Raw genomic sequence first — 72,089 nt, 5'->3', positions numbered from 1 at the left:
TCATTTTCCCACCTTGTTTATAAAACATTACATTCCCCTAGAGTCCCAAAACAGCAGCTGAGGTTTCAGTAAGATTACACAGTACACTGTACACGGAGGGACCGGGGTATTTGTTACTTTAGACGAGGCTTTAGAGTACAATTGGGTAAGTCAAACATCCAATTAGTTTTACTGAAACATTTGCGGCCAGCCCGTGCTGCAATGTTTTAATTGCGCAGTCCGTTGCCGACTGTTTTATTCCCAAGCAGAAGTCGGCCCTCTCTGTGCTTTTTACTTGCTGACAATGTCCAACCAGAGAAGGTGATAAATTATAATGTAAACATGTCAGCATAAAAGCGTCTCCCCTCTCTCTCTCGTCTGTGTTTTAATATTTTCCAATTTGATGATGATGTACTGATTTCATTAGTGCGCTTGGTCTAAACTATAAGCACAGCTTGAAAGGTTAGTTTTGGCCCTGGTGATGTCATTATGCACACAACGTCTGTATTGGAAGATCTCTGTTATATTCTGTCTGCTAAAGGTTATGTTAACATTTCCTTAATGAGCAAAATCATATTCATTTAACATATAACATTTTTTGAGGGTGACACAATTTCGGGGAAACACATGGCGATCAGAACAACGGTGAGATATACCATTCTTATGCATCTAGTGCTTATAGTACTACCAGTGTTGGGGGTAACGCATTACAAGTAACACGAGATAAGTAATCAGATTACTTTTAGTAACTAGTGAAGTAATGCATTCCTTTAAAATTTAAAAAAAAGTTCTGAGTTACATTTTCAAACCAGTAATGTAAGTCTTTGCTGCTGACCTTTGATTATCATATTCAACCGCGTGATTTATATTAAAAAAACAAACAAGCAAGCCCAGCCCAGCCCAGATGAGCTAAGGTAACGTAACGTAACATTTTCCACAAAAAAAAATAAAAAATAACACAATTAGTTACATTTTAGGGAATAATGCAATATTGTAATTGATCACTTTTAAAAGTAACATTCCCTAATATAAATATTCATGCATTATTTTATTATCTGTATTTATCTGCATTTATTTGAAAAACTAAATGAGTTGTAGCAATGACCCAGTATCACTTTAAGGCATAAAAAGACTGTAAGATTACACCTTGATATTTTAGCTAAGATACAGAGCATTGGCACAGGATCTAAGGCACCTCAACAGGATGTGTTTTTATGATGCACCCTTAAATGTCTAACCAACTGGAGCTGTGGGTGATGGCCAGCAGTGTGCGTCATACTGTAGCCACCAGCGGTTGGACGCGTTGCACTTTTTCCCCTTAAAGGGACATTTGCAAGAACCCATTTGCTAACACTGTCCTCTTATACTTCTCTCTCATTCTGATTTCCATTTTTACAACTTGAAGAACTTGATGGTGTGGTAAAGGTTTGCTCCCGGCAAACATTCTCATAAAACAAGAGATGATATCATTATGGCTTGACACATTTATGTAGTGTGGAAGCAGAGATATTGCCTGTTTGTGATGCCATTAATATCTATAACAAAATTGAAAAGAAGAATACAGACTGGTTATAAACAATTCAAGTTTTCAATTTGTAAAAATGCAAATCAGTATTGCAAGCTAGCATTTCTATGTACAATGCATCTTAGTTAAACCATTTTTAAATGTTTTTAAACCATCCTTACATAATATATACACACATATACATTTGATATATTTGTGTGTGTGTGTGACAAAGAGAGAGTATCCAAATATATTTAATTGAAGATATTTTTGGTAACTCTCTCTCTCTCTAGTTACCTGTTCAATTTGCTATGTAAAGCTTCAAAGAAAGACTCAAGTCAAAGGTTGGGAAATTAATAAATCCAAAATCCACATCTGAAATGACATTCAAATTCTGTCATTCATAGAGAAAAAAATCGAACTTTTAACTCTTGAGTTTTGTGTCCATCTATAAAGCTTGACTGTGTGACATTTGTGGGAGTTGTGACCATGCAGATTTGGACAGAAAATGTGGTTACTCTATTGAGACTTTCATTACAGAGTTCAATGGAATTCAAACTGAATTAAAAATAAATTAATAATAATAATAAATAAATAAATATATATATATATATAATGTGTGGATATATTTTCCAAGATAAAGATGCAAAAACCATATATCTTATTTCACAGTTCTGGTTTGAAATCAGCTTGATTTTACTTTGGAAACTGGTTTAAGTTGTCATAATACTCCTTTAAAAACACTTGCCATTCAAAGCCAACCAGACCAATCAGACCATCAAACCACTCTTTCAAAAAATGAAATGTAATCATTCCTCGATATGCACAAATCCCAAGATATCCACTCGGATGAATTCTCCTGATATTAAATATATTGTCTTGGGCAGAAAATGGATTTTCAAAGATCATTTCTAACTTCTCCACATCACATATGTCAGCGCGCATGTGGAAGCCTGACATTTCTGACTTATCAAATCAGATCTGGTTACTGGGGCACATTTTCTCAGGCTTCAACCGCACTGGGCTCTTAGCAGAATTGTCAAGATCGAGGACCCGAGCCCTCCATTACCAGCCCACTCAGCAGATTGCAACTGATATTCTTCAGCCGCCGTCGCTTTGCCCTCTATCATGTTCCACTGGCAGAACTCTGCTATTTGCCCTAGTTAACTTGTAGATAGCCTCTCTGTCGTTCTGGCATAAGTACTCAGACTAATGCCAAAAAGAGTTTGGTTAACACTGCAGCTACCCATTTACATGCCGGCCCGAATGCGGTCAAGATGCTGAGGGATCAATTACTTTCCAATCTTGTGCAATTGTGGCTACATAAACACTCCAAACAATGCTGTTTATATGAGCCTAAGGTGGCCAGTGATATTGTTTTATTATCTCTAGTTTTTTAACTCTCACTTCAGCCTCTTAATTAATTTCTGCGCAGCTATTAACAGATGTTGTGAGGTGAAACTCTAAAATATGTTTCATTAGAATCGTTATAGGCGACTGGGGAGAGTCCTATAAAACAGGCACGTCAGAGCAAACTGACAGCCAAACGGGCGCAGCCGCAAAAACATTTGCTTAGAGCGGAGAAAATTGAGGAAAAAGTCACCAGTGATTTGTGGGTCTTGGGAAGGTTTTGCCCACTTCTTCGCTTCAAAACCAAGATAAACAATGTTAAAAGAGATATGAATCTGTGAACAAGCTTTTAAAGGCATTAAGGGAGAAAATGGTTTTTGTGCTTCAGAAATTGAGAAGAAAAGTATTGTACATCAGTTAAGGTCAAAATTGTCCCTTAAATGATGTGCTATTAATTATGTGCAATTTTAGACACATTTTAAAGCTGTTTATTGATAGAACCCATTGCATCTGGGATAAAATATGAATATAAATATAAATATTTTTTTGTATTATAATAATTAATATTTATTTATTTATTAAAATATGTATCAATATTTATTTACATTGTTTTTAAGTATGATATTTTTATTAACCGCATCCAAAACTTAATTTTCTCTAAAAAAAGTCACAAATTAAAGCATTTAATACGGCAATAAACCATGCTGTAATTTTTTTTTTCCGGTATACAGTAGTTACACTGATAATAATAATCAAATTAAAAATAATTTCACCAATTAATTTGGAATTGAATTAGCATTGCAGCAATTTGGCATGTTAATATTTATTGCGCAATCGCAGATGTGTCGACTTTGAATGCAGCGAATCTAATCAGAATTTAGAGTCAGAACTATCTTATTTGGTGTGAAAGCCAGATGTTCTGAACTCCTTCGAGAGTGTATGCAGCTGCATGAGACCTCAGCAACTTTCAAAGTTTCAAACCCTTCATCCATGTTTTTTTGAATATATTAGCTGTTAATCGTCCATATCAATGCAGAAGGCAAGCACATAACAGAGACTGGGATATGAGTTTGTCTCTGTACACACAGCAGGGGACGAGGCAGTGAAGAGTAAGAGGATTTGAGTAAAGAGAGTTCACCGATCCAGACACCACAAACTCTATGATTCAGCATTCTAACTACATCCCATTAGTCTAATTCAGCCATCTTGTACAAACACAACAAGAGTAATTGAAGAAAAGTCACAGAATGAAATGTCACACTCCCAATCTCCACCAGAATACTGCAAACTATACAACATTCTTACACTTCAAAGAATAGTTCACACTCAAAATTCGGTCATTAGTTACTCAGCCTCTTGTCATCTCAAACCTGACTTACTTTCTTCTGTGGAACACAAAATGATTTTTTTTTTAAATAATATACTGGTTATGTTCTACCATGCAATTACAATGAATGAGGACAGGAACTAGCAAGCTTCAAAAGGGATGCAAAACACCATGAAAGTACATAAAAAATACCGTTTTTAATGTAAATTTTAAATGGGAAATTACTTTGATGTGTACAACTGAAAACTTAAATGCACAAACGTGAACCCACTCTTTCTCGTAGCTACAGCATATAAACAAATGCCTTTTTGCTGTTACAGAATACAAAAAAAGTCCTTTCACAGAACATATTTAAATCTGAGAGGAGCCAACATAGAAACTGACCTCCATTTTCTTTTCCAAACTATTTGGTTAGCACTTAAAAAAAATCAAAGCAACCTACATCCCATGTTTACCTTCCCACAGACTCCATTAAAAGTGCATGACACAAACACCCAAACATACAGGACATGGGTAACACGTACAAACTTCAGAATGAAGTGGATCTGGATGTTACCACATCAAAGGCAGCTGGTTAAAAAGGCTCTTCAGATGGTCAGAGATGAGTGGACTAAAGCACATTTTATAGGAAGTCAAAAGAATAAGATGGCTAAGTGTGTGTTTGAAAGTCTGGTCGGGCTCTGTTGTATGGACAACATGACAAATGCTAGTTGTTGTGTGTGGGATCATCATTTCTGGTTTTGGCCAGCTCTTAGTACAGTTTATGATTTTTTTACAACAATGGAGACCAGTTTTCTGGATCACGAGATTGGAATGCTCGTGAACATCCAACAATCTCTTTGAATGATCCATCAAACCAAATCCCACCCGTAAGGCTCAGTCTTAAAACTTTTAAGGGTTAGTTCACCCAAAAATGAAAATTCTGTCAGTAATTACTCACCCTCATGTTGTTCCAACCGCGTAAGACCTTCGTTCATCTTCGGAACTCAAATTAAGATATTTTTTATGAAATCTGAGAGCTCTCACTCTCATAGGCTTCTCTCTAATTGAAACTTGCCGGCCCAGAAAGTTCGTAAAGACAATGTTTAAAACAGTTCAAGTGACTACAGTGGCTCAACCATAAGTTTATCAAGCGACGAGAATACTTTTTGTGTGCAAAAAAAAATTAATGAGTTCACGTAATGTAACACTGAATTACACTGGACGTCAGAACGTAGGCTCACTATTGGCCAGCATCACACGCATCACACACGTGACCAGCGTCAGCCAATAGTGAGCCTACGTTCTGACGTACAACCCAGAAGCGCTGCGCAGTTACACTACGTGAACTCACTCAGAGGCCCACACAGAAAAAAATGAATAGTTGAATAAAGTTGTTATTATTGTGTGTTTTTTGCGCCACAAAAAGTATTCTCGTCGCTTGATAAACTTATGGTTGAGCCACTCGGCCTTTCTGGGCCGGCAAGTTTCAGTTACAGAGAAGCCTATGGAGGAGTGAGACAGCTCTCAGATTTAATCAAAAATATGTTGCGAAGATGAGCGAAAGTCTTTTTTTTTTCTTTTTTTTTTTTATAATATGTTTTTGCATTGCTTTACCTAATCAAAATAAGTTTCCACCTTTTTTAAGTTATACAATATTCAACTCATTTGTTAAAGTCAGTTTAATGTAATTTAAGTTGTAATGACTTAAACATCCAAGTTTATTGTACTTAAAAAAAATTAAGGCAGGAAATGTTTCCTGTTTTTTCTGTTTTTTTTCTTCTGATTTTTATTTTTTACAATGCATAGAAAACCAAATGCATACGATTGCAATAAAAACTGGGGTTTGATTTTTTTTAAATGCTATGTCGCTCTTTGGATAAGTGTCATTTTTTAAGTTTGTATGCACTGTCCATCCTCATTATTGAGCACTGCTCTATTCTTTCCTATACTTCTCATCAAGCCCACATTCTTGAACGAAATGGAAGGTTTATTCAATACCTATTCTGTCATCCACAAATCTCAACTTCGTTAAGATTTTATAAGACAGAGTGTTTACATTTTTCACACAGCTGCCACGAACTGTTTCAATGTGTTTCATGTAGTCACTATTGAAGAATTTTCCAGAATTTAAGTAGACGTATCTCACAGCCCCAGCACCTAACGGAGCTATTTTCACCCTCCCCAGTGGAGGTGTCCATTACACATCACTGGGGATGAATTTAAAACACCTGATGAACAGGGAGGATTATTACAGTGAAGGTTGTGAATACCGCAGTGAAGAGGAATGTCAGTAGTCTAAGAAATCCATGCCATTCACCGCAGCTCCCTAACAGACCTGACTCATTCCGCTTGGCACCTTTAGACCACCAGCTCCACACGGAAACAATCATCTGCGTAATTTCGAGTGTTTTAACAGCTGACTTTCTGAGTGCATCTGTATGTGTGCACTTTAAGGGGTATTTGTGACTGGGAAGATGACAAGCACAATACCCATCATGCCACATGTCGGTGCACAGCTTTCTGAGCTGTCGACTCAGGGTCATTGCTCAGCGAACAGTGCCGGGGTTCATTTTCTCACACTTTAGCCCTAATAGTGGGTTCAGCGTAACTGTGTGAGTGTCCAGCAGATTAGTCCTGGGAAAATAAAACCTTTTGGTAACCGCATGTTTCTATCCACAATGTGAAAGCCAATGGATGTTTAAAATGTGAAAACCTACTGCATTAAATATATTTATAAGCGTGTAGTACAGAAAAATGATTTATATAGTCCTCTCTCTCAAGCCACACAACTATAAATATCATAGTGAGTTAGTAAAGCAGGAAAACCTCAGATAGCATCTTTACAAGGCAACAGAAACATCAACAATCACTTAAATCAGGTAGAACTGGAGGGACCATCACGTGGCACTCAATCAAGCCCAGCCAATCACAGTGCTATGTCCGTAGAATATGAAAAAGAAAAAACATTTTTTGGTTGCAATTGACCCTTTGCAAAGACCCACCTTAGAATCATTTCTCTGACCAATCCTACTTTAGTAACTGCTGCTACTGTTCGCTGCTATAACTGTCTATTTTCTCATACAAGATTTTGCTAGTTTACAGTCTAGTATAAAATCCTGTTCCAAAGTATTTTTGGCTAATTTTTCCAGTTAAAATATCTTTTAATATGTCTTGATAAGGTTAAGTTTTTTTTATTTATTTTTTATGTGTATCAACCCTCATTCCCAAATGTTGAACATTTATAAGAGCATTAATGTTCAAAAGTTTGGGGTCTGCAAGATTTGTGTGTGTGTGTGTTTGAAAGAAGTCTCTTATGCTCACTAAGGCTGCATTTATGTGATCGTAAAAACAGTAATATTGTGTTATGTTATTATTATATATTAAACTGTTTTTATTTGAATTTAAATGTAATTTATTCATGTGATGGCAAAGCTGAATTTTCAGCATTATTACTGTCTTCAGTGTCACACGATCCTTCAGAAATCATTCTAATATGCTGATTCGTTGATGCTTAATATTTTTGTGGAAACTTTGATGAATAAATGTATATTTTCTTTTTTTTAAATATAAATCTTTTGTAACATTATACATATCTTTACTGTCACCTTTGATTAATTCAATGTGTCCTTGTTGAATAAAAGTATTTGAAAAAATATCTTACTGACCCCAAACTGTCAAACGTAACTAAGCGTTCACAGTAACAGAAGCATTAAGATGATAACATTAGAGCTTAATGAAGAGTTGACTACCAAAGTTCAAAATTTCAAGTTATCTTATGATCACCATTTTATGGGCAAATTCTGCTTATGTTCTATAGTGTTTGGCTCTACAATTTCTATGCATTGACTTACTTGAATCCATTCTCCACAGAAGCAACATCACCCTCTTCTTGAACTGCAACACCTTCAAGTCTTCACCCCGATTGGTGGAGGTGATCACAAAACAGGCTTTCGAACATCTGGTCCTGGCTTATAAGTTGTATCCTACATTGCAACAATCGACAATAGAGCTCTTGTAATAACTTAATTCAAAACACAAATCATTCTCATGGTTCATTTTTGATGTGGCACTTGAGTTTATGTGAAAAGGATCACTGGTGAACAGTGAAGTCAGTCAAAGAGAACAATGGGCCCCTGTGTGGAGAGGCCATTGAAGTTGTGACTTAACATTAAACAGTGTCACTCTGTCACATCAGGGGAGGGCGTCACAGACAGGGTAACCGGTTCTGAAAAATGAACAACAAGTTAACTGACATTTAGATTAAACGAAGAAATCATTCATCAATGACTTCCTAGATCAAGCCAGAACATTAATAACCTCAACATAATTGATCTTCTGAACCATGAAACATATTTGAGTAATGGAAAGAAACATAATTGATATAGCCATTACAGTGTGTTGAAGTTTCACTCAATGTTTATATGAAACTATATATAAAAAAAAAAAAATAGTATCCATTTTAAGTTTGTTCTTTAAGCTGATTGCATTTGAATGGGGTTAATGTGCAGATTTTCTCACTTAATGTATTTTAGCATCGACTATAGTTCTACTGAACTCAAGTCAAATCTTACAGCCTGCAATCCCTATTGTAAAAGGTTAAATCCAGTTTAAACACACAGCTTGAATTTAAATCTGATCGCTCCTGAGGCAAAAGTGCGGCAATGTAACTTGCTCTCCTGATAACAATCATTAAAAGTAGCTAAATGTTCATACTTCAATGGGTTGCATGTGTGAATGTGTGTGTGTGTGAGCATGGGAATGTTTTTGTATGACTTTCTAAACTACTTTGTGCATCTTTCTAAATGACATCACATGTTGTTCTGTTTCCCGTGCCTTTAAGGGCCAAGGAAGAGTAACATCTCCGGCAAGCATGCAGTAATGGCAAATTGCTTGTTAAAGCAAGATGAAGTTCTGGAGTCGAGCCCTTAGGACGTCTCTAATAGCACTCTTCATTAACTGTTTTGCTCAGTGACCGCTTTGTCTGTGTTAGCGGGCTAATCCCACCGATTACCACGACTTACAAAAACAGCACTGAAAGAGTAACGGGGCAGAAATAAGCCAGGGCAACCTCTTGTTTTTAAGGTGCTACATTTTATTTTTATTTTTGAGGTACAAACACACATAATATGTAATTACGAGACATTTTGTGAAAAAACACAAGTTTTCTTTAATGTCTCAATTGTTTCTCCTACACAGCAACGAGATACACAACTGTAAACAATTTGGGGAGATTTTTTTATGTTTCGGAAATAAGTCTTATATGCTCAAAAAGGCTGCATTTATTTGATAAATACAGTGAAAACATTAACATTGTAATATATTACAATTCTATTTTAATATGTTTTAAAATGTAATTTATTCCAGTGATGTCAAAGGTGAAATTTCAACATCATTACTCCATTCTTCAGTGTCACATGATCCTTCAGAAATCATTGTAATATGTTGTTTATATTGCTTAATAAGATAGATAGATAGATAGATAGATAGATAGATAGATAGATAGATAGATAGATAGATAGATAGATAGATAGATAGATAGATAGATAGATAGATAGATAGATAGATAGATAGATAGATAGATAGAGTCCCATTTGTACTGGATCTGTTTCTATTTGTCCTACAGGAATGTAGAGAAACATCTGATACAACGTTGACAGTAAAATAAAATATATTTAAGAACTCATTGCTGAACACAGACCACACGATCACGAAACATCAACTCCACACAACAACAAATAAATTAAACGAACAGAACAAGATCTTATAAACAGAGAAACCAATCCTGAGCTATGAAAGAGCATCCTAAGACCAATACAATTTTCCTCTGAGTTGCTGTTGAACAGGCCTTTATTTGTCAGCTATACTTTAATTCATGAAAGTAGTAGGCTACATAAAACTCTGCAGCACTATTTGACCAAACATTTGGTAAATAACTGGAAATGTCCTGAATACACAAATTCCAGAACACTCATCAACTAACCTGTAGCTCAGACTGACAGACGGAGCCTGCACAAATTAGACTGCCATTCATTTTCGGCTCGGAGTTAAAAGTAGGAAAAAATAGTAAAGCTTGCTTATGGAAATCTTTCCTGTGTGAATTGGCTACTTGTTTGAGACTGCCTCCCTCCATTGCCCCCCTCTGATCAGGAAGTTTTATGCAGTTCACCTTTGACTTTCACGTCTCCGTATTTACGCCTTTGAAAACAGGCAAATTATAACAATCATCACTTTCGTCTGTACACGCCTGGGTCACTATGGTCCACTAGAACTGAGAGCCTTTTAAAACACCAAAGTCTCCTTTGAGAATAAGACCAATAATATTATCTTCTTGAATAGGGTGCTTGTCCTAAACACATGGGTTGCTACAACATTGTCTTAATATCTGAAGCTGCCGTGAAATCTATTGCCTAAACTGATCATTTTTAAGATTTATTTTATCAAATAAATATGCAACTTTTTAGTGTAACCCGAACAATTAACAAAACAACCAAAGAATCACAGACTTAAACATAAAAAATAAAATGAACAGCTCATGAAAGACAAATATCTGCCATGCTCCTGTTTAAGAGGAAATCTGGGTTCAGATGGTAGAATAAATGTCAGGCTGTACGGTAGAGGTACTAAAGTGACAGGGAGCTGACAAAGTAAAACGGCGTATTTATGTGGAAATAATGACACGCTGTTGCATGAGACTGGTAAATCATTTCTAAGCGGCAGCAGCAAAGAGACATTTACATTAAGGATGCGTGGATCAAGGGCGCCACCTACAGCCGATTCTTGCTTCCGTAAAACCACCAAACTCTCAGTTCTGTCATAAGTTGGTAACCTGAGCACTTCAGGGATGCATCACCGAAAACAAAGACTGACACTTGAAAATAACAATCTGTCAAGTAGAAATAAATCAGCACCCCATCCAACAGCGTTCTTTGATCCACACTTTTCTTTCCACCAGGCTGACCTAATCACGGACTCTTTGAACAAGTTAAAGTTACCAAAACCACACAACGTCTGCCATTGATAAAAACCAATCAATGAGCAATCAGGTTAACTATATGAATGAGATGGGAGGTAATTAGTCCAATAGTAAAGCTCTGGAATTAGAGATAATTAACCACCCAAGTTTAGCTTACGTTTTCAGTCTTTATCAGTAAGGCTAATTGATCCAGCTTCCATCTACTTCTTCTAGAAACACGAGGGTTCCTATAGGTTGCTTCACATAATCCACAGATCTTCAGATATTATTGTTTTCTCAGCTACATTAAGGCTCTTTTTCAAAGCCTAGTGAGCTGCATTTGAGGCATCATAGGGACTATATTTAGGCTGCTCTTAAGATACCTTTATGTCCAAATTCTTGGATTGCATATCTTTTTCGAAAGGCAATCCCTAAATGCACTGCACTGAAATAATGCATTCAAGAGTTCTGCAGGAATGATGTATTTTTGTAGGCCAACTCAGAAGTTAGCAACAACAAAAAACGCATTGGCTTTTGAATTTTTGAAGAAAATAAGCTCTGTGATGTGGTATTTTAGTATTATTTATGTACTCTTATAGTATTTAGTGGGTCTTTTTATTTATTTATTTATTTTTATCTTTATTTCACTTCATGAAAATGGTTAGTAATAGTTTTAGCTAACTAAAAACACTTCTCTGACATCAAGTTTTTATTCTTAAACGTTTTTAGTAGAGGATCTTCACAAATAAAGCCTAAATACAATCCCTATAAGTAATAAGCAAAAGTTAGGCTAACCTTGCATCCGCCTTCTTTAAGACCCATAAAAGCTTATAACAAATATAGTGGGGTATTACTGATTATGTTTCGTAGAATAAGACGTGGATATATCTTGAGCTTGTGCAAACCATAGACCTTATTTCAGATATTCAAATCAAAAACCTATTGGGACAATGGAACTGGAATTGCAAAAATGCTTATTTATTTTGAGGTTTTAGAACTCATTCCTGACGCCCTTTTGCAACAGAAATAGAAATCAATTGTTGAGTCAAATCTCTTGTGCACTTTGTGCTCGTGTAAGTGTCCAAAATTAGCCACTTGTGAAGTTTCCTTTCATAGAAGTCAGCTCTATATGCAGGCAGACAGCAAGGCAATTCGCTAGGTTTTGCAGTCTTAGAAAAGAAAAGCTGTGGCTTCTCCGTTCCACTGTTTTTGTATTTAAGTGATGTCATTAGGTTTAGATAGAGTTACACCTCATACTCCTGACAGGATATTTAGTCAATGACTGAAGTATTTACTTCAGCCACTGGATATTTAGCTTCAGATTTCTCTCCATAGAAAATATTATTAGGAAATAAAGAGAAACATAGTTTTGACAAAGAAAACCAAACCATCTGTTTCTACTATGTTTCCTTTCACATCATATCCTGGTTAAGAATTACGCACACTCACGCTTAGCTTCTCGCTATAATGGTGATTCCTTTGATGTGACAATGTGGCACAATGAGACAAGCACTTCTAGATGAACAACTAACACTGGACTGCAGTATGAATCATTTCAAACTTTTCAAATAAATCTCAACTTCATGTCAATCTTCTTGGCAAAACTGTTCTTAACAAAGAGGCTCACGAAAAAGCATTTTGTGTAGCTGACAGTACATACTGTATATTCAGGCCCACACAGAATCTGAGGTCACATAACCATCCACATGTTTCGGCAGAAGTGAAACCCCATCATGCACTACACTTTCCCCTTGAATATATGTTTTTTCAATATTTTGCCTAATGATAACTCTTTCATCTGCTACCAGTTCCTGCAGTGTAAACAGTACAGCATGGTGCTAACAACAGCATCATGGTCTTGGTTGCAAAAGACTAGATCTGCTATGTTGGTGCTGCTGTTGATTATTGCTGCTGTAAAGCAAGTATGAACTTCCTACTGCTTACAGATACACAAACACGCTGCTGTGAGCATGTAAGATGTGCTTCTGCTGCTTAAATAGACATACATTAATACTGTAGCAAATCTAGGCAGGTGGAGCTGGGGGAGGTGGAGGGTTTCAGAGGAACTCTGATAGCGCGCTGCAAGACTAGCTTACAGCAAACAATGAACCAGACTATTTAAATGTTGAGTAAGAGGCCAATCAGCTATCGCCATTCGGCAATGATGTGATTGCTTGCAGATTGCTTGTAAAGAAGTCTGTGCCCTCGAGTTTCATGACTGAAGTAGATATATATATACACTAATGTTGAAAAGTCTGAGATTAGATTTAAAAAAAAAAGAAATTAATATTTTAATTCAGCAAGAAAGCATTAAATTGATCAAAAGTGACAGTACTGTATAATATTACAAAATATTTCTATTTCAAATCAATTCTGTTCTTTTAAAACTTTCTATTCATAAAAAATCATGAAAAAAGTATCATCATTTCCACAAAAATATTTAACTGTTTTCAACATTACTAATACGAAATGGTTCTTGAGCATGAAATCAGCATCATTAGACTGATTTCTAAAGGATCATGTCAGACTGAAGATTAAAGTAAATGGCTGTTGAAAATTCAGCTTTAAATTACATTTAAATAGCATTTTAAATTATATTCGAATAGGAAAAAGTTATATTACATTGTAATATTTCATGAAATTTGACACACACACACACACACAGAGAGAGAGATATAAATATATAAATATATGTATGAGTTTTGATTTACTCATTTAAAAGTGAAGCATAAATTAGTCATTGTTTCCCCAAAATCAGACCTAATTAATGTAGTTGTGCACTGTATACCCTCATTCTGTCATGTCCATTCAGCATGTGGACAGTTCGTCAAATGTCAACATGCCATACAAATAAACTGTGGTTTAGGAGTTAAAATATGGACCACCAGGACCTCTGAGCAACCGCCTGCCATGTGCTTCCAACTGCCACCTCCATCTATGCAGCACATTTGCAGCAATGTGATTTGACAGACCATCATGACTAAATCCCTCTGCTCTCAGTCAAATGGAGATCACAAGCCCTTCTGTTCATTCATATTCACCGATTCCGCCTTATTGTTCAGCTTTTCAACTAACATCTGAGCTGTTTTATAGAAAGCGGAGGCTTTTTTTCCAGAAACCTCCTTTCCTGCACGCATCCACCCCCCTCACCCCAACGAACAGCCTCAATATGTCCCACCCCAGGTCTCAGAGAGGAACAGGAGGCTTGTGCGCACTCCTGCATGAAGCCTGTCTGTTGTTCACCTTTGCTTTTATTTCATGCTCATTATCTCACCATGGAACCGGTGACCCTGGACAACAAGGCCGCTACCTGGGGGAACAATGCTGGGTTTTCAGGATTTCGGTCTCCACTGAGAAGGCTTGTAGGAGTGCATTCTCCTCCCCCGATTTCAGACACAGTCACTGGATGGAAAGAAAAGAGGGATACGGTGAAGCCTAATTTTCTGCAGATTAAATCTAATTAGCACAAGAGAGCTCCTGAGAGAGGGGACTTCAGGGGTGAGGGGGGATTGCTCTTACTTACAGCCCACCCCTCACTCTCCACTGCTTTCACTCGCCGTTTGCTTCCTCCGCTGCACTGCTGCACAGCTGTTGAATGCTCAAACAAATCTTCCCTGGAATGGAACCTCATCCACACCCTTCAGTAATGCCCTGAAGGCAACGGTAGAAAGCAGGTGGCAAGTAGAAAGAACTTGGTCAGGATGGCCATCAACAGCTGCTGGACAAAAAACCATTGGCATCAAAGGTCCAACTTTGAAAAGTATCATGTAACTAGTTTCTGCTCCAAATCACTTTGTAGTTAGCCAAACACATTTGCTTTGAATAAGTGAATCAAAGAAAAAGACACTCACCAGCAAGTATTGTGCCCAAAAGTATCCAAAACGTTTGCTCCATGCTTGATAGCAAGGCTTACAAAAGAACACACTGCGTTGTGGTGGAGGCTAAACATATTTCATAAGCAGTATTTATTTGAAACACTTACACTACCGAACTTCCAGATAAACAGAAGTTGATCTCCATGTTGGAGATGTTCTTAATTCATTTTCAATGGGAGAAAGATGTTTAAACAGATATGACAGTACGGAGGCAGCACTGAAAGCAGCAAAAGTACGACTGCTAATAACACATATTGTGCAAGATAAAAACCTCATGCTGTGTTTCATTGACAAATCAGAAGTGATTTTATTCATATCCATTTAAATTGGCATTTGGCTTTTACGTTAAAGTGGCAATGAAATGGATGTGTAGCAACAGATTGTTTCTTTAATATTGTGACAGCCAAATGAATCAAACTATCAAAAAAGGGAAAAAATTAAGAGCGGGAACTTAGTTCTATCCGTCTGTTGTTGATTGGATGGAGACAGTTGGCTGAAAGCGAGCGTGCAGACGATTTTAAGAATGGGATGGGGTTTAAGCAAACTAAATGATCGGAGGAGTTAGGCACACAGTATGCCACCAGAGAGAAGTCTTCACAATAAGATGCGTTTAGAAAATAGATAGCAGGAATTTTCATTTCATGTTGACATAATTCATTATTTGACAGGATTGCAAGAGCGAAATGAAGATAACTGGATGCAACTTGCATAAAACTCAGCACTAAAATGCTAACTGCTAATCTTTAGAGTTAGAGAACCTCAACAGATGATGTTCATTTGATAAACATCATTTGTTTGAAGCAGACAGCTTTACATTGCCTGACACTGCCACATAAACTCTACTTTCAACAAATCTTTCAATCTTTAAATAGAACAGCTCCCTAATAAGAATCAGCTAAAGACAAAGAGACTTGAAACCGCAGAGTTCTGATGGAGATATAAACTTTTTTTTCCAAAGATCTCTTTACTCACAGTGTGTGGCAAATCTAATTTATTTCATGTCTCTCCAACTTCAGCAAATTATGTTTACACTTCTTGTCAGCGTCTCTCATTAATAAGGTAAAAGTCAGAGTGATTGTATATGCATACAGAACTGATGATAAATGTAAAAAAAAAAAATTAAGATTCAAAACTATTTCAAATAATGTACATAAGGTTCCGCCCTGAGAGGATCACTTATGATTTATGATTTATGTGGGACACAGTTTAGCTTGTACTTTGCTGCCCCCTAGCATCAAAACATGTATACAAAATAAAGCAACAAAAGAAAGACATGTACTGATAATCTCAAACTGCATAGATATAATGCAACATCTATCCATCAAAATATGTGAGGTCAAAGACTATAACATAAAAATATACAACAAGTAAAAAATGTGATGTACTAAACAACTAGATTTTCCCCCAGGAAATGCCAACTTATCAAATTCAAATAAACATTTAAAATATTGTATTATGGTATTATATTATGTTACTTCTATAGAGTAAAATATCAAACTGAGAATTCAGTGTCTGGTTAGCTAATAACAAAAGTGTGTCATGCCTTTAGATTTCAGTACCTTCATGAAATCTAGTTTCCTTTATTGATGACAATAGCTGTGCTTGGAAACACTTTTACTTTGGTCACCCCTGCCATGTTTGTGACTCTGCTGCTGTCTGGTACACTCCTGAATGAAAGCGTCCAGTTGCGTGTCCGTCCTCAGCTGAAAGACACCATGCTCCCTGAAGGGGTCTAGCGGGACGTGATATGAACTGGACTTTTTGGTCAATTTAAAATCTTCATGGCAATGTGTGGGCATGGAAGTTCGCCTCATAAACAATCGCTGTGGAGCCTTGCCATCTTCCGGGGAATTCGTATTCAGAGGGTCAATCTTGTTTGTGCCAGACCGAATTACTTTGAAGGATCTCTGGGATTGTTTGGGAAGAGACTGAGGTGTCAAGCAGGTCTGCCTGGACTTTAAGGAGCTCTGAGGGTTGAGGTCAACGCTGTGGGTAGTGAATGGAACATGGATTTCAGACGTTCTTTTGGTGGTGGTTTGAAATGATGTCTCTCTGGATAAATCAGGTCCCCAGGCATCTCGTACCCTGGCATTCAGCTCCATGTTGGACCTGGCCTTGTCCATGCACAAGCTCTGCTGGGAGCTGCTGGCCCTTAGTAGAACTAAGTCAGGGGTCACAGGGTGATGAGGACCTCGCTTTCTCACCCTGTCTCGGGCTGCCTTCTCACTCTGGCTGAGTACTGAGTGTTTGGTGCCATAAGTCTTCTTATCTTTAAATAAGGAACCCATTCTCATATTTCATGCATACATTTTCATCTTAAACTATAATTTTCTAATTATGTTCTAGAAAACACCAGCATATCGAATATTTTGGGTTAATCTCTTACCCAAGTTGGTGGTGGCAGTGCTTGGTGTGTGGCTGACTCGGTTTTGAAAGTCCTTATATCGACTGACAGGCCCGCTTGCTGAGAGAACAGATCGGGGCCTGGTGAGGCACTCAGACTGCATGTTGATGGAGGTCCTGCTGTGACGATGAGCCTGGAGCTGATTCCACGTCGCCGCCCGTGTGGACTCCTGCTGAGCATCTGAAGGTACAAAAAACAGATGTTAAACTTGACATGAAATGAAAATTCACCCTATCTAATTTCTAAATGCATGTTGTTGATCTTATTGTGAATGATTCATCCATGTATGTTTCTTTTTTTTAATGTTGACCTCATAATGTGTAATCAAACCCCAACCCTTTCTTACAAATGGTTGCAAGCTCACATTCAGATCCACCTTCATCCAATGAACAACCGGTGGATTGAACCAACAAATCACTGCTGCCCTCACACACTCAAATGTGTCACAATATGGAAGAAAAGATCTGCCGCTTCTACACTTTAAAAAGTGACAAAACAGTAGGGAAAGGTACTCATATAAAAATGAGAATTTGTATTATTATTGTTTTAATATGTTCCTTGCGGTTTACTTATAATGTTAATAACGTTTTTTTGCACAAACAACAACAACAAAAAACAATCTTCATTCTGACCCTCTGTCTGAAATAATAAATTTTTAAGGGGCGGCTCCTTTAAGGCATGTCAGTAAACACCACTGTTATCATTGGCTAACATCACTGCATAGAAAACAGTATCAACGGCCACTCGCTAATGTTTTGAAAACATTACTTTTTTCAATTCATTTCAGGTATCATAATCTATGATCATAATCCATTGTGAGTCAAGATTAGAAATTACATTCTGTGTATAAATTTGACTGTAGTCTATAGGGCATTTGAAAGGTGGTACCTCGAGCAAGCTGCATACTGGGGGTTGAGAGGCTCTTGAAACGGTGAAAACGACTTTTTGGGCTTGGTGAACCTCGAGTCGTCCGTTCAGCAGTCCGAGACACACTCTCAAGAGAGATCTTGGACCGCTCCAAAAAAGCACTGGCAGAGTAGTCCCAGTGAACCTCAGCGAACTGGAGAATCAGAATACTGCCTCTGGTGTTTACGACCACACTGACAGCATGACAAAAATCTTTTTCAGATAATATAGCATTACAATAAAGAACAACATCATTAAATTGTGCACATAAAACTGAGTAATATGTCCAGACACACGGTAAACTCACGTGTTGTGGTGTGTGTGTAGAGAAAGGACAGGGCATTGCTTCATGTTTGTCCTTATAACTCTCAAGCAGTCTCCATTTAAGAAGTTGAAGATCCGGATCTTTCCGTCCATGCAGCCTGTAATGAGCCGCAGGAACAGGAAAGACATGGTCAACACCTCTCTAAAGAAAATAATGGAGAATAGGCAAGAGATCAGATCATTTATGAAAATGCACTTCATTATTAAAAGTTATTGATTAGAATGACCAGCTTGTACGGTCACTGATTGGTTTTATCACTTTGGATGCTGGAAGGTCCTCAGGCATTTTTTGAAGCTACTGTTGGTGCTCCATGCCTTGACCTCCCCATCTGAACCCCCAGAGAGGATATGCCACTGATCGAAGCACAGGCACAGCACTGGACCCTGGTGACCACTGATTTGCTGTATCAAGAAGAGAGTATTTAGTATTTTATTTAATTTTTTTACACAATTGCTAGGATACATTTCTCAATATTTAGGTCACATTTTCAAAACTCTTCACGCAGTGAGCACAGCAGCATCTATGTGGGGTAAACTCTGGATCCTTTACCATTGCTTTGGGACAAAATGCATTTAATAGCTACTTCTTTCAAATAACAAATTATTTATTTACTCAGACACAGAGCTCTGTGTACAATTTGCACATACATACTATTTAGTTAAACTTAAGTACAAAACTGAATCAGACAGTAATTTTTTACATTTCTACAGTAATGCCATATTGAAATATATTCTGAATCTAAAATAATGAAATATTATCAAAACAATTAGATGAAGCTGAACACCAACACAGGTGTACAATAGTCTTTCAATTTCATTACCATCTATACAAAAATGTAAACTTAGGAATAATTTTGTACTGCAATGTAAACATGGACCATGTAACATAGTGCAGTGAATTCTAAACAGTGAAGAGAGTAATTCTTGTTTTGTTAAATACATTTTTTACAAAAGAAAACATTGTATGCTGCTTCCTGTTGTTAGTGTTTTTAGGTCGTTGTTTTATGCGTAACAAAGTGTGTTTGTCGGGTGACAACCTTTGCTATTGTAATGGAAGAAGGGTTTTAGTGCATTTTGAATACGAGATTAACTGCTGTGCCAAGTTGAAAGTAGGTTATGAGAACTGTCCTAGCGATTGCACACACACACACACACACACACACACACACACACACACACACACACACACACACACACACACACACACACACACACACACACACACACACACACACACACACACACACACACACACACACACACACACACACAGAAAAACTGTTAAAACAGATGCTTGTGTTCTGGACAAGATCAGTAAGTATCTCTCTCACCCTTGTAAGTGAAGCCGTCTCCATGCTCCATACCCTGATCTGACCTCCAGCACAGCTACTGACCACCAGAGTTTCATTACTCTTTACACACATGATTGGTTTAAGGTGTTTAAACTTCATATTCTCAACACACTTCCCCGTCAGAAGGTTCCACACTGTGATCAATACACACATAGCATCATTATAATTGTGAATAGTCGTTACTTTTGTATCCTGTTATCGTTATAGTTGTGGTGTGGACTTCCCTATGCTCATTAAAACGATTATTAAAGTTTGTATTTATTTATTTATGGTTTTATAGTTATCATCCTTAGTGTGAATGGGCCTTATGGTATATTACAGGTCACAACCTCCTACCTCTAATTCTACAGTCTTTGGCTCCAGACACCAGTCTATCTCCGTACAAATCCAGGCAGTTTATAGTGCCAAAATGTCCATGAAAAATCATTGTACATACGCCTGTCTTCAGGTTCCAGCACCTTTGAAAGGAGTAAAGCACAACATTCTTTACTGCTGTCTATGATTTTAGTTTGTTAAACGACCATAGTAAAGTCTGTCTAACCTGATACTGAGGTCATAGCTGGCACTGATAACCAGGTCTCTCTCTTCACAAACCAGAACTGCTCTCACACTTCCTGCATGTCCTTGGATCACTAAAGGAACCTCTTTGGATGACTCAACATGCAGGAACCTGATGGCACGGTCCCTGGAGCCAACCGCCACAAACTGCCCCCCAGCATAATGTATCACTCTACTGGGGTCTTCTCTATATGGAGAAAATGACAGGAAGTTCTAAAACTTTGATATAATATATAAGAACTAGCTATATTAAATACATCTATATATTTAATACATTTATTGTAGAGTATTTTCCAACATATTTTCCACACAAATTCTACCTTTCCAACAGGACCAAGATGTTATACACGCCACAGTACATGTTGCGTTCTTCCATTTGGACTGTCTTAGTTTTAAAGCCTTTGTAGGCAGAATCCAAATCCTGTTCTTGTGTCTGAGAACACCAAAAGAGACAAATCTAAGTAAAGTTTATAATGAAGATTAAAAATATACATTTCTGTCATGACAACTCTTGGAGCGTTTGACATGGTAATGGAAATGACAATGCTAAATATGTTTAGTTTTGGCGGAAGAGATCTGCTACGCTGCAGCAGAGCAAGTAGGGGACTTATACATACAATATATAGCATACATGAATTACCAGTAGCAGACCTTTACAGGTGTAGCTGGGGCAGTGGAGGGTTACTGAAAGTGTGCTGCATACTGCTACATCAAATGCAGACCACGTATTTGAAAGCAGCAAGCTCATTGGCTGCCGATACAGCAGAAACCAATAAGCTGCGCCCTATATAATACGATGTGATTGCAAACAGATTGACGGATCAGCATGCGCCATTTAGAGTTTCATGAAAGAACTTTGTATATATGTATATGTAGAGTGCAAAAAGTGGCTTTTTTACCAGCTTATGTTTGAGGAAATATTCTCCATGCTGAAACTGCTTGTGCCCTTCACTGATGGGCACTAAAACTTCACAGATCTTAGCATAAACCGGGTTGACCTTAGATGCTGAGTTACCCTGAAAATGCATACAATTGATCAGGACTGTAACATTTAGAACAAAGTTATATGAACTACTTTCATGTGACAAAAACACAGACAGATTATTATTAAAGTAACCAAATTAACACACTCACAATATTAGTATGTTTTATCCTAATCTATGTATAGTGCATTGAAGGTATAGAATTTATCAGTAGACTGTGTGTTCCCTGGGAATCGAATCCATGCATTTGCCATTGCTAACATATATATATATATATATATGATTTTTGACATGATGTATTACTTGCAAAATCATGGCCTGTTTCTCAACATTCTTCTTTACTTCCACCTCAGTTAAGGTCTCATCAGTAAGCCATTGCCAGTGCTTGGACACACACCTGCAGTTGTTCAGTGAGACCTTATCCAAAAGCCCTAGAAGTGTAAATAAAAATTTTAAAAAGGTTAAAAAAATTTACAAAATCTGATATATATTATGCCTGAATAACTGAATATTTTAGGTATGTCACTATTTTTAGGTTTATAATGATAATGCATAATTGCATAAAGATTATTTAAGTGAAGTTCCTAAATGTCATTTCAGGATGAGTGAACCATATAATCTTTCAATTAACTGCCAGAGCATATAAGACTTGTATGGCAATTAAAAACTAAAATACAAGTATTTCTGATAGTAATTTTCCTTAGAATTTCGAAAAGAATCTCTTGAAAAGAAATTGGTTGCCATGACAGTGATTTAGGTTCAGTTGCCAGGTCTAGTACATTCTAGATAAAGTATCTTTTTGAGTCAACCTAACCCTCTTGTCCACAGGCAATAAAGTTGTCTCCATAGCAGCACAAGACTAGACTATTTCATAGGTCTGAAAAGAACAACACAGTGATGCTTACAAATGACATGAACTAAGCATGCACTCATATAACGACGAGTGAAACAAAGCATCTGAATTCAAAAGAACCAGTCAAGCTCAACTTATAACACCTGAGAAAGAGAAAAGAAAGAGAGGGAGGCCATTGTTTCTGTTTTGAAAACTTTGAAATCACTTTTTTATTGCTGGGAACAGTGACAGACATGCAGAATTAATGTTAGAATTAAGTCCAAAACTAACCTGTTTATACTTAATTCTCACGTTAAGTTTAAACAGTCAACTCTTCATAGACAAGTGGGAAAACTAGACTTACCCAAAATTATCTTTGCAATGTCGACTGGCAGTCTTCGGATAAAATCTTTATGTCGGCTGACCCCTGACAGAGATTTTGAAGACCTGGGAACGACGGTGAGGGCAGGATCAGGATCATCAGAATTGTCGGAGTCTGAATCTCTGCCTTTTCTTTTGTTCCAGGGGTCTAAATTCTGCATGTCCAGCTCAACCTCATGACAGATACTCTTGAGAGATTTGGCATCCGTTACTGTATAATAAATGGGTGACTTGAATAAATTCAACCACTTACAAATATAAATGAAATTTCCTTTTAATTTAATTCACTTTTTAAAATAAATATAAAATATCCAATAATTTATGGAAAAAGTCAAGGTGCACACTTGTGATCTTCACGGTCAAAAGAATACTCTGTGTTCGGGCCAATTACCAAAATTAGAGCCCTCTCCCCGGACAGCACGCCAAATACGTTTACCAATTGAATCTATCCGACTTATTTGTAAGTGTGAACTCGTGAAAGAAGATATTTTGAAGAATGTCGTAACCAAACTGTTCTTGGTTACTGACATTCTTCAAAATATCTTATTTTGTGTTCTGCAGAAGAAGTTGTGAACAAGTAGTGGTGAACAACTTGAAGGTGAGTAAATTATGACAGAATTTTCATTTTTGGTTGAACTGTCCCTTTAAAAACCTTCAATGTATTTGATAAGAACTGCTTACAGAGCTGAAGTATTGTGTTACTTCATCTACAAGCATTGATAGATTCATGTATTATATAAGTGCCATTTACTAAGATGCTTTTTGTTTAAATGTGATTATTATGATGCCTTTTATTATAATCATTAGTTGGTGATGTGCATTCTTACCAGCATTGCTGAATTGAAGAAATTTGTTTTTCTCCCAAACAATCAGGATATTCACCAAATTTGCTAACATGTGCAATAGAGGGGTGTCACATAAAGACAAGAGCCCCAGCACATACTTGGACTTGGTCCAGTCTGGGCTCTTCCTAAACCATTCCCAGGTTTCCAACATGTCCATTCCATGCAGTTTTATGTCCAGAGCTCCATCCATCCTCCATATGGTGTCCTCGGGTTTGCTGGGCAGGGCTCTGGACCTGGAATAGGTGAAATCTTTCCCTGATGTCACTTGTAAAACACTCTGAAGATGCTCCAGGATTTGGAGATTGTGGCACCGCACTAGGATACCAGTGAGAAACCTCCTCTGATATACTCCTCCAGTCTTATTCACCCACTGGGTGTAGTGGTGAAGTTTCTGAGAGAGGACACACGACTGACAGCGGCCACAAATGTTGAAATCCTCACCCTTTTTTTTACAAGACCATTCGAGCACTGAGTCGCCAGCTTCTCTCCTTAAACATTTGACTTCAGTCATCTTAATAGTCTAGAAATGTGCAGATTCATTCAAATGTGTGGTTTTAAAACACGAAATAGGTAAGGAATTATAAATAATATAAATGATTCGATCCACTAAACTGCCTCAAACTTCAGTTACACCCTCATAGACACTTCAAGCAAACTTCCGACGCTTGTTGCCGAGCGACAACAACAGAAGCACTTCAGTTCACAAAATGACATCCTACAAGCTAAACTTCGTTTACATTTAAGAGACGGGGTTTTATCCAAACAAAAGAAACGTATGACGGTAAAGTTAGCCAAAATGCTGCAATACAACGCTCTGAAGTTGTAGCAGTTTCACCAGTGCACTGAGCCCAGTAAAACCCAATTGTTTACTTTAGTTTCCGTGGAGAGAGATTATCTGTCGATAATGATGGCTGTTAATAAGTGTTCGCGGAAGAGTCTGTGTCCGAGTATGAAAGGTCATCTTGTTAATTATGATTTTACATTTAGCAACAATGGATAATATGGTATTTGATGGTGGCAACCAGAACCCATGATTCATCCCAGTACCGCGAATCTTTTCTTTTGAATCCCTTCACTGATTCATTCAAGAATCGTTCAGAAATACGCCATGAGGTGACGACGAGGCATTGAGAGTGACTCATTGAACCATTCACTCAACCGATTCGTTACAAAACACCGATCCGATCGAACACGCTTTAACTTTTATTAAAATTCTGCTAAGACCATCTAGGAATAGTCTTTCCTTAAAAAAAATTTAAATAACATGTAACGTTAATTAACTCAAATGTGTATGGTCACCAGTCATTTTACACACTTTTCCAATCCAGCTCGTTGATGTACGATCGATGTATCATACTGTATCAATCAGTGCCGCTCCGAGTCTCCTTTAGATTCAAAATACCGACTCGTTCAAAAACGGGTGCGTACCGGACCGGTATTGATTCAGTAGATCCAACCAATAAAATACTCACTCACAGGCCGCGCCGCGCGCAGTCACGAGAAAAGACACCGACGGTTTGTATTCGTAAACGAGACTTCAGAAAAACAAGCGGGACATAAATGTCGTTAATAGAAAATATACTCTATCAGCAAGCGCCAGTAAGTACAGATATGTTGTTGTTGTTTGTTAATACTTTATCTGGTTATACAACCAGGCCGGGCAAATTCTGAAGTTTACACAGGAATTATTGCACATTAATTATCAAGAGCCTCTTTAATATTATAGCTGAGTGGGACAATATCTGGTAATATTTGAGAATTAATTCGAGGATTAATAAATTGTGCGCCGCCCGGGAATCGAACCCGGGTCGCAAGAATGGGAATCTTGCATGATACCACTACACCAGCGGCGCATACTGTCAGCGGGTCAATACCTTTTTAGTGAGTCTACATTTAATTTAATTTCAATTCAATTCAATTCAATCAGGAATATATAATACTGAATTGCTCCAAACATCCAACACAATGAACAAGACAACATGCAATATTAATTTCAGTACGAATACAACACGCAATATAGTACATGCAAAACATACTACTACGACTGATTCAGGATGTACCACACATTCAGGATGGAGAGATAAACATGAAATATAAATAAAAATATAACGTTACATATTTTTGCTTTAGCGTTTACTAAATATTATTTTTTAATTTAATCAAATGTATGAATAAATAAACTGTCAAACTTTTACGCCTGGTTTTATCTTTAACTTTGTTTGTGTTTTGTATCGTGTTGTCCAGGGTACAAATTCGCATCTTTCTCAACAGCAGAAGTTCTTCATAATGACCACATGATGCCGCTATAACTCTTCGCAACGCATTGCAATCGACAACCACTGTGGAAGTGAGTGAGATTATTATATTATATTATATTATATTATATTATATTATATTATATTATATTATATTATATTATATTATATTATATTATATTATGTTATGTTATGTTATGTTATGTTATATTATATTATATTATATTATATTGGAGATTTACAACTGTAAATGAAGGAAGGGACAATGTGTTTTTGTGGTATTTTTCCCATATACAAATGCAATTTGAAATTATGTGTTTCTAAACACTAACATCACAATTTGTCCTGCAGATAATTGAGCCTAACTGAAATAGCATGCTATCTTTATGCAAAATTATGCTTAACAAAACAAATTTATGCAATTATGTCTCCCTTGGAAATAGTAAAGCATTTGTTCCCTTTAGTGTAGATAATCCAGATGGTTTCTGTTTTCAACTTTTTGTGTTTTTCTTTTTGTTGTTGCCAGTTATTTCAGTGGAGACTGAAAGAACTTGGACCATTTATGGAAAAAAAAACCTGCTTCTTTTTCCCTTTTTATTTCCTTTAATTTACAGTTGCTTTTAGGATGTAAATCTACATATACTGTAGACTAGTCATGATATGCTCAGATTAATGAGCACTGTCTTTATTTTGAAAAACACATTCTCCCACTGATTCTTCCTAACAGAGAGTTTGGTAAATGTTAGATTCGACACCTTTGTTCCTTTGCGGTCTAAAGCTTTTTCCTCTCCTAATGCAAATCAGTGGTGTTCTCCAATACTACTGAATGTTATCTGCTAATATTCACGTCAAATGGTGCGAAGTTGGTGTGCTGCAGCTACAGACGGGTGACAAACTACAGAATGTCAAACCATGGAAAATATGAGAGCAGAGCATCCTGTTTTAACTGCACTGTGGTGGTTTAAATAGAGACTAAATATGTAAAGATGAAGAGTGAGTGGCATAGAGATGTGCACGGTGAGAGAGGAAGGAAGATGGAGTGACAGAACAACAAGAGGAGACGACGTGGTAGCAGTTTCTGCTGTATGAAGAAACAGTTCAGTTGCAGGTCCGACCTTTAACAGGAAACGGCAACTTCCGCACCCTAAAAGAAACACTGCGCTCCTAAACATGAGACGTTTGTGAAGACTCAACACTTGTGTCCATTTAAGCGTCTGACTCTTTGATAGAGCACTAAAGAAAAGCTGTCGGCATCCTTCACCTTATTACATTGCTTGTGTTTCAGAGATCTGAATAATCGGGTGAGGTGCATCTCATGTAAAGGAGTGTAGGTCAAAAACAGCAGTAAAATATGGTACCAGTCCAAGATGGGGCATCCACACAGGGGGAGAATCTACTTCTTCCTCCTAAAGAGGTTAGTAAAATGCATGGCTATTTAAAAATCTTTTATTTATTTATTATTTTATTTTATGGGGGATGGGTGGGGTGTGTCAAACCGGTCTTCATAAATAATTTTGAGTGTAAAGCTTGATATGTTGGATTCTCACATCTTAAGTATGAAATTATTAGTTGACATGCCAAACAGTGACAGCAGTGTCCCACAGTGCTTTATTTTAAAACAAATGTAACCTTTTTAATAATACTTTTATAAGTATCGTACAGTTTTGCTGACCTCATTTAATTGAGTTATAATAAAATATTTTATCACACTACAGGACTATTTTGAGCAATTATTAACTGCAAAAAATCCCAAAAGGTGATTAAAAATGGTACATTTTAACCTAAACTCTTGATGTTAAAACACACACACACACACACACACACACATGTTGGGTTTCCATGTTTTATGGGGACATTCCATAGACATAATGATTTTTATACTGTACAAACTGTATATTTTATCCTATAACCCTAAGCCCATCACAGACAACTTTCTGCATTTTTACATTTTCAAAGAAGCATCACTTAGTATGATTTATTGATTTATAAGCTGTTTTCCTTATGGGGATTGCTGGCATTGGGGACATGTTGCTGGTGTATATATATATATATATATGAACAATATATTCTCAATATCACAGTTGATAGCCACAACCACTGGTTCCTTTTCCAGGGCCACACATTTGTTCCTGTATTTTTTTCCTGTCTTTACTCACTACACACTAGAAATGTGTTCTGTCACAGAAAAACCCATGATTGCGGGTCACTGTCATCTGTCATGAGGTTTCCTTATTGCTAATAATAAGGAAGTACAGAGCACAGCAGAGACGACATGCCAATATCACATATTTGCATAGGAATTTTCCATGTAGAGCCTGGCACTTGATCATTTATCACATAAGGGTTCGTGTGAACTTATATATGTGATTTTATATCTTGGAATAATTAGTAACAGACAAACATATGATGTTATAATTATGTCATGATCACAGAGTCTATGAATAAAGACTTGTGTTTGAATTCATTCATTCCCATATCAGTCGTATTTGACTCTTGGTGATTCTAGAGTTTTCTCGGTGATGATTTTTTCCGGGTCGGACACCAGGTCTTTCCCCAATCCTTCCCGTTACATGCGGGCTTGGTGTTCACACACACAAATTTACACCTACGGACGATTTAACATCTCCGATTCACCTATACTGCATGTGTTTGGATTGTGGACATGCAAACTTCACACAGAAAGGCCTCCTGGCTCAGCCGGGACTCGACCTTCTTGCTGAGAGGCGACAGTGCTAACCACTGTGGCGTAGTACTGTAAGAAGTACACAGGAGGACTGTATTTGGATGTTGTTTCTATATTATTTTTAACAATGCTTTTGTACATTTATTATCAATAACTTTCTTTGTTTTATATGTTTCTATCTGTAGTCCCACACTGAAAGTGCTGGGTCCACTCGGATCCGACCGAGACAGGTATTGTATGAGTTAGTTCTTTCTTTCTTTCTTTCTTTCTTTCTTTCTTTCTTTCTTTCTTTCTTTCTTTCTTTCTTTCTTTCTTTCTTTCTTTCTCATTGAATTTAATTGAAACTCTTGTCCCCCTTTCAGTCCTCCCCTGCGCGGAGAATTGGCATGACCAGAAAACTAAACAGAAAGGTAAGGAATTATTCCTTCTGTAATCTATCATAAACACATTTTTTAAAGGGATTTTAAAACTGTATTGATGCCACATATTTTCAAAAGTAGGAGCAGTGCTGGGTAGATTACTTACAAATTGCAGTCTGTTACTGATTCCAAGACAAAATTTGTAGTTAGTAATGTAATCCATTACATTACACCTTTATGGTGACATAATCAGACTACTTTTAGATTACTTTTAGATGACCTTTGACCTAACTCGTTTATCACATTGATTTTAATAGTATAATCTTGTACCATATTGATAAAAAAAAATATATATAAAAAATATATATATTTCATTCTTTGTTATCAATAGCATGAAGTGTATTTAATATTACATTACATTAGTGTTTCCCAAGCTGGGGTTTGAGATGGAACTGCAGGGGGTTCATGAGTTTAATGAAAAGCCATTAAGTAATTAAATCATAAAAATGTCAAATTAAAATGAACACTTGCTAAAAAAACGATTTTTAAAACCATTTTATTTGTTTATCTGCTTGTAGTATGGAGAATAAATGAATTATGAATAATTTACTGCCATTGTGAGAATAACATGTAATCATGTAATCAATAAAAAAGTAACTGTAATCTGATTACAAGCATTTAAAAATATAATATAATATAATTACAAGTACTTAATGTTTGGAATCTTGTATTTGCTATATCTCCAAGGATTTCAAAGACTCAGAGAACCCAGAGGAGAGTGAAAAGAGACATAAAGAGAAGGAGGTAATGATTCATCAGAGTCAGATAACTTCAAGTATTTTCCTGTGAACATTGTGAAATAATTTCTATTATTGTCCCTGTAGCTCAAACCGCTGTATAAGGAACTTCTGTACACAATCAATCACAGTTTAGGAAGACCACACACAAAAGAGCGATACAGTGCCAAGCAGTTTCAAGACTATATCAGAGAGGTAAAACAACACACACTTCTGGATTATTATTTTTTATAGTCTTGTATTTTTTAATAATTGTGCCTTAAATATTCATTCTCTGACAGGCATTCTCCATGACAGAGGCAGAGCATAAAACCTTGAGTGAAAAAGTCCAGAGCTCGTTGGTAAGAATAATGTCCAAAATTTTACATAAAATTATTATATAATATCCTGTGTCGCATACTGTATGTGTAATCTATAAGGCATAATGTACAGTCAGCTGGTCATTACTGATCAAGACCCCAGGAAAGTATTATGTGTTCTCATGTGAACGGAAAAGCATCTGCAAACTTGACAGGCAACAAGATCGCAAGAAAAGCTTGCCTCTTACCGCATACCAGTGATGTTTTTTTAGCTTGTTGCTTGTTGTTGTTGTTTTTTTTATTATGTAAATTTCTCCATAACTAGGTCCCGGTCTACTGCCTCGTGGTTACAGTGAAACAAGCTAAGGGAATTCTGGGGAAGGACATTAGTGGTATGATTTGATCTGCATTTTATTAAACAAGGGTTGTTCATTTTACAGTATAGTATAATAAACATACAAAACCTCATTGGATTTTCAGACATTTTTAAAATAACTAATAATATCCAGACAACCTCTTACATGTGTCTGACCTTCTCTGCATTTTTGATAACAGGATTCAGTGATCCGTACTGCCTGCTGTCGATCCTACATGAAGACAAGGATTCTCATGGAGCTGGATCATCCAATAAACCTCAGAAAGCAGTAGTGCGGGATTCGGCTAAGGGGCAGGTGTTGGTGACAACCATAAAGAAACAGACTCTCAACCCCATCTGGAATGAGACCTTCAAACTGTGAGTACGCAAAACTTTTATAGAAAGTATTTGACCACCGGCTGTTGATGGATCGTTTTTTCTCAACGCTCGGCTCCTCTTTTACAGAGAGTTTGAAGACATCTCAAATGCCAATTTCCACATTGAGATGTGGTGAGTGAAGAGATTTAGTTAAATACTGATTGGATTGTACTGGATATGTTTTTTTTTTGTATATTTTAATTCTAAATACCTCAGAAATGTTTGTTTTAAAGGGACAAAGATGAGGAGGTGTCACTGGTGCAAAAATTTGATGAGTTTCGCACAAACATCCATGGACTTAAAAGGTTTGAAACATTTAAGGCTTTAGAATAAGCTTTTAAAAGTTTTTACAAATTTAAATAAATATTTTAAAATTAAAGTATTTCACATAACAATTTTCCAAATAGTGCTGGCATTTAATTTAATGCTGAGTGTTCATCTGTCTCTTCACAGGATGCTAAAAGATGCAAAAAAAGAGAAAGGCCAGGATGATTTTTTGGGGTATATTGTTCTAAAACTGAAGGTATTCTGCATCACACTGGTTTATGACTGCATTATTATGATTTTCAACATATCAGACCTGTATCAAGCCCTGTCCTACATTGTTTAGAAATATTGTTTATGCAATATTTAAATAAATCTGATAATATGATATTATTATTATAATATAAAGTACACGGAAATCTCAATCTCTCATATTTCTGGTGCATGGCATGTGCTTTACTGTATGCATGTGTGTTGTGGGCAGGACCTTCACTGCACAGAGGACACATGGTATAACCTGGAGCCCCGAACAGAGACATACCCAGACAGAGGACAGTGTCATCTTCAGCTTAAATTCATTCATAAAGAGGTGAAGGCTTTTTCTCCTGTGTGAATCAGCTGATCATAATGTTGTCCAGTACTTAAAATTGTGCTTTTTGTTTGGTTAGCTGGTAAAGATCACAAAAAGGATATTCCACTGTGTTGCAAGTACTTTTTTAAGAAGTGTAATTTGAATATATGTTTTTTTTTTTTTTTTAAGTGAAGTGCAACTGTGTGAATGACCACAGAATGAGGCCTTATTTTCAATTCATCTTGTAATGTTTGAGAACTGAACCTAAATATGCATGCATGATTATTTATGGCACGGTTATTATCATTAACTAAAATTAAACCAAAACTGTTAAAAAACATTGTTAATCGAAATAAAACTAAAATATAATATAAATAAGAGATGATGTAGAAATGTTGCCTTGGCAAATAACTGAAATAAATTTGAGTTGAAGCGCTAAAATGACTAACTGGCAATAAATAAGAACTAAAACTGGAATAAAAATAAATTAAATCTAAAAAGTAATATTTAGAAAAAAAACAAAAGCATATAACAAAGTATAAACTAAAAATTAAAATGAATGCTGAAAATATAAAAATAAATACAAATATTAATTTAAAATGTGAAAAAATAGTATATAAATGCTGAAATAACAGTGATATGTGGAATGTTATCCAAAGTGAATGACAAACAAAGTGGCAAAGTTGTAAGAGACAATTGGATAAAAACGTAAGAAAGACCACTTCTAGACTGTTCTTTCTTGACTCCTTTGAAATAGACCAAAAAATAAAGCTAAACCAGAGATGAACATTGCAACCTGTCTATTAGACTTTTAGTACACTTCATATATAGTTTATTTACTTGATTGTTGAATCTGATGGTTGAATTATGATTGGCAGAGAGATGAGAACCTGAGTGCTGGACGGAGTCCTTATGTGAACTACTGTGGCATCCTGCAACAATTTGTTCAAGCTCATATCTCTAAACAACAGGTACTGTAATCTTTAACAGAGAATTTATGAAAGCTTCTCTATAAAATGATGAAATATCTTTCTAAAACGGCCACTGTTTGTGTAAGCTTCAACAACACTTCCTGCTGCACTAATACTGCTTATATACTGTAAAGTTGAAACTCAGCTATTCTTTTCACAATATTTTCTGCATCTCTCTCTCTCCTTCATTCCTACTCTACTCTCACCCCTCAGGACAGTAACCCGTGGAAGGGAGAGTTGTGTGGGGAGGGGACGGCCCTGCTCGAGTACTATGCCAACCAGAATGACATTTCACCTTTCCTCCAAGACTTGGCGTAAGAACTTGTCATATATCACGCTTAACATATCTGAACTCAACGGTGTTAGTGAGCAGTTTAAATGTAATGAATGGAGTACGTGCTGACTGTTTTAAATCTATTTTGCATTTGTGTGGGTTGTTGGTGGGGTTAAACAGGAAGTGGGTAGCATACAGCAAACTTTACCAAAACCTGGAGGTGGACTCAACCGTGCTTTTCCAGCAGCTAACCAGTATAGAGTATCACTGGTGCCAACAGGAACTCCCCTACCAGCAGGTTGGTGATTTTTGTGCAGTTTTTTTAGCCTATGTGATATGAAAGTTGACACATACAGATTTCAGAGTGGGTGTTGATGTACAGAATTAGAAAGTACTTTCTACACTGCATCACAAGCAGGAATGTTGCAACCGTGTCACATGATGTGTTCACAGTTTATCACTTAAATCATCAGTGTTTTCAAATTATATCATATCATCATATCCAAGCATCATGTTGTGGTAAAGTCGAGCTGTCTTTGCTGTCACAAGAAAGTAGCAAAAATGTTTCATGGCAAACATTTTTGTGCATTTCTGCTGTTTTTGTGTATATATATAAAATACTGTATGTACATAAATACATAGACTACCGTTTATTTTATTTTTTTAAAGAAAATACTTTTATTTAGCAAAAATTATCAAATTGATAAATTGATCAAAAGTGACGACAAACAGAATTTATAATGCTAAAAAGGATTTCTATTTCAAATACTGTCCTTTTGAACTTTCTATTCATCAAAGAATCCTGAAAAGGTTTCCACAAAAATATTAAGCTGCAGTGTTGATAATACAAATGTTTCTTGAGCAGCAAATTATGAGTTATGATGCTGAAAATTCAACTTTGCATCACAGGAATAAATTTCATTTGAAATTATATTAAAATAGAAAACAGTCATTTAAAATTTGAATGGTTTTTTTTCACAATATGTTTTTTGTGTTTTTGATCAAATAAGACTTTAAAAACCTTACCAACCCCAGACAGGTATATGTATATGCTGTATATATGTATTATATGTAATATATATATAACATTATATATATTATTTTACTGCAATGAGACATGCCAAACTGAGTGGACATAATTTTTGGACAGGCAAGAAATCAGGAAAACAAGAGAAAACCAAACAAATAATAACAAACAAATAAAACTTGTTGCTGTACATGTGGTAACCTGCAATTGTTACATTTATGACCCATAAAAATGTGTTTTGTTGGTATAAATTAATGCATATATATATATATATATATATATATATATATATATATATATATATATATATATATATATATATATATATATATATATATATACTGTAGGTTAGTTCAGTGTTAGGTTAGTTCAAATATTTTTGTCTTGAATAAAACCAGTTAATTTACCATTTTTAGGTTACCATTTTTATTTTTTCCAGTGTATTTTGCCATGTTTTTCTTTTGCCAGATAATCAAGATAACCTTTACCAAGTTTAGTGTTTTGTTTGTTTGCTAACAGAAACAGGAGTTAGGTGACTCTCTGCATGGGTTTCTGCAGTATGGGCTCTGCTTAGTGTCCAAATACAGGGACATCTATGCTCCAACCCCTAAAACAACACCACGGCTACATACACTGCTCAGGTAACACACACATAACATAAGTTAACCATGGATAATTTGTTTATGTCTATACTGTTTGTATGCAGAACTCCCATAAAGTATATTTATGTTTTGTGTTTATATAGAGTTCTTGTCCAGATTTGTAAGACCCGAGCATTTCAGAAGCTCAATCCTGCTCAATTTGACTTGCACATTGAGGTCACAGATGCTGTTGTTGTGAGTTTATTTTATATTTTCAATATATAGATCTTACATGTTACACCACAATAAAATACGTTTTGCACACCTGTCGAAAATGATGTTAATGAGAACATTTTTAATGTTAAACATAATGAGTCCCAGTTTTGGGACTTTATATGTATGACTCAATTCAAATATTAAAAATGAAACACATTTCAACTAAATATTTTAATCGCTATATTTCTAAATAATGGTTATTTATTTAAAACCTTTTAAAAGTCTTACTTACCTAAAAGCATGTTCCTTTTCTCCCAGAATGGCACCGTAGAGTGGTTTAACATCAAAAAAGGTTTACATCAGCCCATGACCAAGGTGAGAAACCATGCAGATTATTGACATTCATTCCAGATGTATATAGAAAATATAGGCTATTATTCCAATAATTTTGTGTGAGTTTAGGTTCATGATAATTGCTCTTTGACAGGATCTGTTAGAGAAGGTCAGCGCCCTCTCTCTGTTGATTGGAGAAGTGCAACAGGACATTCGACTCAGTAAAGATGTCTGGAATAAGGTGTTTGTCAGGTAAGAATAATGAACTGTATGTATACTATAATTTATATTGCCAATTTTTGTGCCACTTAAACAATGGTCAGTTAATTTGATAGCCATTCTTGTCCATCACATCACTGACAAGTAGTCTTTATGACTCTTTGTAATAAAATACTCTCTGTTTCCAGTGCTGTGCAGTTGGATGTTTTCACTGTGGTTTACCAAAAACTGGACTCTCTGGTGAGAAACAAGAAAAAATACATTGAAAAACTACTCTGCATTTCTTCTCTGATTAGACTTTTTGTATGGTCAGTAGATTATTGGTTGTCCCTTAACTGTGTGTGTGTGTGTGTGTGTGTGTGTGTGTGTGTGTGTGTGTGTGTGTGTGTGTGTGTGTGTGTGTGTGTGTGTGTGTGTGTGTGTGTGTGTGTGTGTGTGTGTGTGTGTGTGTGTGTGTGTGTGAACAGCTGGCTGATGAGTTGCGAGATACACTCTCTCAGTTGGAGAATCAAATGGATCAGCCGCTGGCAAACAGCCTGTTTCCTGTCTATCTCACTTTGCAAGCCATCCACAAAGACAAAGCCTTCTTACAAAAAAGGTCAGATGTTTGCCAGTGTTAATATTTAATCGGAATGCAATTTTGTTCATAACCTTGAGATAACCTTACCACAACGTTAGCTTAAGTCCTAAAAATGGCTGGGGTATTTTCTGTCTTTATCACAAACATGAAGTATTGATTTCTCTTTTAGAGGGAAGTTACTGCAGCTCACAAGTTTCCATGAGGACTTCAGAGATGCTCTTCCATATTGGTTAAACAAAGCCTTTAGCACCACAATGGCGAGGGTGGAAAAGGCTGTGCAAGTGGATCAGGTAAAAACTGTTTTATCGTTCTTATTAATTCACATTAAGCAAAAAAATGTAAATGCCGTGATAAGTTGAACATGTTGACGTGAAGCTGAAGGTACATTCTCTCTGTGTCTCTCTTGTAGTTGCAGCCACTGCAGACTGGAGCAGTTCCCATCAAGCACAGCTCTTCTGCAGTGGATATTGCAGCATGTTTGCATCCTGTTGCTCAGCTCTGGGAACAGTTGAGCTGGCCTGACCCGGAGGAGGCCTTCATGCTTATGGTCAAACTCACAGAGGTACACACATGCATGCACAGGCATTTCATTGAACTGTGAGATACAGTGGATGTGCATTTTACATTGTGACCCAATAGCTCTCTCTTAATTCGTGTGCATTGTGTGTTACAGGATGTGTGTAAGATTTCATCAACTTACTGTCAGATGCTGAAGGCTCGAGTGAAGGAGCTCTCTGTGAACTCGGATCGAGACAGTGCTATAAAAATGGTGAGATGATGATGATAATAATGAGGATGTCACTCATATTCACTGTACTTGCTGCTCAAAATCCTATTCTAAATGTTTCTGTCTATGGATAGTGGTTAGAAACCATGAGCCCTATTCAGAGCCCTATGTTTCACAGACATATTGTCAGCCCCATTCGAAACAAAGACTTCTTTGTTTTTCTTGCTAATCCAGTATGGAACTTTTGTGTTAGTAATTTGCATGCAAATAATTTGATATCTGGATTACCTTCACTTTTACTTAAAATAATATAATATAAAAGAAAATAAAAAGCACATGATTATGTTTAGAAAACATATATGAATAGTGATATAGATGTCATTATTTTAGATTTCTTTCAGATATGCATGGAAAATTACTTATTCTATATCTAGTTGTTAGCTGATATGTAGCATATTCTGTCTGGTTTCTATAATAATTTGTATTAACATCTTGTTTTTCTGATAGAGTCTCTCATGTGATGTATGTTCTTTAACTTTGCATGGTGTTTTAGCTTGATTTGTATGATTATCTGCATTTGGTGATAATTGTATCTCCTCATGGTTTAGCTGTGCGTGGTCGTGAACGATCTCGAGCATCTGCACACCGTTCTAACATGTCTGCCACAGCGGCTAAACTGGGCAGGGCTCCGGGAACGCACGCAAGACGTGATTGGAGAAACTCAGTTCCAGAATACACTTCCATCACAGCTGCAACACACAAAGTCCCTCCTGAACCGAGAGATCCGTTCTGCAGTCGACACGCTCGGGAAGAAGGTATCATAACTGCGATTACATTATCAATGGCATCAGTTGAGACTGAGAGATTATTTCATTTGTCATTTCATAGTTTTATATACATTTTACTATTGAGAGTACAATCTGCGTCTCCAAACTGGCCTCTATACTCAGTGTTGGGTGTAACGCATTACAAGTAACGCGAGTTACGTAATCAGATTACTTTTTTAAGTAACAAGTAAAGACATAATTTTGAATTTACAACTAAATATATGAGTAATCACTTTTTCACATCACTTTTGGTGTGAAAATAGAACCAAAAATATAATTTTTTTGTTATGAAACAAACAAGCAAGGCCAGCCCAAGTGAGAAAAAGTAATGCAAAAATAACATAGCCCATTACTTTCCATAAAAAATGAACTAAGTAATACAATTAGTTACTTTTAGGGAGTAATGCAATATTGTACCGAATTAATTTTAAAAGTAAATTTCCCCAACACTGTCTATAGTACTGTTGTCAAAGTATGATGGGAATAACCTGCTCTAAATCATAAAAATCAGCCTGATCTGAAAGGTTCTCATAGCTTGCAGACATTTTTCACAACATGGCTATTGTTGAACAGAGCAACAAGTAGAGTTATAAACGTTCCATGAACGATAAATGGTCTTTTTGAGAACATTATTAAAGACCAGATAACTTTGAACACATGTATTATCAATGTTACTGGAAGAATGTTTGTTCATAACTTTGAGTGCACCTTGCCACAACGTTAGCTAGAACATTCCCTGTTAGATGGGAATAAGTCACTTTCCTCAGAGTAAGATTAACATGCCAGTTTTTCTATAAGAATAAGAGAGTGCTCAGTGATGCTTTCACAAAACAACCAGAACACATTTTATCATGTTTGTTGTCACTCTTTTTAGTTAAAGACAGACATTGAGACACATGTTCGCAACATGGCTTCGCGTCAAAGGCTTCCCTCCAGAGATACAGAGGAAGTAAGGCATTTGTTTTTGAGTTTTATCAGATAGAGGTTTAAAATGACTTTTTTCTAATCCACTGCAATACTGAGTATTTAAATCTCTATTTTCAGGCTGTGGTTCCTTTAATGAAATATCTGGAAAAAGAGTTGAAGTATATGAATGAGAATTTGGTTCAGGAGAATTTTAACAGGTATCTTAACTTTTTTTTGTTTTCTTCAGCGTGACTATATCTGTATATTTTAGCCTTCTTGATATGTTTTAATTGTCTCTTTCAGTCTCCTTATGCCATTGTGGATGAACTCAGTTAAGATTCTGCATCAGATGTCTCAGCTAGAGGACAGTCACCTGGTTTACTTTCAGAGATTACTGTACACACTGCAGGTTAGTTCAGCCTTTCAGTCTATCCCTAAATATTACACTCTAGCATGTCACTCGTTTTGCTACGTTTGGTTTGGTTTGTTTCTAAACTGTCAGAATTACAGTTTTCTACCCAGAACCACATATTAATACATTCAAAATACTCAGAATGCCTTAGTAACCTCTTAGCACGGTGGAAAGTTTTGCATAGATAAATCACTTCTCCTATTTTCTTCAGAAATCCAAAAATCTAGTTTTATGTGTTTGTTTTGTCAGTGTTTAGAACAGTGTTTTTATGCTGAAGGGAATGGACTACCTAATGAAACACTACATACTGAGGAATATAAGGTCAGTGTTGTTGTTTTATGCTCTTGTTTTCAAATATGTATACTTCTGGTCAAAAGTGGTTTTAATACTTTCATTTTCAGCAAAAATGCATTACTTTGATCAAAAGTAACAGTAAAGACATTTATGATTTTACAAAAGATTTCTATTTCAAATAAATGCTGTTTGTTTGAACTTTCTATTCATCAAAGAATGATAATTTTTCATTAAAATATTATGCAGAACAACTGTTTTTTAACATTGGTAATAAAACAAGCTCCAAATCAGTATATTAGAACGATTTCTGAAGGATCATGAGACATTGAAGACTGGAGAAATGATGCTGAATATTCAGATTTGCCATAATAGGAATTAATTTAAAAAATGTAATATATTCAAATAGAAAACACTTATTTCACAATATGACTGATTTGACTATTTTTGATCAAATAAATGCAGCCATGGTGAGCACAAGAGACTTCTTTAAAAAAAAGAAAAAGATCTTGCCGCTAGAGTTCTTACTAGATCAAGAAAATATGATCATATAACACTGATTTTATCATCACTGCATTGGTTACCTATAAAGTTCCGTATTAATTACAAGGTATTGCTACTTGATACTGTTCGTTGCTCAGACTCGCTCTCCCAGTTTAAAACTAGATCGCATCTCTTAAGCCAGGCATCTCTTCAGCCAGGCATTCATATAATATTTTTAATCTTACAGTTCAAACTACAATCCGGCCTCTAGTTCATAAATGCCAGAGGAGAACTGGCCCCTGACTGAGCCTGGGTTCTCCCAAGGTTTTTTTTCTCCATTAGGTCACCTGATGGAGTTTTAGGACACCATTAGGTCACTTGATGGAGTTTTTCGGTTCCTTGCCACTGTTGCCTTTGGCTTGCTCAGTTGTGGATATTTTGGGGATATTGAATTTAATTTTATCAATCAATAAATTCCACTAGAAACAAACCTTGTTGTATTATTTTAATTTAATACTGTGAAGCTGCTTTGATACAATCTGTATTGTGAAAAGCGCTATACAAATATACTTGACTTGACTTACCAACACCAAGCTTTTGAACGATTGTGTATCCATGATTATTTTTCCTCAGACGTTGCGGGTAAACCTGACGCAAAACTCTTTAAGCTCTAATCAGCTGATAGAGAAGTTCTTCGAGAGGAATGTGTGGGAACAGGTGAGATCAGAGTATGAAATTACCCATAAGATCCAGCAATGTGTTCCTGACATGGATTTGTTTACATTTCTTACAGAAAGTGTTTAATGGAGAGAAATACGGAGCCGTCACTCTCATCACCTCGTACAAACGCTCGGAGGAGAAACTGCATGTAGAGGTTCTCAACGCTGTCAATCTAATTCCTCTCGACTCAAATGGTGAGAAGACAAACGCTCTCCTTTTATATTATGCTTGCTAATCTAAAAGAATGTGGAAATCTGATGAATCATGAGCCAGTAGGTCTTCGGTGGAACACAAAGGAAGATATTTTGAAGAATGTCTGTAACCAAACAGCTGATGGGCCCCATTGACTACCATAGATACTATGGTTTGGTTACCCACATTCTTAAAAATATAATTTGTGTTCAGCAGAAGAAATAAATTCGTACAGTTTTGGAACAACTTGAGGGTGAATAAATGATGACAGAATTTTCATTTTTGGGTGAACTATCCCTTTAAAAATATCTTAATGTCATTGCATTAGATACATTTCAGAAGTGGCATCGGCACATAAATGATGCTGCAGCTTTTCTCAGAACGAATTTTGTGCCTCTGATCCCTGTTGATCCTTTAAAACTGGATTGTTTTGTTCATTACAGGTTCCAGTGACCCTTTTGTTCAGCTGTCTCTAGAACCAAGACACGTGTTCTCTGAAGTAGAGTCACGATCCACCAAAATCAAGAACTGTGATCTCAACCCATTGTTTGAAGAGTCCTTTGAATTGTATGTAAACGAAGCACTCACTCTCATGGCAACAAACACCCTTACGGATTCAGTTCACTTTTAGAATCTGAAGTCATACAAAACTACCTCTTTTCTCATTGGCTGGGTATTAAGATAAACAGATGTAGAGGATTAAAATTAATTTGAAAAACATTATAATGTTTTGTAGTCTATAATAATAGACAGCCAATGTTACTCATTGAGAGGTTAATTTGTGATGGAATAATCATAAACATTTTATTGGAGCTGTACACGCATTATGCAACGAGGGAGATGCTGATAACTATGCCACACACACACTTTTAAGCTCTCTTTTAGTAAAAGCCCCAAATTGAGGGTGTTTACTAGCCTGGGAAAACCCAGACAACTTCCGGCAAATTTAGATTTGCTCTGCAAGTAGTCTGGCAAAGAGCTCATTCAAGCCCATTTCTAATCCGTCGAAATCGCGGCACCAATCAGAAACGTTGAGGCGGGCTTTACACGATGACGATCGCTCTGATTGGTTTTAGGTCTATCCAATTGCGCCCAGAGGCATTTGAGCGACGTCCGTTGGTGACGCCCCTTTGGAAATGAGTTATTAATGAAGCTTTGCCAGACCATAACTCAGTTACTACTGAGAATGGTCTGGTTTTAACCAGGCTAGGTGTTTACAAAAGAATGTACTAAAAACAGAAAAGTTTTTCCTTTGCGCTTTTTTTTTTATGATCCCCGTTCACACGGATTCATGAAAACAAAAACAAAAAAAATGCTGTACTACATATGCCAGGCCAGTAATTAGCGATGTTACTTTGTAAAGCACGCCTAGACTGAACACATCATAAGCATGCGCATGACGTCACCGTTTACACAAATTCTCATTTTTGTAGTTTAGACGGAGACAATAACGGTATCATTTCCAAACATTTGCAGTTTGAACCGTTTTCTGGCCCCCAAAACATCGTAGTTGTATAAATGAAACTAGTGATGCTCCGATCAGCATTTTTGGGGCCGATCACCGATTACCGATCACCAAAATCATGATCTGCCGATTGCCGATCACTGCCGATCACAGAATGGAAATATGCTAGAGTCAAGAAAATCTTGAAGAACCACCAATATTTATTTAATTGTAGTAGTTAGAAAACAAGATAACATAAGGCTACTGTAGGCCACCTTTTCCAAATAAGGCACAGTATAATTTTTCAAAACAAAGAGGGGTCAGGCAGACTACAATGGATGTAGTTGAGGAACTAACTAGGCCTACATCAGATCCAAAAAATAAAATAATGACAATGACATTTGAGGTTATTAAAACAGTAAGTCCCGCCCCTCGACTGCCAAAAATAAAAGTGTTCGAGCGAGCAAAATCAGCAGGCGAGAGGAGATCAAGCGCGAGAGTGTGGGGAATGATCATGCGCGCGCGCGAAGGCAGATGTCATGCGCCCGCGCAGGGTTTGAATGAGCTCGCGAGTTCCCGTTTCCTCGCGCGTAGATCTGTTATCCTCTCGCGAATGTCATTTACCGCGCGCGCCAGCATCAGTTGTGCGCTCGTTTATAATTGCCATTGAATTGCCGTCATAGGAGAACTCATTTTGCCACTGTTAAGCAAGCTCTGCTCTGCTGTTGTGTTGCCGCGCATGCGGAAAAGTTGCGCGAGTTATTTACGTCACGTGACGTGATCGGCGCTTTTGGGGGTTGCCGATCAAGCTATTTTTTGCCAATATCGGCCGATCATGATCGGCGGCCGATCAATCGGAGCATCACTAAATGAAACGCATAAAGAGTTTACCGATTTTAGTTGAAAATGGCCCCTTAGGCTCTTCATAAAAGCCTTTCAGTAACCTGTATCACCCGTGTTCACTCATTAGCCCAAACTACATCATTTAGCTTAGTTTGTTGGACATCCTAACAACATTAGTAGAGGGTGACAAAGAGAAAGAACAAATACAAACTGCTAAATTGAATAGAGATGTGGGTGTCTTTAGAGCAGGGGTTCTTGACTCTGGCAGTCCACTTTACTGCAGAGCTTTTCTCTAACCCTGAACAAGCTAGTCAAGGTCTTCAGCATTACTATAGTTACAGGCATGTGAGTTAGATCACGGTTGAAGCTAAATTCTGCAGGAAAGTGGACCTCAAGGGCCAGAGTTGAGAACCCCTGCTTTAGAGGATCTAAATATGATTGCTATTGCCGTTTTATGGTTGTAATGTGGTTTCTGTCTTCTGGGGAAGTGCCGTTACATTAGAGAAGTGCCAGTCTCCAGGAGCATGTCTGCTGGTGACAGTGCTGGACCATGACACTTTGAGGAGCGATGACTTCGAAGGAGAGGCGTTTCTGTCTCTTAAGGCAGTGCCAGGAGTCGGAGGCGGACCCCACAATCCAGAGCCCGCACAGATACGCCTACCTTTGATGCACCCCAAACCCAACAGTACGTCACCTATATTGCACCTTGTTTAAAATAAAATTAGATTGGAATGACATAGTACACAAAATGTACTTTTTTCCCCCTTTAAGCATGTTATATGTATCATGTAGCGATTCAATATGCTCTTGTGCCATCTCTGTTTTGCAGGTGAAAATACTTTGAGGTTACTTGAAGCCAGGAAGGGTGATAAAGAAGCTCAGGCCTTCGTTAAGTTACGCAGGCAGAGAGAAAAGAAGTCTCAGGAAGCCTGAGAGGACATGAACATGAATCAAGACAAACATATTATTATTTTTCACTTTTCCGTCTATTGTTATATAAAAAACATTATTTAATGCCCAACTTTTTTAATGAATGTAATGTGTAATTATGATATTATTAAAAAAATAAACATTTTCATCCAAAAATATACATTTATTGTCTTTTACAAAATCAGACAGACACTGTATATGGAGAAAACTTGAGCATGTGATTTCTGAATTCACAGTGAAGTTCTGTTTCAAAGGAAGTCATCTGTTGAGCATCCCATATAACTGTGCCTTCAAACTGAATTCAACTAAAATCATCCAAATAGATCGAAAGTCAAGCCCTCTTTTGACAGCCGTAGCTTATGACTGCTCTTATGTTTGGTAATCAGTGCACATGATTTATATTCTCCAGGTGTTCACATAAAACGCCTTTACATGAACAGAAAGCTGCAGTTGGGAACGTGCTGTTGGTTTAGTAAACTTATTAATTCAATCAATGCATTAAATAAAATATGCACATTCTAGGAATTACATAAAAAGTGTTCGCCGCCTTGCTTTTTGCCCTCCAGTTTACCATGACAAAAAAAAAAACCTGAGAATGAAAAGCTGCAAAACCTTATTTTTTTCTTCTTTTTTTTTTTTTTTTTTTCTTTTGCTGTGTAGCAGTTCCCTGGAATTTCTCCTTTAAAAAATCCTACAAAAGTAATAGTAAATTTCCTATATAACTACCTACTATGCTAATCCGTATTAATTACGAAATCTTCCCGTCTGGTAAAAGTCGTTTAAGCTGCACTGAAGATACACAAACTGCATTTCTTCTGTAAACATTAAACATTTCAGAATGTTTTGGAAGGACATTCCACATTTCGACTTAAAGATGTTAAAAAATAAAATAAAATAAAATAAAAGGATTGTCTTACTATATGTTATGTGTTGTATGTGTTATGCTTCTACATAAAGCATATAGGGAATATCAGAATTTGGTATGATAATCACTTAAATGGTTCCTTAATCTTTCTTAATGAGTTTCATGTAAGCACTAACTCAATTATTAGTGCATCACAAAACCAATACAAGGTCTGAATACTAATACAGGTTATGGTCTCATTTAAAATACATGGGAAATTATGATAACAATAAGACATAGGCATATTATTATATATGTGATGTTTTGTCCCCACAATAAACATGAAAATATCACAAACTGATCATGTATGTCATAATTTTTTTTCTTTTTGAGGAAGAAAATGGTCCCACTGAGGTTTAGGACTGATTGCATGCTAGTGTAAAGGATATGGCATGGCATGTCTTCTTGATATGGTCAATATGCATCTAACAAGATCATATTTCGCAATAAAGTCTCAGCTTTTAGCCAAGATAAGGCTGAGGTGGTTTCATTTCTTTTAGATTTGGGCTTTGTAGGATACATTTAGCCCCAGCTTTAAACCGAGAACTTCGGCAATATCCAAATGAGATCCTGTGAGGGGTTCGGGGTTTATGTTTAGTGTCTGGATTATAGCATTAGAATTATGTCAGAGTTTATGACCGTGGGATGTTCATGCTCTACTGGTGTTCGGTACACAGCGGGCATTCTGTCGAGGATGCACATCGTTCGCAGTGAAGGCCATGTTGGCATGGTAACGTCACTGATCCCATCTCATCGCAAGATAGACAATACAATCTCTGCTTCCTAAACACAGCCTGAAAGGAGGAATGAGGCACAGAGAGAAGACAGATTCAAATACAGTCCAACATGCCTTATGATTAATAGAATTGAGCTCTACTTGTCAGATTATTAGGTGAACCTTGAAGAAATCTCCAGGTCACATATTACCAGAATCATAACAGGAAAAAAAAGATGAAATTACATTTTCACATTATTTTTATGGCAATGAAACATGTCCCCCCTTTTATTATCACAAAAATATTGTATTTAAAATGTAAAGCACAATTGCAGGTTAACTTGATGGTTGTTCAGAAATAAGAAAATAGCCCTAAAATTAAAACTGACTACAAAAAAACTAGCAAACTAGCTTGAATAATATAATATAGGTTTAACACTTTGTTAAACACTTTACAATAAGGTTTAATTTGTTAACTAACAATGAACAATACTTCTACAGCATTTATTAAAGTTAATGTTAATCTCAGCATCTTTAAGATCAAAAGTTGTGCGTCAGCAATAGTTAACTGCACTGTGAAGTAACATGAACATTAAGATTTTTTATGAACTAATATTAACAATGGTTAATAAATGCTGTAAAGATATATTTCTCACTGTTAGTTTCTGCGTGACAGCTGTCAGGTGTGTGAATGACCTGTTCTACGGTGCGTAAGCAGGAGCAGATCTGTGCCTGCAGGCTGCAGATGGAGCTGAGTGGAAGTCTGTGCAGTAACTGGAGCTGGTGAAACTGTAGATGTGGGTTTTCTGCGTGCCGTAAGCTCTCTAGCGCCTCCTCCAGGAGAGCTGCTTGCTGCTGCGCCTCCACTTCAGCCTGCCTCGCTCGCTCCGCCTCCCTACCCAGCTGCCCCACCACTTGACGGGCATCCTCCGCGTCTGCTTTCAAGACGGCCAATGACTGTGCCAGTTAACAGAAAAGCTTGTTCAGAAATCGTGTCATCACAGTCATGAGTGCCTTTACATAATACAGCCCAGCATGTATTTGTATTCTGAAACGTGGCATATCATGAAGAACAACAGACTATGCAAACAGGATAGTAAATCATCACTTCCATGTGGAAGTCTTAAAGCTACAGTACCAACATCATCCTGATTATTTTTTTGAGTCAGAAAAAGGGTGGAAAATGAGGTCAAGGGGAAAAAATTAAACTCTATAAAAGTGTGAAATATGGTCCTTAAAATACAGTCTCCCATTCCTTTAAGACACACACACAAATGTTGTATTTTCATGTTTTATGGGGACTTTCCATAGACATAATGGTTTTTATACTGTACATATTATATCCCTTTACATCACAGAAAACATTCTGCATTTTCAAAAAAACATCACTTATAAGCTGTTTTCCTCATGGGGACCAAAAAATGTCCCCACAAGGACAAGGATTTCGGATACCAAAATGTCCCCAAAATGTAGGGTTTACCAGGCCACACACAGACACACACACACAGATGGAGTCTGACCTGAGCCATCTGTCTCCAGCTGTGGTCCCAGTGTTTCAGCACCCTGTGTGCATCCTCCACTTCCTGTTTGAGACGTGACGCCTCGGCATACATGCTCCCCGTGGAAAGCAGGGCAGGGGGGGTGCCTGGCGAGCTTTGGCCTGTCGGAAAATGTTCCCAAATACTGCTGTTCATGCCATTTAAACCTACAAAAACAGAACAAAATCATGTTAGACTGGATCCACTGCATTGTCTATCCAGTTCATTACAACAAAACAAAACTGCTTTGTTTTAAAAAAACAACTGATAATTCAATCTAATGCTCCATGTGACCGTTATATACGCTGTAAACAAAAATACTGACCTAGTTATTTCACAAGAGGTCTAAACTCGTTATCAAGCACGAGCCTTGCAAAAAAGCAGACACTGCTTAATAAGAGTTTAAGATGAATAAGACAGTTTAAAGGGATAGTTTAAAATTAGCCCATGATTTACTCACCTTGAAGCCATCCTTGGTGTATATGACATTATTCTTTCAGACGAATACAATCAGAGATATATAAAAAAAAAATGCCCTGGCTCTTCCAAGGGAGTGAATGGGCACCATTTTTTTGAAGTCCATACAAGTGCATCTATCCTTCATAAAAGTGTCCCAAACGGCTCCGAGGGGTTAATAAAGGCCTTCTGAAGCGAAGCCATGCGTTTGTATAAGAAAAAGATCCATATTTAAAACTTTATCGACTAATATAACTAGCTTCCGGCAGACAGAAATGGTGCCCATTCACTCCCTTGGAAGAGCCAGGACATTTTTTAATATAACTCCGACTGTATTTCTCTGAAAGAAGAATGTCATATACACCTAGGATGGCTTCAGTGTGAGGGTCCATTTTTGGGTGAACTATCCCTTTAACACATCATTAACCCAGTCAGCTGCCATAAAAATAACACAAACCTAAAGAACCATGGGAGGTCCCCAAAAAGCTGCTCTCTGATTGGCTGGCCTGTTGCAGCTGCGTTGAGAGGAATGGCGAATGGTGAGCTCTGATTGGTGGAGAAGGTGAGGGTGATCTGAAAGACGATGGGCTACTTAGCGAGCCAGGGATGTTGACAGGTGCTGAACTCTGTAACTGACTGCCTCCTGTGGAAAAAGAATAACAAAAACAGAATTGAAGATGGATGTCAAAGCTGAATTTCTGAGGTTATGACATCACAGTTTACAGCAGCAACGCTATCCTATCATCTTTTTTTGATAAGACCAACCTAACATGAGGCCCATGCTGGGTAGAGCCGAATTTTCCAGACTTTTCTCAAGAGCTGAGACTCCAAAGTCATTCAGGTCCAGATCATCCAGGGCAGATTCTAGTGAAGAGGAGAAATATATGTTGTTTTAAACATACAGAACATTCATAATTCATTCTACTCAATAGTAAAGCTCAAGGTATATTTAAATGTATTTGTATGTATTGTGTGTCACAATGAGTGAGAAAGTTTGACATGGAGCAGCTAAATCTACAACTTCTGAGGAATCACCCATTTTTAACAAACGTCAAACAGAGCTGACAAAAAGAGAACGCGACAGAGCTCGTAATAAAACAAGAATCAACATTGGCTTGGCTTTTCGGAGATGGCGAGAACTAAGGGATTTGAAATGCTGTAAAGGTGAAGCAGAGATGGCGTCTTTAGTACTCAACAGGTGATTAATGTATTTTATTGAACAGATAAATTGTCATATGTAGCTCTCTAACAGAGTTCATTGTAAAACATTATCTAATGTGAAGGGTCATTTCATTATGCTTGTTGTAGCGCTGTATTGGAATTCATTTTCAAGGAAGGACCATGTCTATTATTGGGTAAAGCTACTGTAACATCTTCAGCTAGTCAGATTGAGATCCTTTCCATCTAAAATGGTTATATCTCTTAAGTCTAGTAGTGAATGTTTTATGAGCAGTAGGATAATCTCTCTCTCTCTCTTTTTTAGTCATGAGAAAGAACTGTATTCATCAGCACAGTCATGCAGAGCTGAAGTATAATACATTTTCTCCTGCAAAATGCATGGTTTCATTTTTTTTAAATGCTAAAAAGGCCAAAAGTTACATAGTGTACCATATATATTTAGTAACAATTTAATTTTAGGGTGTACTATCTCCCTGACTAATCACTCACCCACTACAGACTCCACTGTGTCACTTGTAGGGTAGAAAGGAAGAGCGTTGGCGTTCATGCCTGAAGAGAGGCCGGGGGGTGCAGGGCTGGGTGGGGTGGCTGCCAGGCTGGAGGGTACGCTGGAGGACATACTGAGAGGACTGCCGACAGGCAGAAACACCAACAAATCCTGAAAACACACAACATGGAACAATACAAAAGGTGCTTGGCCTATTTGCAGTTTTCATTTATGTTTGTCTGTTTTGAATCAATGTGACTAATACCTGTTTGCTATGCATGGAGGAAATATCTCTGCTGCGATGTTCCATTGAAAAACTTCTATATTTGGCCTGTATGAAAGATATGAAAATTGTTATAATAGAACAAAAAAAAAACTTGTTTTTCCATTTATGGAGATTTCTGGCGAATATTTCAACTTGTATGTGAAGCATTAATCCTTGGAATTCACTCAAATGTCATCAACTTTACAAAGAGCTTTACTACTGTTCAATAGTTTGGGGTCTGTACTTTTGATAATAATAAGAAATATTTCTTGACCAGCAAATCAGCATATTAGAATGATTTCTGAAGGATCATGTGACACTGAAGACTGGAGTAATGATGCTGAAATTTCAGCTTTTCCATCACAGGAATAAATTATAATTTCAAATATATTAAAATAGAAAACATTCATCTTAAATTGTAATAATATTTACTGTATTTTTGATTTAAAAAAATGCAGCCTTGGTGAGTTGTTTCAAAAACATTATCTTACTAACCTCAATTCTTCGAACAGTAGTGCATTTCTAGCCATTTAAATATTATAGAGCAGAGCAAAAATTTGACTTTGTAAACTTTGGGATGACTCATTTTTATGACTTTTCCTGGCCTGGAAATCATCATTTTTAAATTCTTAAGTTTTCCATGACAGAGAAAACCTTGTGATTGAGCCAAGAATACCAATGCCTTCAAACTGAGGCCTTCAAATATAAGAATTAAGAAAGTGTTATTGCTTTACCTGGTCTTCCCTCTCAAACCCAGGGGCTTTCCCATAACCCCCATCTCCCCCTAGACAGGCATCAAGACTGGAGGACTCTTCAAACAGAACCCTTCCCAGCAGCCCTTCCTCTGTGGTGGCACTCAGGCCACTCTGGCAGAAGTCTTCAAAGGTATTGGGGCAGGAAGTTGCAAGAGGTGAACTGCATTGTGCGGCCAGCTGCTCATCACTGACACTTACTTCTGAGAAGCAAAACGGAAACGACACAATCATGATATACACCAAAATTAAATACTTCACAGCATCATTCACATTTACAACAGATATAAAACATCCAATACAAAGTACATTATAGAGTAAATAGTGTCATCACATAACTTTCCAAAATGTAACCTTACTTTCTAAATGAGCAAAAGCGCAGAACGGCCCTCTGGGACAGTTGCCACACTGCTGAATGTCATTGCATTTGGTGGATTTGTAGATCTGTGGAGGAAAACATTAATTAGATAATGATAAATGATAGCGGTGCTTGCTTATTTAAAAGCACCAAAAAAAATTTGGGGTGTTGCTATGCGGTTGCTAGGGTGTTCTGGGTGGTTTGGTTTCTCCTCTACAATAGTTTATAATCATGGTTCTCAACAAGGGGGCCTCAGAAAGCACACAAATAGGCATCAAGATAACTTAAAATGATTTAAAATAAGATAAAACAAGCATTAAAATAAGTTAAAACGACTAAAAATCAAGATTTTTCATATTTAACTTGCCCCCTTAAAGGGATACTCCACTTTTTTTGGAAATAGGCTCATTTTACAACTCCCCCACAGTTAAACAGTTGAGTTTTACCGTTTTCGAATCCATTCAGCCGAACTCCGGGTCTGGCGGTACCACTTTTAGCATAGCTTAGCATAGATCATTGAATCGGACAGGACCATTAGCATCCCTCTCAAAAAAATGACCGAAGAGTTTCTATATTTTTCCTATTTAAAACTTGACTCTTCTGTAGTTACATCGTGTACTAAGACCGACGGAAAAAGAAAAGTTGCGATTTTCTAGGCTGATATGGCTGATGTGATAATGATCATTACGCCTGCTGCACCCACGGCAGCAAAGTTTCTTGATTTATTACGCAGGAATGAGAGTATAGTTCCTAGCCATATCAGCCTAGAAAATCGCAACTTTTCATTTTCCGTCGGTCTTAGTACACGATGTAACTACAGAAGAGTCAAGTTTTAAATAGGAAAAATATAGAAACTCTTCGGTCATTTTTTTGAGAGGGATGCTAATGGTCCTGTCCGATTCAATGATCTATGCTAAGCTATGCTAAAAGTGGTACCGCCAGACCCAGAGTTCGGCTGAATGGATTCGAAAACGGTAAAACTCAACTGTTTAACTCTGGGGGAGTTGTAAAATGAGCCTATTTCCAAAAAAAGTGGAGTATCCCTTTAACAACGGTTTAAAACGCCATAGGCACTTTTATACAGAATATTCATTTTGTACATGCCAAGCTCTAAAATATTTAATTGGGTAGAAATTAAATAAAAATCCTGTAAATCAGTTTCATATTAATTATAACAGAGCCCCACACATGACATGTCGACAAAAATGTATATCATGGCCACAAATTTGTTCTCTCATTTATTTTAGTAAGTCGTGGCCATGATTTACAAATGTATTCCCTCATTTTAGTGCCAGTCGTAAGCCATAGGGCCAAACAAAATAGCAACCTTAATGAGCATCACAAGCTTAGCATAATCAAATAGGCACAGTTTTATTAGATCAGGTTCATAAGTGCGCAAGAACATAAATGTCCTTGTTCATGCAGTAAATGTTGATGTTAAACAGAGTCCAGCTCCATTAGATTGAGTGTGAAATACCTCCGGGTGGAACTGCTGTTCTGTCCGCGTGTGGCAGTACTGGCAGCTTTCTCCGCTCTCACACTTACTGGGGTCTCCCCACTCGTCACTGTGCTTCACTGAGGGACACGGCAGGGCTCTTCAAGAACAAACAAACGTGATTAGCATGGAAGATGTCTGCCATAATCCTACAGAGCAGGAAATTAAGTTCATTAAAAGGGAAATGCACACATAGCGATCTGATTTGTCAATACTTTTTAAAGGAACAGTTCAGAATAATTTTAAAATAAAAACGATCAAACTAAAATATGCTTAAACAGTTTGTTACATGTCATGTAACAGTTAACTAACATTAACTGTTAGTTAACAGTAATAAACTAACATTTATTAATATTAGATATTATTAGACCCAATTAATTTCATGAATGAATTTAAATTAATCGGAAATTGAAAAATGCAAACCAATAAAATGTAGTAATTTATAATCAAAAATGGTGTCTAATATAAATTCAAAATTTAATCAAATTTAAAACAATTTAATTTTTTCTGTCAAACAAGGTGCTGTACAACATAACTTGTTTACTGTGTTAAATTAAATGGCACTTATTCTCATGAGAACATGCAGACTTTTTAGACACACATCATTGGAGAGAAGCGATATTAAACATCACTGTTTCGGCCCTCCTAAACTATTTCACCCGAAATCAAAACTGCTGTTTCTGCTGAATATTTTTGGTTATCAGAATTTCAGTGCATCACCACACTACATCATTCCAACCTTTATGATCACTTTTACATGAACAGAGAACCAAAGCTGTCAGGATCCATTTCTATTCTTTTTTAAAGCAAATGAGAGTTTTGGCAGAGGGGAAGAATATTAGGGAATAACAGCTTAAATCTAGGTCTTTTCTTCACTTGGAATATAAAATATAGCATTTTTGTCCCTTCTTCATCAGCCTGAACTGTTGTTGTATGGAAATTACTTCTATACAATGAAGTATTTGTTGTTCAGACCTGTATTTGTGCTTATGAGGGCTCCGTCTGCGGTCTTTGCTGTTGTGATAGTAGGGACATGCATAGCCCTGACGGCACAGCCGAGGAGGTTTTTTGCAAAGCTCAGTCTTGTAGTGGGAGAGCACAAAACTGTTGTCTGCATGAAGACAAATGGGCAAAGAACGACATGAAGAATGACACAAATGTAAAGTGACATTTTAGTTCATGTTCAAGTTGAGTGTGTGTATGTATGTATGTATGTATAGAGGCTGATTTTACCTTGCCAGCGTGGATCTTCACTCAGGGTCTTTTCTATGAGTGCAGTGCTGGCCACAACTCCTGACTGCCCTTCTCCAGATGTTCCCTCAACCAATCCAGTCGCAGCTTGGGCTTCTAACACCTGAACCTCTCTGAACAAGAAATTAAAAATATAAACGTCAGACCAAGAAAACATTTCCACAATGAACACTATCGTTCGAAAGTTTGAGGTCAGTACGAAAAAAACAAAAAACATATCTACTTTTATTCAACAAGAATGCATTAAATTGATCAAAAGTGACAGTAGAAAAAGTGACAGAAATCTTTTAACATTATTAATATCTTTACTATGTCAAATGAATGCTGTTCTTTTGAACTTTCTAATCAAACAAAGAATAAAAAAAAAAATCACAGTTTCCACAATACATATTAAGCAGCACAAATGTTTTCAACATAAAAATAAATGTTTCTTGAGCACCATATTAGAATGATTTCTGAAGGATCATGTGACACTGAAGACTGGAGTAATGATGCTGAAAATTTAGATTTGCCAAAGGAATAAATAACATAAAATAAAATAAAAATTATTAACATTATTTTAAAATTACTTTAGCTTTTAATAATATTTCACAATATTACTGTTTTTACTGTATTTTTGATCAAATAAACGCAGCCATGGTGAGCATAAGAGACTTTTCAAAAATATGAAAAAAAATCTTATCGATGCCAGAGTACATGGTTGTGAATCATAATAATAAATGTGGATGCAATACAATTAATGACTTCAATTAAAAATAACTCTTTTTTTGTGTGTGTGTGTGTGTGTGTGTGTCACAGAAGAGAACGAATATAGATTTTGGAACGATACGATGAATAAATGTTGACGATTTTCATATTCAGATGAACTATTGCTTTAAAAGTCAGCTCCCTGGTCCCTACCTGATGTCATAGACAGGGCTACGGAGGTCATGGGAGCCGTGAGCAAAGGCACAGTGAGGGCCGTTCTTACTGCAGTGGCCCTTCCCATCGGTCTCGTGGATACAGGAGCCAGTCTTATAGTACCGCAGGTGATACCGCCTCTCCGTGTCTCCGGCTGTTCGGTGCAAAAACGGACACCTGGAAATAAATAAGTAAATTAGGAGACAGATATCAACATAAATGCAGACGCTGTGGATTAAAAAACTGAGTCTCTGCTGGTTCTTACTCATCTCCATCGGGACAATTCCCCGCGCCCTCGTCGTATTTAACGCAGTACACATCAGGGCTGTAATTAAAAGTTCCATCCCGTCTGCGAATCGGCCTCCGCCGTCTCTGGTTCAGGAAGTGCCAGTGGAAGCAGGTGAAGGGCCGGTGCTGAGTGCACTTGTGCTGCACGAATAGGGGACACTGCTCCGTCCTAAACTCCTTCAGATACCTTAAACAGAGAAAGAGGGGAAAGATTAAGGAAGATAAAGCGCAAGGACGGATTAAAGGGGAGTAGCTACAACCTGAACTGACAAAACACTTCATGACAATGTACCTAGACATGAACAAGTTGGACTAACACTATTGCAAAAGATTTGGCCCGTTTCAGGCATCGCACGGTCATAGAAAATTTTGAATTTTGTAATTGTGATATATAGAGTTATGTACACACTACCCAGTCAAAAAACAAAGGATTTAGATAGGTAACTGCTTAAAGAGTCTATGACTGGATCATTATTGCAGTGATTATTGTGTTTCTAGCATGTTATATGTTCGGCAACAGTTCTTAACCTCTAATTGATGGAGTGTGTAGCTTTGTGAAAGAATGCTTGGGAGGGAGCATAAATGTTGTGATGTTATTTCCATCAAGAAGCGCATACATTTTTTGGTTAAGATCTTGACAATGCAAGAGTCGAGCACTCCAGCACATCCCAAAGACTTTCAATGAATTTAAGGTCTGGACTCAGAGGTGCCAATTCATGTGTGAGAATGATTCTTCATGTTCCTCCCAACCATTCTTTCACAATTTGAGCCTGATGATGAATCATGATGCGTCTTTCTACATGGTTGTTTAAGAAATTAAAAGCTACACACTCCGTCAATTAGGGTTAGACGAACTGTTGCCAAACATATAACATGCTAGAAACATTAGTGATCACTGCAATATTGATCAAATCATAGACTCTCAAGCATTTGCCTATTTAAATCCAAACAGTTACTTTTTTTTGACCGGGCAGTGTGTATATATGTAAGTGTGTGTGTCTAGTTAAGCTTAGCTGCAATATCTCCTCAATTTAAAAACCTTACCCAGTAATCACTCATGAACAACTGGAAAGTCCAATAAATTGTAAAATAGCATGGCAATGTCATATAAACCACTATAGTGAGTGATTTATGTAGTATATATCTGGTTATGCTTTAATGCCATCCATGTCAATGGTGGTTAAAGCCCTGATGTAAATTAATAAAATCTTAAAATGTCTTTGAAAAGTCATAGTGAATATAAATGTTTTGGTTGTGTTCAGCTATACAAAGCTTTACCAACTAAATGTTGCTCTTTGTTCAATTTTCATTGATAATTTTGCAGTAGTAAATGACTAGAAAGTGTATGACAAATTCAGGCAAATTCATTGGTCTGAAAATGTGGGAACCTACTTGTGTGATGCTTCATCATCAGTTAAATGAAGCAGAGATCAAAATATCGGATGTAAATTAAACCACAATTTCACTATCCATAACATATCAGACTAAGCATTGTATAGCTTGCCTTTATTGTGTTTACAAATCACCAGACCTCTTGCCAGGATGCTCAAGTGTATCCTTCAAAACATCAACCCAATACAATGCATACATGCATAATATCACACTGCTAGGCCTCCACAAAACACAACTCTTGATCCAGCTCATCCCCAGAGCCCACAAATACGCATCAGAGGCGTGTAAAATTAGTGATGCATGAAATATGTGATTTGCATGTGTAATCAGGTGGGTGTAAAGGTGTTTCATTACGTACGTGTAGTGCTGAGGTTTCTCGGGCTGTGCGTGCAGCACGTTAGCGGGGGACGTCGTGCCACCTGCCGAGGGTGAGGAGCAGGAGGAGGACGATGAAGGTCCCAGGTTGGCAGCGGCACCCGAAGAACCGGGCTGAGATGGTGTTTTCGACATGATTTATCGATTAATGGCCATCAAACAATTTAATATTGGGAGAGCTGCGAAGTCCGCATTCTTTTTCGATGTGCGCATGCGCCAGATCTGGCGAAGAGGAAATTCCGGGCCATTGTGATGACGTTTTAGTAGCGCGAGAATCGATTCTTTCGAACAGTTTGATTCGAGCACCATTAGGACTGTTCAGTTCGATGCGTACAGGAATGGTTCAGACCTATTGTGTGAACCGGCTCAACTGATTCGTTGAAAGGAATCAAGTCACAAGAACGATTCGTTCTTGGTCTTAGGAGAGTGAAGTCAGAGATAATGAACAGAGGTAAATCCCGAAACCAAGAGCGAGATGTGCTTCAAATTCAAAGTCACAGATAAAGGCCACCAAACGTGATATTGATGTCTTCATAAAAAATACTGCATAACAAATTAAGGATGTTTGCTTTTTATTTTTACACTTAAAATTTTATTAAAAACATATTCTGCCTCGATGAAAGCAAAAATATTATATTTAAAAAAAATATATCGAGTTTCAGTGACATACATTTACTTATTTGATTAGAGAACTTGAAAGAATGGAGAATGTTAATTCCTTATTAATTGTATGACAATTTATCTTTGTTTTACTTTTTAAAAATCCTACAACCTTGTTTATTTCCAGGTTTAAATGCATAAATAAATACATCAAATATATTTTCAATATTCTTGGACCCCTGTGTGTGCATTTCATTTAGTGGTAATTTAAATTTCTTGTTGTTTTTAATGTGTTTTAAAATAGTTGTGTATTATGTAACAGTGACAAAGTAATAAAGGCATGAAATCTGACTGACTCTGTGTTTCATGTATTTCTATCAAAACAACATAGCACAAATACATGGTATTACAATAAGGTTTTATCTATCATATATACTAATACAAACAATAAACTATATTGTTATAATACATTAGAATATAACAATACATAGTGTTAAAAACACATGATGCAAACTACAAAAGATGTCCAGTCCACTTAAGTTCTAGGTTTTTCATACAAACCATTCTGTATGTTTAAACCCAGCAGCTGTGGGGGGGGGAAATACACAAATTACTTGTGATTGACGTTTGAAATACGAAACCTTTTATTACTTTAACACTGAATTAAGGTGGTTTCAAACTCACCTATACGGTTAACAATCTCTTCACACTCACTGCTTGTGGCAGCCTGCAGGACCACACAACAGAAGCCAGTTGGTTTTCCTGCCTGTGGTGAATCCCTGAAACCAATTAAATGTTTAGTACTGAATGTCCAAGAAAATCCAAGTTCAAAAACACAAAGCCTTGAAGGAAATGGAATGCAGATAAACGGTAATCTAATACCGTAAACTCATAATCCGCCTGGAATTTATTCAAATTCCAACACCCTATCAAATAGCCTACTGAAAGCCCGACTTTAAAAAAATAAACATTTGATATTTCCAGAAAGAAAGCTTGACATAAAACAGCATGCCATTCATATCATTTTAATTACTAATATATGAATAGACATCTCTTATACAAAAGTTTCTCAAAGTATACTTACAATAAACAGAAAGCAAAAATGGTTAAATCAGGTTGGCTTCCAAACCTCCCAACACATGATATCTCAGGGAAGTGGTGTCTAAACAGCTCCTAATCAAAAGGAGAGACTTCGGCTTAAAATTATACACCTTACATAGTTATACAAATGTAACACTGAATAATACAAACCTGCTTATTGGACTTCTCTATGCAGGTAAGATGAGTCTCCTTTACATCCAGCAGTACTTCCTGTATGACAAAATCAGAGAGAATGCATGAAAAATCATACAGATGTCACAACTAGTTTACATATATCTCTTTACATAAAACTCACTTGATTAATTGTATATGTACCTTTCTTGCCTGTTTGCTCTCCAGAACCTCAGGAATGGCATGCTGCAGAACCTCCTTACCTCCACACTTAAGTTTAAACAAAAATAACATTGATATTCAATAATCACACTATTTAGGATCACATATTGACTGAAATAATACACATGCATGGATTAAAGCGAAGCAAGAGCACCATAAAGAGAGATGTTTACACAACTACTGTACCATTCCTATGTTTGCTTTTCCTAAGAGGTGTACAGCGTACAGGATCCTGTTAATGAAACACGATCAAACAGGCCAGACTGTTTATGGTATTTGTGACTAATACAATTGCAAACACGCGTGAAGTCTTTATTGAGAGTACCTGCCGTCTTTCATACACTGCGTCTGCCCTCTCTTCTGGCCCGCAGTTCTGTCCTGCTGAGAGGAGGGTTTTGGGCCAAACCGAAGCGAGGGTTTTTCCTGTTTGAGTTTCCGTAAGTGTTTGACCAGCGGCTGATAGATGGACCCATCTTCTCCTCTCCAACGTATAAAGTGAATGGAAAGTGGCTGACCCTTCAGCTTAGACAAAACCACACCTGCCTTTGGAGGGGGGAAAGTGTGTGGCCTGTCAGTCAGATATTGGTCTTTACAGTACCTTTGTTGATCTTTTTTTTTTTCATATTTGCAGAGACATACTTTAAAGTCGCGATGTAATAGAAGTAGTGACAGATCTTTTATACTGTACTATATTGTGATGTACATCCGAGTGATTATCGGATTATCAATTATCGACTTGGTTCTATGCATCAGTTGTCGAATTGGACCTTGCGGTCGACTAAACTGATACACAATTACACAAATGATACACATACATATACACTCACCTAAAGGATTATTAGGAACACCATACTAATACTGTGTTTGACCCCCTTTCGCCTTCAGAACTGCCTTAATTCTACGTGGCATTGATTCAACAAGGTGCTGAAAGCATTCTTTAGAAATGTTGGCCCATATTGATAGGATAGCATCTTGCAGTTGATGGAGATTTGTGGGATGCATATCCAGGGCACGAAGCTCCCGTTCCACCACATCCCAAAGATGCTCTAATGGGGTTGAGATCTGATGACTGTGGGGGCCATTTTAGTACAGTGAACTCATTGTCATGTTCAAGAAACCAATTTGAAATGATTCGAGCTTTGTGACATGGTGCATTATCCTGCTGGAAGTAGCCATCAGAGGATGGGTACATGGTGGTCATAAAGGGATGGACATGGTCAGAAACAATGCTCAGGTTTTAAATGATGCCCAATTGGCACTAAGGGGCCTAAAGTGTGCCAAGAAAACATCCCCCACACCATTACACCACCACCACCAGCCTGCACAGTGGTAACAATGCATGATGGATCCATGTTCTCATTCTGTTTACGCCAAATTCTGACTCTACCATCTGAATGTCTCAACAGAAATCGAGACTCATCAGACCAGGCAACATTTTTCCAGTCTTCAACTGTCCAATTTTGGTGAGCCTGTGCAAATTGTAGCCTCTTTTTCCTATTTGTAGTGGAGATGAGTGGTACCCGGTGGGGTCTTCTGCTGTTGTAGCCCATCCGCCTCAAGGTTGTGCGTGTTGTGGCTTCACAAATGCTTTGCTGCATACCTCGGTTGTAACGAGTGGTTATTTCAGTCAAAGTTGCTCTTCTATCAGCTTGAATCAGTCGGCCCATTCTCCTCTGACCTCTAGCATCAACAAGGCATTTTCGCCCACAGGACTGCCGCATACTGGATGTTTTTCCCTTTTCACACCATTCTTTGTAAACCCTAGAAATGGTTGTGCGTGAAAATCCCAGTAACTGAGCAGATTGTGAAATACTCAGACCGGCCCGTCTGGCACCAACAACCATGCCACGCTCAAAATTGCTTAAATCACCTTTCTTTCCCATTCTGACATTCAGTTTGGAGTTCAGGGGATTGTCTTGACCAGGACCACACCCCTAAATGCATTGAAGCAACTGCCATGTGATTGATTGATTAGATAATTGCATTAATGAGAAATTGAACAGGTGTTCCTAATAATCCTTTAGGTGAGTGTACATCCACAATAAAACCAATAACAAGTATTTGGAAAATAGGGTGAATTTTCATTTCATGTCAACTTTAAAATGCTGGTGCAAATCAGATTTGAGCGCTACACAACTTTAATTTTGGTCTGTTTGTCACATTAGTTGTGAAAATAAAAATACTGTCATCAATTATTTACTCTCATGTTGTTCCAAACCCATAAGACTTTCACTCATCTTCAGGACACAAATGAAGATATTTTTAATGAATGATATTTAATGTCTCTCCATTGAAAGTCTAGTCACCCAAAACATTATAAAACATTCATAAAGAGATCGTAAAATAAATCCATTTGAATCAAGTAGTTTAATCCAACTCTTCTGAAGAGACACGATTGCTTTATATGAAGAACAAATTTAATTTAGGCTTTTATTCACTCACAAACATACATAGAGCACCCATAATTTATTTTACGATCTTTTTATGAACGTTTTGAACTGTCAGAGTTTTGGGTGAGCAGACTTTCAATGGAAGCACAGAAATCTCACAAATTTCATTGAATATTCATTTGTTTTCAAAGATGAACGAAAGTCTTATGGGTTTAGATGGAATGACATGAGAGTGAGTAATTGATGACAGAATAAACACATTTTTTGGTGAACTAACACTTATTGTATGGCCTTAGAAGTCTTGGAATACAGTGCATAAATGATATGAATCATTTGAATAATTTTAATGGTACTTTAATCATGTGCAGTTAATATTATCATTTACATTTATGCATTATCATCCACTTCATGGAAACCAGCAGCTTGAACATTGTACCTAACATCTATTTTAGTGTTTCCCAGAAGAAAGAAAATAATATGTGGTTGGAACAAGTAAATGATGACAAAATTGTAATTTTTCAATTAACTTTTCCTTTAAACGATGTGACAGGAGCCCAGAGCCGATCCTGACCTCTCTGGGGCCCTAAGCGAAATTCTGTAAAGGGGCCCTCCTACCTGACCCATGTAAAACATTTGCCATTGCCACACAACAGTCACACCTGACACCCCAGTAACTAGTACTAATGAAAATGTAATTCCTGATATCAAAAATAGACATTGTTACTAGAAAAAGTACATTCTTAATATCAAGAATTCACATTTTAAATGTAATTATTGATATCAAAAAGGCATCCTGTGAATGAATAAAAGCTAAAATGGCTTGTCATAGCACGTCACTGTGTTTTAAATGATAAAAGCAATACTTTATACTTGATGGATGTGCATCCATATTGACCAGTATGTCCAGCCAATCAACATTTTAAATGCAATATAGCCTATAAATCAATAGTCAATGTCAATATATTGCTTTCCATCTTGCTTTATTGCAGAGTTGTAACTAAACTGACTTGGAGTCTAGATAATCCTTGTCTTGTTTGAAAAGTATGTGTGCCTATAATGAGGAGTGCCATCACGCCCATATTGTAGCCTACTGGTCCCCACAGATGTTTTGCTGGAAAGTGCGCGTTTCATTTCGTGCATGCGCACATGAACGCATGTTAACACGGTTATACACGCCATACACGGTTAACACGGTATATAACACGCGTTTCATTTCGTGCATGCGCATATGAACGCATGTTAACACGGTTATCTTTTCCGAGCTGCAGTTTATAAACAAACACCGTTGCCCTTAGTCGTTTATCAAACGTAAAAGTTTCACTCGCACTATTTTTTGTGTCAGGCACAAAGTCACAGAACACAGCCCTGGAAGTGTAAGCAAGACGCAGAAAGACCAAAATATGCACTGCCCAGAAAGACTAGAGATAGATGCACATCAACTTAACTTTACTGTTCTTTGCTGACATTAAACTTGGAGAGGAGAGAAGAGAACACAAGTCTACCTGATTGCTGTTCCCGCAATTCACTCTCATGGTGGTTTTTTCTCTCTCTCTTTTCATGACCAGAAGGATAGTTCCACTTAATTTTCTCATCGATATTGTAAACTTTGATTGACGCGCTTTGACACGAGGGGGAGGCGGGGCCTTGAGTAATTTGCGGGGCCCTACGCAACTTGCGTAGTGTGCGTATTGGGCTGATCGGCTCTGCAGGAGCCACATCTTGTGATGAACGAGTATTAGAATAAGCAAACACAATGGGAACACAGAAGCTTATCATGATTATTTAATCAATTCAGGCAAAGCAGAGAACAGAGTACACATATATCAGGAATGATCTTCTGTAGAAGCAATCTAATAATGTATATATTTATGTTGGAATGTTGGGTCATGCAGGACACATTTTATGGGTACGATTTATTCTGACCTGCCCATTGCTAGCATTCCTCAGGGATATCCCATTGATTTCATCAATGATGTCACCAGGCTCGGCAAACATATCCGCCTGAGCTTGACTACCCTGAAGCAGGTCCAGCACAAACACGCGTCCATCTAGGTACCTTTAGAAAGAAATATGGGATATGAATAGGAATACTAACTAGGAATATTTGCTGTTCAATCTAGACAATCAAAAACTTCCATTGTGTATTTGCGCACGATTTTTTCAACACAGACAGCAAAAGGGGGGATCAGAATGTGAACAAAAATTATTGCTAAAATGACGAACAAATGCAGCATTCAGAATTGAAAAGACATGCCGACATGCTAACCTGAGCGCCATTCCCAGCTCCCGACAGGGAACAGCTTCATAGATTTGACACACCTAAAACACAAGCAAGGTTTGCAACATGCAGTTCAACATTACCTCTTCATGCACATACAGACAAATGAAGCATGTCAGAATATTAAGATTGTACCGGGAGCAGCCAGCTTTCATCCAGGAAACTGCAGTTCTGAAATTAAAGTCACAGAGAGGAAGTTCCCAGTAAAAAACGACAAATTACAGCAATAAATCTCAAATTTAGCACATTGTATATATTATATTATATAAGATAGCGAATACACAGGCTTAGTGGTTCATACCTCAATACTGATCTTAAAGTTAATTTCTGACAACACCATAGACAGCGAAAGAAACGGTTCTGTTTGGAAACAGTTGGGATACTATTTACATCAAAAAAAAAAAAAAAAAAACAACGGCTAAAGTTAGATGGTTTGTGAAATCAAAAACTCACCTACAAACTCCTCATTTCTAAGAATAGAAATGTTAGGGCAATACCACTGCAAAGAAAAGAAATGATGTTGATTATTCTGTAAAAGACGAGATTCAGTCATCACTCTGTGAGTGTCCACTAACCTCGATTACTCTGTTTGTGTGCAGCAGGTGTTTTACTACATTTCCCAGGGTTCTCCTCATCAGCATGAGCCGTATGAAGAAGCGTCCTCGACCTTGAGATGTAATGAGTTTGCTGCAGGCTGTGGTCTGTTGCACTGCCAAAGAGACTGAACTCAACCTTCATGGGCAGACAGAACATCCTGATCATTAAGATGCACTATTTTCAAAAAAAAATTGTGGTTGTGATAAATCATAAGGTGTTATTTTTAAAATAGAGCAGGGTATTAAAATGTGAGCATTATGATGTAATATTTATTGTTATTGCGATTATTAGAATAACAATTTAAAGGTATAGCGGAGGATCTTTCCAAATTTTAGATAAGACCCGCCCTCTCCACTTTTTGAAAAGTTTGATTGATTCACCAGAATGATTGACAATTAGGAGGACCAATAGTATAGGTTACCCACCAGGAAGTAAAACATCCTCCGCTATACCTTTAAGAATGACAAAAACAACTGCAGATTAATTTCTGCGTTGATAGTGTTGCCAGTGAAACGTATAAATTCGAGTCACGAACCACTCCGAGTATAACGTCACGGGTTTGTAGGATTACAAATTTAAGAATATGTTTTAGATCTGCTGATCCTACTTCCTTACATAACATCACATAAAAAACTAAGATGAACTATACTGTATTGGGCATTCAAGGTGAACATGAGGGCATCCATTTACTGATTAGATTTAACAGTTTCCTTTGAAGGGGTTTTGTTAGTCTTTGATCTTTCTACTAAGAGATGAACTATGTGTGAATGTTTCATAGTCTTAGTTCTCATGACCATTTGTTGTTTATACCATTTGGGGGGTACCATTATCTCAGTTGGGGGTAATTGCCTCTATTGTCTTTAGATGATTAGATTCAGTAGTCATCCCTAAAGGCTGTGTGTAAGTTCAGCACCTTTAAGGACAGCCCACTGAATTGCCTATAAGATACCATGTAAAGTTCCCTTAAGTCAGTCAGATAATGTTGGAAGTACTGCAGCCACGTACAGCGGAGTTCTCAATAAAGAATAACTTCTGTTGAACGCGATCCCAACTGTCTCCTGGTCTTGCGTCGAAGAAAGAAAACTTTCCAACAGGTTTCCATCTCTTCCAAATTACGGTAGTTATGGCGTGAACGCAGCATAAGCCAATTGTTTCGGGTCAGGAGGAAATGTAAAAGGCGGCTGCTGTTTCAGTTGCGGTGCTTGGTGACTGACGTCTGTCTAACTATAGCATGAAATGCGCTGATGACGTGTGCTGTCTGCGCGAGCAGGTGCGCGGAGGTATGGAAATACATGTTGCCAGGCATGTAGGACATCGTATCATTGCATTCGGACCGAATACAATGATTGGACAAACATTTTAAGGTCCTGTGCCTTCCACAGACGATATATAAATACATTGTAGACCACTTAACTTAGTGATTGCTATCAGGATGTGAAGAGACTTTCAACCAGCATAACAAAAAAAAAACATTTCTGGATCCCGGATCGCCTACCCTGCCTTTAATTAGACCTTGAATCCCAGATTTTCTTTCACCCTATAGTAAATTATGCTAAAAATGAGAAGCAATGAGTGCATAAAGACTCACCTGCCACATGTGTCGTGCTGTAGAAGCTGTTTGAAACAATGCCAGTAATCTCTATGTGCTAAGCTGAGAACAGGCTCTAAAAACATGAATGACATGCAGCATTCATTATATAATAATACTGTCCTTTACATGCACTTTAATTTGCTTGTATTTTATTTTTAATTTTTTATCTAAGAGACAAACTGCTACTAATAATTATATAATAAAAACAATTAGCTTGGAATGTTTTTGCATGCACTTGCTGGATGCTTTTCCTTTCACTATCTTTGTTCTATGTTTTGTAAAGAAATGCATATGTAGAGAGTTTATGTGTACAGTTTATTGTGTACAACTACTTTGAAGCATTTAAGCTTAAAGGGGTGGTTCGGGATTTTTGACATCGGACCTCATTTTTAAGTCAGCCTGGTTGTTATTCATCAGTGGAGACATTTTTTTTTTAAAATTATCCAGTCCTTATATTTGGTAGTTAGCCGATGCTAGGCTAGCGCGAGTCAATGGTATATGTTAGCCAGCCATTAAAAAACGTTTTACCCACTCCACAGTGCACCAAACGCAAATCAATTATAACACTAGACTATCGATGTATACACTCACCTAAAGGATTATTAGGAACACCTGTTCAATTTCTCATTAATGCAATTATCTAATCAACCAATCACATGGCAGTTGCTTCAATGCATTTAGGGGTGTGGTCCTGGTCAAGACAATCTCCTGAACTCCAAACTGAATGTCAGAATGGGAAAGAAAGGTGATTTAAGCAATTTTGAGCGTGGCATGGTTGTTGGTGCCAGACGGGCCGGTCTGAGTATTTCACAATCTGCTCAGTTACTGGGATTTTCACGCACAACCATTTCTAGGGTTTACAAAGAATGGTGTGAAAAGAGAAAAACATCCAGTATGCAGCAGTCCTGTGGGCGAAAATGCCTTGTTGATGCTAGAGGTCAGAGGAGAATGGGCCGACTGATTCAAGCTGATAGAAGAGCAACTTTGACTGAAATAACCACTCGTTACAACCGAGGTATGCAGCAAAGGATGTTTTCTTGGCACACTTTAGGCCCCTTAGTGCCAATTGGGCATCGTTTAAATGCCACGGCCTACCTGAGCATTGTTTCTGACCATGTCCATCCCTTAATGACCACCATGTACCCATCCTCTGATGGCTACTTCCAGCAGGATAATGCACCATGTCACAAAGCTCGAATCATTTCAAATTGGTTTCTAGTTCACTGTACTAAAATGGCCCCCACAGTCACCAGATCTCAACCCAATAAAGCATCTTTGGGATGTGGTGGAACGGGAGCTTCGTGCCCTGGATGTGCATCCCACAAATCTCCATCAACTGCAAGATGCTATCCTATCAATACGGGCCAACATTTCTAAAGAATGCTTTCAGCACCTTGTTGAATCAATGCCACGTAGAATTAAGGCAGTTCTGAAGGTGAAAGGGGGTCAAACACAGTATTAGTATGGTGTTCCTAATAATCCTTTAGGTGAGTGTATGTCCGTTGAGAGAATAATGTTAGAAATCAAACTTACCTTTCATCACATTGCATTAGTTATAATTTGTTCCCTGTAATCATAAGCCTTGTCTACAGCAGCAGCGGAGTGATATTGATTACCTAGGCAACCGAGTGAGCCGGTACACACATGACGCAAGTGTATTTACCTGCCGCTGGTACACTGATTACAGTGCGCTTCTGTTCTGTGTTTACTTTTTGCCGCATTACTAACCGGAGCAAAGTAAAATTCCGCAGCTGCTGAGAAACTAGTTCCTTTGGGATCATTGAGATGAAAGGTAAGTTTGATTTCTAACATTATTCTCTCAACGGACATATACATCGATAGTCTAGTGTTATAATTGATTTGCGTTTGGTGCACTGTGGAGTGGGTAAAACGTTTTTTAATGGCTGGCTAACATACACCATTGACTCGCGCTAGCCTAGCATAGGCTAACTATCCAAATCTAAGGACTGGATGATTAAAAAAAAAAAATGTCTCCACTGATGAATAACAACCAGGCTGACTTAAAAATGAGGTCCGATGTCAAAAATCCCGAACCACCCCTTTAAACATTCAGGTCAAAAGGTTATAACGTCATGGGAAACATAAATTAAGTTAAGTGTGTCCAAATTTCTAAAGTATATTGTCAATAGACACATCCTTGTTGTTATCTCTAAACAGCAATTAATGTCATCCTATAATGTGTATGTATTTTCTCACAATGTGTGCCAGGTGTAATAATGGCTCATATTTGAGTTTGCGCCCTGTGTTTGCTGACAGGACAATGTGCAGGTGTACAGGAGAGTGTGTGTTGGTGTGTGGATCTCACGCTGTAGTCCCTTTTGCAGTATAAGTTCCAGGAGCTCACAGCAGGATGCCAGGTGTGGGTTGGAGTCAGTCACAGTTCCCTCCGATTTCAGATTCAGAATGCACACTTGGAATAAACAGGGAGGATTATGGTTAATGATTAGTTTTCTGTTTTTAACCACAAAATGTAATGAAGGTACGTGGAATAACCCTTGCATCATTAAACCAGATCAAAACAACACACATTGGCATACTTGGTTGCCAGGAATATGATAAAACGAAATGGATCTGGAGCGGAGAGAGAGGACATTTCTGTCGCTGCACTCATATACGCTGCTCCAGACAGGCTTTTGCTTTGTGTGTTTTGGTTGTTTTTAGATTAGCAGAGAGAAATGTGTTAAATATTGACAATATTCCCTATTGTAAACAGATCTGAGTTAAACGGCTTCTCGAACAAGAAAAAATGGAGGCTGGGACTTGATTTTGTCATTTGTCATTTTGATATTGTTAATTGATCGTTGTGGTTTGCTATTGCTGCAAACTCACTTGAGTGACAGGTTGTCCCGCCCTTGCGCCATTAAACAAGTCATCAGAGAAGAGAATTTTTTTGGTTAAAGATTACGAGGGCACATGCATTTAACAATAATGATGTGTGCACGAATAAATCATTTATAATAGCCAAAATGCCGCAATAATAAATAAAAAAATAAGAATAGTCAATTTTGATTTCATGGTGACTTTCTCCCCTATTAGCACGGCTACTCAGTATACTTATAAGACAAATAGGCTACTTAGTATACAAATGTTAGTTAAGCCACGTATTTGGCTCCCGAGATTTACAAAAAAATGCGGAAAATATAGTAACACAGACTATATCCTAAAGAGCAGCAATCAAAACATCCTCTCCAGTGTGGCCACTTCAATATTACTAATTCAAAACGGGTGCGCAAAACAAGACAAGTATGCTAGCTATCTATTTAAATCTCCCAACAACAGGCTCTGCTAACAGCTCTCAGACAGCCTTTCATCATCTGTTGCGTGACCAGAACAACTGATCAATAACCATAAAACAGCACATCGAAGGTCAGATACAGCCTCTAATATGCGTATATGATGATATATGGGATATGAAACCTACCTTTAAGTGTTTCGATAAGCGGGTCTTTTGCTGGCATTATTGTCAACGCGCATATTCCGCCACACTTACAATGACAAGCAAATGCAAATAACCGTCATCAAGAGGTTTGTTTCCTCAAGGCTCTTCATGAGTGAAATGTGAAGCACGATCAGTGGTGACAGTAACACCCGTCATAAATGTACATTAAACAGTTTATCGCCCCTTTATGAACCCATGTGATAGAGTATGGTGGTGAAGATGATGAGGTCTATTGATGATCTGTTAATTCAATAAATCTACAGTCGTTCCCAAAAGGCTCTAAACATTACTCAAACAGTGGAAGAGCTTGTTTTAAATTGTTTCACCACAAATAAATAACAACCAAAATAATAAGAGTATCTTATTATATCTAAAACATAGATTTTTACACTCTCAGTTGTGATAATTTTATGTCCTCATAAATTATTTTTATTTTTTTTCTGTAGCCATGCACATATATCCATCACATCTCAAATTATGTAGGCTATTGTGCTTGGAAATTTTATATTTTAAATTTACACATATACAAAATCTTGGCTAAATACACTAAATGAAATATTATTTTCTTAATTTCTGCATAATAATAAAAAAGCCGCTTGGTTGGAATTTATTTATTTAGTGATGTATGTAAATAAATAACTCTAATTAATGTTATTTGTCTTTCTTTCTTTCATTCATTTAAATCAGTACAATTTGCATTGAGAGTTTCTTTAGTGTGATGTTGGGCCTTTGTTTAACAACAGTTAACATTTAGTTTTCTTGTTATTGAGAAAGTCTTAGATACTAATTGGACCTACTTCACTGGAGGCACAAGTCTGCTGCGAGGCAACATCTCTGTCCAATTCACTGAGCATGCTTTAACTTACAAGTTCTTCCATTAGGACTGATTGGAAACATTCGGTAAAGGACGACAACTACCTGTTACGTCCCAGTGTGGTGACTAAAATGATGGAGCTTATGAAGGCTGTTGCAGGATCTTTAAGCAGTGCTTAAAGAGATAGTTCACCCAAAAATGAAAAAAATTTTCATGCCAACTTTAATAATTACAGGGTTAGAGGTTTAAAAACAAACTCAGAATGTAGATCAATAAAGCACTGCATTTTAAACATTGCAATAAAAAATTGAACAAGATAGTATAAACTAAGATGGAAACACATTGCCTCAACAGTGGATTTGATTGGATAAACTGGACTAACCATTAGACCGATTTCATTGCACAGCATCTTAAATGTTGGTTTGATCATTCTGAAAATACGTCTGAAAATCAGAACACAATTGTGTTCACAAACACCAGCATCCAGACACAAGGTAGCATGACAGCGTTTATTGCGTTTCATCTGCACGTTCTGAGACACAAGTCTTTTTTGATATAGGATAAAAGAACCACAGTGGCTTCCATTTTATTACAGATATTTTGCACCAATTTCCCAGAAAGTGACGATTTTGTTCCCGAACACATGGGATGCAAACAGTGCTTTGTTCATGAATGGACCAAACTTTAGATGGAAACATAGCTAATGTGAACACTGTTTACTGCTGACAACTTCCATTGAGACAACATCAACAGCTTTCATTTAAGCTGGATCTTCTCTTTCCCCTTTTGCCCCCAGAGAGACAACAAGATGAAGGAGGCAAATATACAGCTTGTTTTATTTTCTTTAATAAAACAAAAGCAGAATTTCAATGAGAGTATTCAATGGAACAGTGTACTAAAACACAACCAACACCAGACAAAGAACTAAATGAACTGAAGGGCTTATATACACAGAAGATAATAAACTTAAATGCAAACAGGTGGGATTTAATTAGTCATATAATGAAAAGCCATGGTAACTGGTAACCGAAATCACATACTTGGGATACGTTTACACGTTTTCCTTTGAGTTTCCCACGTACATTGTCAAAACGATCCCCATTCACACGGATCCGCGAAAACTACTAAAAACGCTGTATTCTGCTGCCAGGCCATTAGATAGCGATAAAACAGTAGACTGAACGCCTAATACGCATGTGAATGACATCATCGTCTTCAGAGATCACGTTTTTTGTTGTTTACAAAGAGACCGTTTTCAAAAACTTGCACTTTGAAACCCGTTTTCTAAAGTTTGCATTTTTGGCCACCCAAAACGCATAAAAAGTTTAAAATTTTTAGGTGAAAACCGTGTCGTGTGAAAACAGCCCCTTATAGTAGGCGAAAAATAGTATGTGACAAAACAAGTACGTTCCGAATTCACAATACTCACAATACACACTACTTCCAGCAAGATTCTGAAGTGTGCATACAATGGACACCTTACTATCCCATGAGGCCACAAAAGGGATTTGTGAATGGCAGTGAAGCGACGCAACTGATTCTGCAAGGTCACATGGCCAATGTAGTACGTCCAGATTACGTTTATACAACACAAACATAGAATGTACTTTTTTAGCGGTCGTGATGTAACCAATCGTTCAAAATAAGTACCTACTTGAGAGAGTATGCGATTTCGGACACAGCCTCAGACTGAACACGACAATCTGTTCACAGTGAGATGTGTCATCGTTAGAGAGACACCTAGTACCTCCTAAATATCAACACCAGTTATCTCATGCCCCTGAGAGGTGAGGCAGAAGAGTGGCGCTTAATTGGTGAACTTTGACGTGACTACAATGTATTTTCAGGAGAAAGCCATTAAAAATGTGTTGGGGATTGTTACTGTGAAAATGACACACAAGAACAAACTAGAAGAGGCCAACTAACTGTCAGAAAGTACCATTGAGCAAAAGAACTAATAGTTCTAAGAGATTCAACCTGAATACTTCAAATGCTGGTTTTATTTTAGGAATGTTTTTTAATGCATAATTCTGTTTAGCAAAAGCTGATTTAATAAATAAAAGAAAGATTAGTTTACAAGAAAATATACTATTTCAGTCTTTAAATTTGTTTAATTCAATTTAATGTGTTACTTGCCTCCTCTTTGTAATTATTTGTTCAATCGAGTATTTTTTTTAAGTGAAAAATGTTCATACACCAATTTTTTCAGTGTATGACTTAAAGGTGCAATAGGTGATCTGGGAAATGCTAACTTTAGCCTGCTAGCATTGAAAGCATGCGAACCCACCCTCCCTGCAAATTGCCGTCCAAAGCCACGCTTCCTCCAAAACACATGAACGCGCACAGACCAGAAGCGAGACAACCAGAGACAACTTTATTGGATAAAATTATGTGTAATTCATCGGTGAGAAAACTTAACAGTACAGTGAGTAACACTACTACAATAACGAACGTAAACAACTGTTTGCCTGCCATTCTCGCGCTGTCTGTACACTACAGTATGACATATGATGTTTGCGTGAACAGGCTGCGCAGTGGTATGCAATTTCATTAAGACCGAATGTAATTATTGAATGAACATTTTATGGTCCTACACCTTCCACAGATTATATTTTTATACAAATAAATTTTTACAGCTTAAAGGTGAACTAAGTAACTTTTTTTACCTTAACTGAACAGCTTCGGAGTCATTGGAATGGTTATATTACTTATTTCGGGTTGAATGGTGGTCGTTTCGCACCCCCCTGGTGCCTGTGAGCGGAAAATACGCACTTGCAACTTTGAGCCGGCGGGCCGCGTCAGGAAGTCTCGCGTGATATCAGGTCTCGCGATGTAAACAACTGCTTTACGGCCAAAAGAAATCTGCTAAAATGCTGTCATTATTGCGCTCCCTCACGCTGTCCGAACCCGAATGAAGAAGACGTTTTAAAGAACGTCCCATCTGCTTTGATGTCGTTAATCTATAGCCTCTGGTGTCTGAGAATCACCAACGAGTTTTTACAACAGTGTTGTCAAATATCTATTCCGAAGCTGTGGGGGGAGCTCTAGAGAGAAACCTGCGAGCAAAAAGCGAGAATAC

The 72,089-nt window shown here is 37.2% G+C and overlaps 4 protein-coding genes across 5 annotated transcripts; 1 reads left to right on the top strand and 3 right to left on the bottom strand.

Annotated features, from left to right (window-relative positions):
- Window positions 1-15,251: 15,251 nt before the first annotated feature.
- fbxw10 (F-box and WD repeat domain containing 10) lies at window positions 15,252-24,621 on the bottom strand. The gene is made up of 13 exons (XM_082151323.1): window positions 23,537-24,621; window positions 22,693-22,920; window positions 21,800-21,927; window positions 21,413-21,529; window positions 20,834-20,946; window positions 20,497-20,700; window positions 20,292-20,413; window positions 19,935-20,089; window positions 18,863-19,005; window positions 18,587-18,745; window positions 18,262-18,473; window positions 17,356-17,553; window positions 15,252-17,238 (listed from the first exon to the last, which is right to left on the bottom strand). Exons 1-13 carry the CDS (start codon window positions 24,063-24,065, stop codon window positions 16,550-16,552), a joined length of 2,997 nt encoding a protein of 998 aa, XP_082007449.1. The 5' UTR covers window positions 24,066-24,621; the 3' UTR covers window positions 15,252-16,549.
- A 2,105-nt stretch (window positions 24,622-26,726) lies between these two features.
- unc13d (unc-13 homolog D (C. elegans)) lies at window positions 26,727-43,651 on the top strand. The gene is made up of 34 exons (XM_082151614.1): window positions 26,727-27,223; window positions 28,678-28,722; window positions 28,855-28,902; window positions 29,599-29,655; window positions 29,736-29,843; window positions 29,930-29,989; window positions 30,273-30,339; window positions 30,503-30,680; window positions 30,768-30,812; window positions 30,914-30,985; window positions 31,134-31,203; window positions 31,429-31,533; window positions 32,394-32,486; window positions 32,700-32,800; window positions 32,941-33,058; window positions 34,307-34,428; window positions 34,533-34,623; window positions 34,903-34,959; window positions 35,072-35,169; window positions 35,325-35,376; window positions 35,604-35,734; window positions 35,886-36,006; window positions 36,126-36,278; window positions 36,390-36,485; window positions 37,052-37,258; window positions 38,145-38,219; window positions 38,315-38,394; window positions 38,480-38,585; window positions 38,838-38,909; window positions 39,996-40,079; window positions 40,156-40,276; window positions 40,718-40,841; window positions 43,050-43,246; window positions 43,391-43,651. Exons 1-34 carry the CDS (start codon window positions 27,161-27,163, stop codon window positions 43,492-43,494), a joined length of 3,321 nt encoding a protein of 1,106 aa, XP_082007740.1. The 5' UTR covers window positions 26,727-27,160; the 3' UTR covers window positions 43,495-43,651.
- unk (unk zinc finger) lies at window positions 43,634-56,118 on the bottom strand. Its single transcript, XM_082151622.1, has 15 exons — window positions 55,830-56,118; window positions 54,057-54,266; window positions 53,792-53,968; window positions 52,874-53,004; window positions 52,616-52,751; window positions 51,623-51,740; window positions 50,147-50,231; window positions 49,770-49,990; window positions 49,036-49,101; window positions 48,773-48,941; window positions 47,870-47,968; window positions 47,562-47,747; window positions 46,631-46,815; window positions 45,807-46,067; window positions 43,634-45,189 (listed from the first exon to the last, which is right to left on the bottom strand). The coding sequence occupies exons 1-15, from the start codon at window positions 55,979-55,981 to the stop codon at window positions 45,052-45,054; spliced, it is 2,334 nt and encodes a 777-aa protein (XP_082007748.1). The 5' UTR covers window positions 55,982-56,118; the 3' UTR covers window positions 43,634-45,051.
- Window positions 56,119-56,357: 239 nt separating this feature from the next.
- Window positions 56,358-68,412, bottom strand: LOC309485044 (uncharacterized protein). 2 transcript variants are annotated; one of them, XM_082151647.1, is made up of 16 exons: window positions 68,179-68,412; window positions 67,063-67,167; window positions 64,734-64,809; window positions 63,124-63,280; window positions 63,002-63,047; window positions 62,850-62,908; window positions 62,684-62,719; window positions 62,537-62,589; window positions 62,194-62,326; window positions 58,206-58,423; window positions 58,067-58,112; window positions 57,863-57,928; window positions 57,698-57,757; window positions 57,531-57,619; window positions 57,131-57,225; window positions 56,358-57,032 (listed from the first exon to the last, which is right to left on the bottom strand). In XM_082151647.1, exons 1-16 carry the CDS (start codon window positions 68,213-68,215, stop codon window positions 56,998-57,000), a joined length of 1,311 nt encoding a protein of 436 aa, XP_082007773.1. In that variant the 5' UTR covers window positions 68,216-68,412; the 3' UTR covers window positions 56,358-56,997. The 2 variants fall into 2 exon arrangements, with proteins under 2 accessions (XP_082007773.1, XP_082007774.1); XM_082151648.1 differs by lacking the exons at window positions 56,358-57,032; window positions 57,131-57,225 and having other exon boundaries at window positions 57,530-57,619; window positions 57,843-57,928.
- Window positions 68,413-72,089: the final 3,677 nt, after the last annotated feature.

The sequence above is a fragment of the Leuciscus leuciscus genome, assembly GCF_965113295.1.
Source record: "Leuciscus leuciscus genome assembly, chromosome: 21".
Lineage (NCBI taxonomy): Eukaryota > Metazoa > Chordata > Actinopteri > Cypriniformes > Leuciscidae > Leuciscus > Leuciscus leuciscus.
Note: the sequence above shows the minus strand (reverse complement) of the source record. Positions and strands in the feature narration are given on the sequence as shown.

Excerpts from the sequence above, each read along its gene's own strand:
- fbxw10 (XM_082151323.1), bottom strand. The coding sequence starts at position 24,065 with ATGACTGAAGTCAAATGTTTAAGGAGAGAAGCTGGCGACTCAGTGCTC. Across the intron at positions 20,701-20,833 it reads ATCTTGGTCCTGTTGGAAAG|AGAAGACCCCAGTAGAGTGA; the intron begins GTAGAATTTGTG and ends TTCTCCATATAG. Across the intron at positions 20,090-20,291 it reads CAAAGACTGTAGAATTAGAG|TGTGGAACCTTCTGACGGGG; the intron begins GTAGGAGGTTGT and ends TATTGATCACAG.
- unc13d (XM_082151614.1), top strand. The coding sequence starts at position 27,161 with ATGGTACCAGTCCAAGATGGGGCATCCACACAGGGGGAGAATCTACTT. Across the intron at positions 29,990-30,272 it reads AAAAAGTCCAGAGCTCGTTG|GTCCCGGTCTACTGCCTCGT; the intron begins GTAAGAATAATG and ends CTCCATAACTAG. Across the intron at positions 38,586-38,837 it reads GATTACTGTACACACTGCAG|TGTTTAGAACAGTGTTTTTA; the intron begins GTTAGTTCAGCC and ends TTGTTTTGTCAG.
- unk (XM_082151622.1), bottom strand. The coding sequence starts at position 55,981 with ATGTCGAAAACACCATCTCAGCCCGGTTCTTCGGGTGCCGCTGCCAAC. Across the intron at positions 52,752-52,873 it reads TGAAGATCCACGCTGGCAAG|ACAACAGTTTTGTGCTCTCC; the intron begins GTAAAATCAGCC and ends GTCTTCATGCAG. Across the intron at positions 49,102-49,769 it reads GGTTTGAGAGGGAAGACCAG|GCCAAATATAGAAGTTTTTC; the intron begins GTAAAGCAATAA and ends TCTTTCATACAG.
- LOC309485044 (XM_082151647.1), bottom strand. The coding sequence starts at position 68,215 with ATGCCAGCAAAAGACCCGCTTATCGAAACACTTAAAG. Across the intron at positions 63,048-63,123 it reads ACACAAACAGAGTAATCGAG|TGGTATTGCCCTAACATTTC; the intron begins GTTAGTGGACAC and ends TTTTCTTTGCAG. Across the intron at positions 62,909-63,001 it reads TAGAAATGAGGAGTTTGTAG|AACCGTTTCTTTCGCTGTCT; the intron begins GTGAGTTTTTGA and ends GTTTCCAAACAG.